The 71,144-nt window shown below is 48.8% G+C and overlaps 4 protein-coding genes across 7 annotated transcripts; all 4 read left to right on the top strand.

Annotated features, from left to right (window-relative positions):
• The first annotated feature begins 28,426 nt into the window (after nt 1-28,426).
• LOC109776557 (probable aquaporin TIP3-2) lies at nt 28,427-29,981 on the top strand. The gene is made up of 3 exons (XM_020335208.2): nt 28,427-28,716; nt 28,823-29,070; nt 29,439-29,981. The coding sequence occupies exons 1-3, from the start codon at nt 28,569-28,571 to the stop codon at nt 29,838-29,840; spliced, it is 798 nt and encodes a 265-aa protein (XP_020190797.1). The 5' UTR covers nt 28,427-28,568; the 3' UTR covers nt 29,841-29,981.
• A 113-nt stretch (nt 29,982-30,094) lies between these two features.
• LOC141041140 (uncharacterized) lies at nt 30,095-30,574 on the top strand. The gene has a single exon (XM_073507250.1). The coding sequence runs from the start codon at nt 30,095-30,097 to the stop codon at nt 30,572-30,574; it is 480 nt and encodes a 159-aa protein (XP_073363351.1).
• Nucleotides 30,575-34,372: 3,798 nt separating this feature from the next.
• LOC109776531 (UPF0426 protein At1g28150, chloroplastic) lies at nt 34,373-38,167 on the top strand. 4 transcript variants are annotated; one of them, XM_020335184.4, is made up of 4 exons: nt 34,373-34,598; nt 34,685-34,834; nt 35,473-35,656; nt 37,843-38,167. In XM_020335184.4, the coding sequence occupies exons 1-3, from the start codon at nt 34,533-34,535 to the stop codon at nt 35,653-35,655; spliced, it is 399 nt and encodes a 132-aa protein (XP_020190773.1). In that variant the 5' UTR covers nt 34,373-34,532; the 3' UTR covers nt 35,656; nt 37,843-38,167. The 4 variants fall into 4 exon arrangements, with proteins under 4 accessions (XP_020190773.1, XP_073364941.1, XP_020190779.1 ...); XM_073508840.1 differs by having other exon boundaries at nt 37,821-38,167; XM_020335190.4 differs by having other exon boundaries at nt 37,791-38,167.
• A 2,729-nt stretch (nt 38,168-40,896) lies between these two features.
• LOC109776566 (uncharacterized) lies at nt 40,897-41,878 on the top strand. The gene has a single exon (XM_020335233.4). The coding sequence runs from the start codon at nt 41,121-41,123 to the stop codon at nt 41,628-41,630; it is 510 nt and encodes a 169-aa protein (XP_020190822.2). The 5' UTR covers nt 40,897-41,120; the 3' UTR covers nt 41,631-41,878.
• Nucleotides 41,879-71,144: the final 29,266 nt, after the last annotated feature.

The following is a 71,144-nucleotide window of genomic DNA, read 5'->3' as shown; positions in this document are numbered from 1 at the left end:
CCCGACAGTGTGTGTGTGTGTGTGTGTGTGCGCGCGCACGCGCACGCGCATTCATACGGGTGAATGTATGCGCGTATATATAAGCGTTTGCGTTTGTACTGTGTTAAAAAACAGATAACGTCCCGTACAAAATGGTAAATGGCCCCAATCGGCCAACTGATTTGCGTTCTCGTCGGTCCACTCACGTTTGAAGAGTTTGTCCAAATACAACAACAAATTCAACATTGAGTAACTCATGAGCAGCTCAAGAAAGATTTGATGAGCACGTGTGGACGGTCGAAGGGAACAACTAAAACATATGTGTTAGTTGAATTCAAGTTTGAACTATTTTATTTCAAAAGTTGATTGGATTGTGATATTGAATTTAGAACTACTATCGTATTCGAATATGTTCACTCATAGAAGATTTGATATGCTATTATTTTGCGTGCCACGGACTTAAAAAAGGGGGCTAATTGCATTTGTGCTCCAAACTCGAATCCGCTACTCACATTCACCCCAATTTTTTTGTTGTGCTCAAATTTACCCCTAAAATGCATTTTAGGTCGCTTGAATTCCTTCCATCCGGTCAAAGTCATGTTAGCCTTCAGCCTGATTACATAAAGCATAGCACTTCTGATCGATTTGAGTATTCCATTCCCTATTTCTTTGAGCGCTTTCACCATTAACCCATGGGCGCCAAGACCATCCCCCCTTGTGTGCCACGCACCAGTGGGGCATGCACGTGACTCATCCCCCTCATGTTTCTTTCTTCTTGTACCAGATCGAAACAATTTCACTCATCTTTCTCTCACTTCTCTTCTCCCCCACCAAATCGAGGATTTGCAAGCTGGCCGCCGATGTTGTCCAATCCGCCACTGCCACCTCATCATCGTTGACGACATGGTCACGCCCACCACCTCTTACTCATCCTTCGTCCTGTTTGCAGGAGCTGCTAGCTACCCGCCGATCCTTCAAACCAGAGGCAAGCGAAGCCACCTCGAGTCGGAGGGGGTTGCGAGTGGTCGCTACTGTGAGGCCAGTACTGTTAGATAGGTGCAAGGTAGGCTACCACTTCGTTGCACAGTGTTGCGATGCTAGTAGCTCGGCGTTGCAGGGCAGCCCCGCTCCACGCGCTGGTGCTGCAAAGGTTGGGCACATGAGCTACAAAGGCGGGCCTTGGTGCTATGAAGGTCGACTGCCGATAGGACACGTGTTATTGTGATCCCCGTGGTGTTTTGTGCAAGTCCATAGTCAGTGTTGCAAGGGTGTGGTATTGATGCTAGAGATGATGACAGTAGCTCAGTGTTGCAGGACCGGTGCTGGGGATGCGTCACTCAATACTGTGATGCTGTGACCGGTAAGGCGCTCTGCTGGGACCAATAGACTATGGTGCTGCTAGCCGGTAGGCAACGAGAGGCCCACTACCACAGCGGTGCTGCCGATGGGGAGCTCAGTTGGGACCGGCGACCCGCGGTGCTACCAGTCGGTCAACGACGACATACACATAATCATGATGATGAGCTTGCAAGACTCCCAGCTATGACCGGTGGGGCACTCTATTAGGATCAGTGACCCGTGTTACTGCGAGCCGACCAGTGACGAAGAAGAGACATACGTCGCTGCAATTGATGGTGTACTGTGCTGCGAAGGCCGGCTATGTGGCGTAGTGGTGAGCGGCCATGAATGTTATTGGGAGAGGCATGACGCAGGCTACTACAGTCGGGGCGAGCAACCATGTGTGTAGGTGTGGCATAGCGGGGAGGATGTGTGTTGTGGTTTTGCAATGGGAGGAACGCGTTTGTTTATGCAACGTGAAAGAGGACGATCGGCCACGAATGAAGCGATCATATGGTAGGGGCTTTTGATCGGTTGACCGACACCTATCGTTGCCCTAGAAATGGATATAAATTATGGGAAAGTTGTCATTCTTTGAGTAAGATTGTCAATATTTACTTGCCACAACATTAGCTAGAAGATCTCTTTGGGAAGGGCTAGAAATCTCCTTGCTAAGATGATGACAAATTATGCCCATTGGCACACTAAAAGGACTCCAAATGATGAAGGTAAACTTTATCAAGGATATTTCCTACTTGAATGATAATATTGATATGATTATGTCTATGCTTGCTACTAAGCATGTTCCTACTGATCCTAAGGGTATTTCTATTGCACAACTTGTTGAACAAAATAAGGAACAAATTGAAGTCAACTTTATTGGAAGAAACAATTCTAATAGCAATGCTCACAGGAATATTTTTGGTAATAATTATGCTAAGCCTTATCCTCAAAATGCTCAAAACTCATATGGAAACTCTTACGGTCATAATAATATACCCACTAGTCTGGAAAATATGATGAAATATTTCATTACTGCTCAAAAATAAGTTATGTTCATTATAAAATGTACCTTTGGGCGGAGTTGAGAAGCGAGTGGCCTCTGCCGAGGAACGAGGATCTGTTGAACACTGGATCAGAATGGCTATTTGGTATCTTAGCCAATCAGCAGGAGAAAGTAAGGGCAATGTGAAAGTGCAACTATCCCTGGGTGGTTTTGGTAATTCCTAACAACATATAGCTCATTGAGCTAATGCTATTCCAAGATAAATATTTCAGGAAAGCTCAATGATTGGCATGGCATGGATTAGAAAGTGGACCCTTCAAAATGCTAAGGACAGAAGATTGGCTCAAGCTCAAAGCACAAGACTCTACATTTTCTATTTCAGTGATCCAAGATCACATTGAGTCTATAGGAAAAGCCAATACTATTAAGAAGGGATGAGGTGTTGCTGTAGCGACCAGACCTCAAACAGTCTGTGCTGCTGTGCACCAGTGTCATCCCTGGATCAGTAATGCTGACACGCACAGTACAAATGGAGGATTTATAACAGAGTAGCAATCACACACTTATTACAACGAATATCTCAAAAGAGAATAAGTATGATAAATATGGCTTAAGGACATCTAATACGATAACAGCGGAAGACTTGGAAGAATAGTGAGTCCATCAACTCCAACGGCATCACTGAGTATAAGACCACGACCTAAGGCACCTTACTCGTCGTCTGAAAAGTCTGCAACATGAAACGTTGCAGCCCGGAAACGGGTCAGCACATGGAATATGCTGGCAATGTAACACATAGAGAGTAATGAACATAATAATGCTATACTACATGCATATATGGCTGGTAGAAAGCTCTATGGTTACAGTTTTGCGAAAAGCCAGTTTTTCCCTACTGCAAAGGAATAAATTTTATTTAACTATCATGGTGGTTGTTAAACATTGAGATGGTTGATAGCATCTCAATCCCAATTAAGTATCATCATTAACCCAACAAAATTAATTAAAGTAACATGATGAGATTAACATGATAATCCAAGTACTAGATACTCAAGATGTCCATAACCGGGGACACGGCTAACCATGATTAGATTGTACACTCTGCAGAGGTTTGCGCACTTTTCCCCACAAGACTCGATCGCCTCCGCTTGATTCTCGCACTACATGATGTTTGAGAAACGGATGACCGAGACACAGTCTTTCAGAAGCGTTAGCACCTTACGATGGGTAGACCGATACACCTACATCCCCTACATCTGCTAGTCTACCACTGTAAGAGTTCACACAACTTAATCAACTATGCTAGAGCCCATAATAGCTTGTGGCTGCACACGGAAGTTTCTAGCATGAATAATCTCATGATCCCTTTGAACCTGGGTGGCGGTCCAAAATAAAACAGGCAATCCTGGAATACCCAGGTACCTCAATCCACCCAGATGTGAGTTTTAGTTGCCACCTTAAGTTTAACCATATATTAACAATCTCACATCTGTCATGGATATCTCTCAAACCCAATCTACGTCTACAAGCATAGCATAGCAATATAAGCAACGTAGAAGTAACTCCCAAGGGTTTGATAATAAAACAGGTGATAGGTACTACCTCAACTACTTCCCAATACCCACAATTTAATTAGATCCTAACCATGCAATGTTTGAGGGTTGATCTAATGCAACAAAACTGGGAAGTAAAGGGGTATGATCAAAGTGTTACTTGCCTTGCTGATGATCCGCGAAACCTAGCGATTCGAAGTAGCAAGCGGCGCACTCCGGGTACTCTATCGTAAACAAACAAGCAAACAATAAGTACTCATCTAGTGCACGGGTAAAACTCAAATAAGAGAACTAACCAGAAAATTCAACTTAAGAACTCCGGTTTGGAAAAAGAATCAATCAAACGAAGCAACGAAAATCAAACGGCGAAAGAAACAAGCTTCGTTTACTAATCTGGATCTAAATCAAATTTTACAGTAGCAAAAACTTGTTTGAGTAGCTTAAACGGAAAGAGAATTTCGAGACGAAACTCTAGGCGCTTGAATCGCCTGATTCCGATAAACGAGCGAAAAGTTAAACTAAAACAAAAATCTGATCAGAAATCGCGATCTAGAATAATCACGGAAAATTCGTCGAAAAAGAAAACTGACGAACAGTTAAACGAACGGACGTTCGTTAACAGCGTCAATCCGACGAACACGTTCGTTAAAACGAACGGGTCGGTGAACGTTCACTAGATCATTAAACCGAAAAAATAAATAAACCGACTAGGGTTTAGAAGAAAAAACGAACGGTTTTTTTTAAAGAAAACCGGCACGGCAGCGGCCGCGGCTCGGCTACCTCATCGGCTGCTCCGGCGGGGCTCTGGCGGGTCGGGCGAGGGCGGCGAGGGGCGGTGGGGTTCGGGCGTCGGCGGGGCGACGAACGGGGCGGCGTACGGCGGCTCCTCCTTCGGGCGGCGGGGCGGGCGGCTCCTGGCGGCGGGGACGGGTGCGGGTCAGGGCGGCGGGGTGAGGAGAAGGACGGGGGGGGCTCGGGGTATAAAAGGAGGGGGGTGCCGTGGAGGAGGGGGCAAGGCGGCGGCGGCGATGACGAGTCCGGGAGGGACACGGGCGGCGGCGGCGTCTCCGTCTCGGTCTCCAGGAGGGAGACGGGACGCGGGCTGGCTGGGCCGCGCGGCTGGGCTTCGGCCCAGTCGGCGCTCGGCGTTTTTTTATATAAATCATTCGCCGAATCTAAAAAAATCGCAGAAATATAAATAAAAATCCAAAAATGCTAAAACAAATTTTCCCCGTCTAATTAAAATAATTAGAACGAGATGAACATTTTTCTTGGCCCAAAAATGCAGTTTTGAAAACGTGCCATTTTTTTAATGCAAACAAAATTGCAAATAAAATCCGAATAAAATCAAATATTTGATTTTAATATTTTTCCTCCAATATTTCAATTATTTGGAGAAGTCATATTTTCTCCTCTCATTTATTTTAATATGAAATATCTTTCGGAGAGAAAATAATTAAAACCAAAATCCTTGTTTCCTTATTTGATAAAAATCAAATAGGAAAGTCAAGAAAATCCCCAACTCTCTCCGAGGGTCCTTGAGTTGCTTAGGATTTTTCAAGGATTTGCCAAAAATGCAATAAAATATGCTATGCAATGATGATCTAATGTATAACATTCCAAATTGAAAATTTGGCATGTTACAGTTGCTTAATGAGGTTCTTGCTCAAAATGCTTAGTGATATGCTCCAAAACCCTCCACTACTTTCTCACATCCACATATGTCCCAAACCAAAAGTCCAACTCGGCCCCACCGATTCTTTCTATCCGGAGCAACCGAGCTCAGTTGACATAGCCACTGCCAGAACCCCTAGTCTTTTCGGTCTCACCGATAGGGATCTCGGTCTCACCGAGATGGGATTGCAAACTCTCTGTTTCCCTTCGTAACATTTCGGTCAAACTGAGATGAGCGATCGGTCCCACCGAGATTGCAATGCAAACACTCTGTTTCCTTTTTGTAACATTTCGGTCCAACCCAGATGAGGGAATCGGTCCCACCGAGTTTGCCTGACCAACTCTCTGTTAGTCTATTACCAAAATCGGTCTCACCGAGTTTGTGTAATCGGTCTCACCGAGATTACTTTACGCCCTAACCCTAATGATATCGGTCCCACCGAGTTCACGTGTCGGTCCCACCGAAATGCCTAACGGTCACATCATGAACCAAATCAGTCTGACCGAGTTCTTTGAATCGGTCCCGCCGAGTTTGGTGATTTGTGTGTAACGGTTAGATTTTGTGTGGAGACTATATATACCCCTCCACCCACTCTACTCTTCATTCGTGGAGAGAGCCATCAGAACATGCCTACACTTCCAACACATATTTTTTGAGAGAGAACCACCTACACTTGTGTTGAGGTCAAGATATTCCATTCCAACCACATAAATCTTGATCTCAAGCCTTCCCCAAGTTGCTTTCCACTCAAGTCTTCTTTCCACCAAATCCAAATCCTGTGAGAGAGAGTTGAGTGTTGGGGAGACTATCATTTGAAGCACAAGAGCAAGGAGTTCATCATCAACACACCATTTGTTACTTCTTGGAGAGTGGTGTCTCCTAGATTGGCTAGGTGTCACTTGGGAGCCTCCGTCAAGATTGTGGAGTTGAACCAAGGAGTTTGTACGGGCAAGGAGATCGCCTACTTCGTGAAGATCTACCCTAGTGAGGCAAGTCCTTCGTGGGAGACGGCCATGGTGGGATAGACAAGGTTGCTACTTCGTGGACCCTTCGTGGGTGGAGCCCTTCGTGGACTCGCGCAACCATTACCCTTCGTGGGTTGAAGTCTCCACCAACGTGGATGTACGATAGCACCACCTATCGGAACCACGGATAAAAAATCTCCGTGTCAACATTGCGTTTGCTCCCTCAAACTTCTCCCTTTACCTTCATATGCAATTGTTTTACATTCCGCTGCTATACTCTTAGAATTGCATGTGTAGGTTGATTGCTTGACTTGTGCTAAGTTGCTAAAATCTGCCAAGAACTAAAATTCGGAAAAGGCTAGATTTTTATTTGGTCAAGTAGTCTAATCACCCCCTCCTCTAGACATACTTTCGATCCTACAAGTGGTATCAGAGCTTTGGTCTCCATTTGCTTTGATTTCCATAGCTTTTGGTGGTCATAGCCTTGGTTTCACAACCTAGGAGAGTATGGCGTCTAGCGAGGGAAATTACCACCATAGAGGTCCTTACTTTGATGGTACAAATTTTGCTAGTTGGAAGCATAAGATGAAAATGCATATTCTTGGACATAACCCCGCCATTTGGGCTATTGTGTGTATTGGCTTGCAAGGTGAATTCTTTGATGAGAGAGAACCAAACCGTGAAGCTACCGCGGAAGAATTGAAGATGCTACAATACAATGCTCAAGCTTGTGATATTCTCTTCAATGGATTGTGCCCCGAAGAATTCAACAAAATCAGCCGTCTTGAGAATGCAAAGGAAATTTGGGACACTTTGATTGATATGCACGAAGGTACCGACTCCGTCAAGGAATCCAAATTGGATGTGCTTCAAAGTCAACTTGACAAGTTCAAAATGAAGGATGGTGAAGGTGTCGCTGAAATGTACTCTAGGCTTGCTCTCTTCGCAAATGAGATTGCTGGCTTAGGAAGTGAAGAGATGACCGAAAAATTCATCATCAAGAAGATCCTAAGAGCCTTGGATGGAAAATATGATACTGTGTGCACATTGATCCAAATGATGCCCAATTACAAAGATCTCAAGCCAACGGAAGTCATTGGAAGAATTGTTGCTCATGAGATGTCACTCAAGGATAAGGAAGAGCTTCACAACAAGTCAAGTGGTTCTTACAAAGCCTCGTGTGATGCTCCCACATCATCAAGTGAGAAACAAACCTTCAATGAAGAATTGAGCCTAATGGTAAAGAACTTCAACAAGTTCTACAAGAGTAGAAGCAAAGAAAGAAGTTCCAAGTCAAGGTCCTACAATGACAAAAGATCTTCTAGTTGAAAGCGTAATTGCTACAATTGTGGAAGACCCGGACACTACTTCAATGAGTGTACGGCCCCCTACAAAAGAAGAGAAGATTCTCCCAAAAGAAGAAGTAGAAGGGAAGAATCACCACCAAGAGAAAGGAGGAGTAGAGATGATCGTTATGAACGAAAACCCTCTCGGAGAAGCAAGGACCCGGAAAGGAAGGAAAAGTCATCAAGGAGCTACACAAAAAGAAGACATCAAGCTCATGTTGGTGAATGGGTATCCGGCTCCGACTCCGACAATCATTCCGAAAGAAGTTATCACTCCGACTCCGAATATACTCAAGATGAAGGTGTTGCCGGTCTACCACTTGTGTCAACCAACTCCTACGACATATTTGACTCACCAAATGAAGGAATTGGAAGATGCTTCATGGCCAAGGGTCCAAAGGTAACACATCCCGAGTATGTTGATTTCAATAGTGATGAAGATGATTTGCTAGGAGATGATGATTTACTTGTTGACAACTCTAGTGATGAAAACTATGATGAAACGTCAATTAATCATGCTAATCAAGATAAAACGAATGACGATGATAAGAAGGAGATTGAGCGTCTAACTAAAGAACTAAACACTCTTAAGTTAGCTCATGAAACTACCTTGGAAGATCATCGAGAACTTTTAAAGACTCATGATAAGCTACGTTTTGAAAAGCTCAACCTTGAGCAAGAGCATGAGTTTTTAAAGGCAATCAGTGATGATCTTCGCAAGAAAAGTTCTTCTTACATTGCCAAGCGTTTACTCTTGTCTACTTACATGCCACAAGTTAAATCTAGCAACAAGAGCAAGAAAGATTCTTCATCTAGTAGTAACAACAATCATGATAAATCCAATGTTGTTGCATCTAGTAGTTCTCTTGATTCCACTAATGATTCTCTTAGCCAAGTTACACTTGAGCAAGAAAATAGCTTATTGAAGGGGATTATAGAGAAAGGTGTTTACAAGAGCCTTGCCGGAAGTAAGCAATTTGAGGAAATTGTACGCAAGCAAGGAAGACACCGGAAGAATCAAGGTGTTGGTTTTGAACGAAAGTTCAATGCCAATGGAGTTGAGTGGGAAGAAGATCAATACCCCAAGACGAAGTTTGTTCCTCGACAAGAGAAGTATGATCCTACTTCTTTCGAAGGGACACAAGCTCAAGATGATCTTCCACCACAAGACCACAAGCAAAAAGGCAAGGACAAGCTTCAAGAGGAAATTGATGCATTTGAAGAAGCACCTAAGGCCTTGGTCAAGTGGGTTCCCAAGACTACATCAAGTTCTACCTCATCAAGTATGACTACGACTCCAAGGATTCCCATCAATATGGTGTGGATCCAGAAGAAGAAGAACTAGAGAGTTCTTGAGGGTGACTCCGCCAACATACTTCACTCTTATCATTTTGGCGAGGACAAGTGCAAACAACTTCCATATCTTGCACTAGTTCAAGGAGTCACAAACCCTCTTGTTGGTAAGACAAGGGACAAGGTAACCTAATGCTTTCATGGACATCATCTTGTGTATACATCACTCTATGTCTATGGATATCCTTGTTTGTTCCTTGTGAGACTAACCCGTGTAGGTATTGAAAGTGCAACTCACTCCAAAGGATTGCTCCGAATGATCTACATCAACATTGAGCATCCACATCTTCAACACCTACATGAAGTCATCATCGACAAAACCCAAGGTTAGTTCATCCCTCTTTGGGGGGATATCACATCTAGGGGGAGCTTTACTCTAATTAATTGAGCTAAAGCAACTCTAATGGCGTGAACACAACAATGCTTTATGTAAAAGTGGTAACCCCACTTGAGCTTAAACGATGAGTATGACCTATGGTCAAATGTTCTCATTTGACTCCTAAGTCACTATACTCATATATAGATGACCTAGTCATCGCCAAATTGCTTGATAGATGCTGGAGTGTTTGTGCATGCTTTGTCACATGTTTCATTTGCCATTTTATTGTGTGAGCATGTTGGTTGCATATTTTACTTATTCGAGGACATCCATTTGTTGCTTTGATTGTTTGGCTTTTTCTCTTTTGCCAAATGGATGGACAAGAATGCCTAAGAACTCCCTCTAGCTATCTATGCTTTTCTCGTCTCAAACTCTATTCATGCTACATCACAAAGTTTGATCAAGTCATATTCGAACCACTTTGTGTGAGGAGCACTCGGAGTTCCCGATTCATCATAGACTTAAACCTCCAAAACCTCTTTGTGCATCTCGGCCTGACCGATTCATCCTTTTCGGTCCTACCGAGATCACTAAGTTGATCTAGGGTTTTCAATCTCTGTGCAACCAATTAGAACCTTTCGGTCACACCGAGTTGCAGTAACTGCTTGCAGTTTTGCATCTCGGTGCCACCGAGTCGTTCCACTCGGTCACATCGACAGGGTCAGGTTATATATATCGACGGGCCAAATTTTGGAAATTTTTCCGAACCTCCTCGCCCGCGCGTAACCTACTCTACCTCTTCGGGTCTTCGGATCGTCCTCTCGTCGCCAGCGACCTCCCGCCGCTGGACTCCGCCGCCGTTAACGGCAATCTGCCCCGCCGTTGCCGCCGTAGCAAGTTTGCCGCCGAACTAGGGTACGAACTTGATCTTTGTGCTAATCCATAACTCTGATTCTTAGCACATTGCTTTGCCGTGATTCTTGCCACGATTGAAATCATCCTATCCAGCGAAAACATCCCGTAGATTAGTTTTGGTTTGAAAATTTAGGGTTAGGTCTCCGCCTAATTCATCTCGGACCGACCGAGTTGTAGAAATCGGTCTCACCGATTTGGCTTAGGCCAGAGCACATGCATTTTTGGTCTGACCGAAAATTGCAAATCGGTGTGACCGAGTTCGATTCTCTGTGAAACCCTAGCAGTCTCGATACCACCGAACCGTGACTCGGTCTGGCCGAGTTCACTAGTTTAGGTTCCAAAAGCTGCTTCGGTATCACCGAGTTTACAAATCGGTAGATCCGAAATGCTTTCTGTGAAGAACTAAAACTAAGTTTTTAAGCCATTTGTTTTGCAAAACTCCTGTACTTTGTGATGCTCATCCACGCTATCTCATCTATAACCTATTCACAGGGTCTGCTGTCATAGTGTTTGCAGAGATGTCTGATCAAAGTGACAGCCAGAACAAGTCTGAACAGCAGGTGCAGATGAGTGAGGGTTCAGATCCCTCTAGCAGTTATGATGATGGCAGCAGGAGCACTCCCAACAATTTGCCAAAGGCTGCCACCAGGATAAGGAAGAAGAGGAATTCTGACTCAGAAGATGAGGACTATCTGGTTGTTGAAGATGAAGCCACTTCAAAGAAAAAGGTGCTGAAGAAAGAGTATGGCACAGCTACTGCAACAAAGCCTGGTCTGGAAACAAAGGCTCCAGCAAGAAGACAGCCCATGTCTAAGCCAAGAAAAGTTGCCACAGGTGAAACTATGAAGTTCACCATTGAATCTGAAGAAGAAGCAGCTGGTGAGGATAAGAAGAAGAAGAGGGCCAGAACCACTACTGCCAGAGTTCTTGGCAAGCCCTCCATGAGGAAAGATTCTGAAGAGGAAGAGGAAGAGGATGCTGCACCAGCACCCAAAGCTCAAAAGCTTATGGGGGATGCAATCAAATCAGGGGCTGCTCCATCTAAGCCCAAATCTGCTCCCAAGGCTGCTGCTCCAGCTCAAAGCCTAAACACAAGAGAAGCACTAGGAACATTCCTGCTGAAGAGAAGAACAAGGCCCTAGTGCCTGAAGCTGCTGAAGAAGAAGATGACTCTGTTGTTTTGAGGAAGCTGAAACCCAAGATCTCAGACCACACTGATGCACACCCAGTTGCAGAGAACATGAAAATCAGGAAGGATGCAGGATTGAGACTATGGAGACAGTCTGATCCATATGCTATCAGGAGAAGGACTGCTGTGGACTACAGATTTCACACTAAGTGTAACACCCCGAGAATCATGCTACAGTAACTCCCTGTGATTAAGCTAATCATGTTGCTAAACAGGGCTTGATCACATTTGAATCACATTCCTTTCAAACTCCTAGTTCAAACTTCAATTAAATTTAAAAGTGGAAAATAAAACTTTTCAAATGTCAAAACTAAAATGTTCTAAAAGTGACAAATAAATCATAGGTAATATTGGTGGAGGAACCAAGTCTTTATAAAATGTTTAAATGCACCAAACTAATTAAATCAGTAGCTAAAACCATTAATTAAATGCCTTTTGTATTTTGTAAAATATTAAACTATACTATTTTGGGATGAAACTTTTTGTGGTTGTGACATATTTGGTAACAACAAATTAGGTGCCATTTTGGTAATTTGCTAAAACAAAATAAAAGAGAAACTAGAAATAAAACAGAAAAGAAAAATAAATAAAAGGTAAAAAGAAAGCAAAAAGAAAGAAACCCCCCCTGGCTCCCCAAGGGCCTTGGCCCACTGGCCCAGCCGGCCGAATCGGTCCAGCGGCCCAACACCTCCCCCCTCCCCTTGTCGTCTTCCCCCCTCCTCGTCTGTTCAACCGACCGAGGGCGCACGCCCCTCGCCGTCCCCGCCGGACCTGCTCGCCGCCCCACGCCACCACATCGCCGAGGGGATAAGGACGCCAGCGACGGCCCCCCTGCCTCCTCCGAGAGATCTTTTCCCCCCTTCCCCACGAGCTGCTGCTTGCCCTCGCCGCCTCTCCCATTCCCCACCGCGTTCGAGCGCTGCCGTGGCCATGCCGGCGTAACACACGCGGTCCCCGACACCGCCTCGCCTCTCCTCCGCGCCAAGAAGGACCGCCTCGACCTCCTCTTCCTCCCCAACGAATCACCCGAGCAGGAGCGCCTCTGCATCATCCCCTACGTTGCCGTCTTCCTCCTCTTCTCCGACGAGCTTCGCCGTCGATTCCGCCGCACCGAGCCCTCCTCGAGCAGGCTTGAGCACATCTGCAGGAGCACTGTGAGCCTGCGCTTCTTTCCCCTCTCTCTCCCGAGCTTTCCGACGCCCGTAGCCCCGTTCCCGTAGCTCGCCCGAAGAACCTCGCCGCCGACGAGCTCGGCGCCGTGGCCATGGCCGCCTTCTCCTGCGGCCGAGCGCCGCATCGTGCTCCTGGGGTTCCTAGTGGCCCAACGCGCGCGTCTGCTGCTCTCGCCGTGCCCCGTAGCCCCCTGTTCGCCGCTCACCGGAAACCCACCACCACCTGCCTCGCTGCCGGCGACGTTACCGGCCGTCCCCAGCCACGCCACCACCTCCATTCGACGCGGTGTGGACTGGCCGTTCGAATGGGCCAAACCACAGCCCCGGGGATGCCCTGTGGGCAAAACCCGAAGCTCACCCGCGCCGCGCCGCCGCATTGGAGCTCGCCGGAGCCCCTCTCCGGTGCCCTGCCGACGTGGCCGGCCGGGCCCCACCCCTGGCTCACTGCCAGTGGCCCCCACGGGCCCCAGTTGACTGGGTTGACCCAGTCAACTGCTGACTGGGCAGGCCCAGTCACTGACACGCGGGCCCCGCCGCAAAATTGAAAAAAAGAAAAGAAAAAGAAAAATGTTTTATAAATAAAAATAATTAAATTAACTAATCACTCACTGACATATGGGACCCACCCCTCTAATTAGATTGTTAGTTTAGTTTAAATTAGTATTAGAATAACAGAGACTGACATGTGGGTCCCACTGGACCCACCTGTCTGGTTTGACTGGTCAGCCGACCTGTTGACCTGCTGACGTCAGCATTGCCTCATGCTGACGTCATAATTCCTTTTTGCTTAATATAAATAATTCCAGAAATTCAAATAAACTTTGAAAATTCATATCTTTTAAACCGTAACTCGGATGAAAATGTTTTCTATATGAAAGTTGCTCAGATCGACGAGACGAATCCAAATACGCAGTCCGTTCATCCACCACACCTCCCTAACCTATCGAACTAGCAACTTTCCCCCTCCGGTCCGACTGTCCGAAAACGCGAAACATCGGGAATACCTCCCGGATGTTCCCCCCTTCACCGGTACCCCCTACTTTCGCGTTAGGACACACCTAACACCGCTCATTGTCATGTCACGCATCGTCATGCTTATGTTTGCATTGTATTTACTGTTTCTTCCCCCCTCTTCTCTCCGGTAGACTACGAGACCGACACTGCTGCTGCCCAGTTCGACTACGGAGTCGACGACCCCTCCTACTTGCCAGAGCAACCAGGCAAGCCCCCCCCTTGATCACCAGATATCGCCTATTCTTCTCTATACTGCTTGCATTAGAGTAGTGTAGCATGTTACTGCTTTCCGTTAATCCTATCCTGATGCATAGCCTATCCTTGCTACTACTGTTGATACCTTTACCTGCAATCCTACATGCTTAGTATAGGATGCTAGATTTCCATCAGTGGCCCTACATTCTTGTCCGTCTGTTGTGCTATACTATCGGGCCGTGATCACCTGGGCGGTGATCACGGGTATATACTTATATACTACATACATGACACATGTGATGACTAAAGTCGGGTCGGCTCGTAGGAGTACCCGCAAGTGGATCTTTGTGGCGGAGCGACAGGGCAGGTTGAGACTGCCTAGGTGAGAGGTGGGCCTGGCCCTGGTCGGCGTTCGCGGTTACTTAACACGCTTAACGAGATCTTGGTATTTGATCTGAGTCTGGCCATTTGGTCTATACGCACTAACCATCTACATGGGAGTAGTTATGGGTATCCCGGCGTCGTGGTATCAGCCGAAGCCTTCTTGACGTCAGCGACTAAGTGGCGCGCGCCGGATTGGACTGGAACGCCACTAGGCTAGGTCTGCTTCCGGCCGCGTACGCAACGTGCAGGTGTGCATAGGGCGATGGGCCTAGACCCCTGCGCGCATAGGGTTAGACCGGCGTGCTGACCTCTCTGTTGTGCTTAGGTGGGGCTGCGACGCGTTGATCTTACGAGGCCGGGCATGACCCAGGAAAGTGTGTCCGGCCAAATGGGATCGAGCGTGTTGGGTTATGTGGTGCACCCCTGCAGGGAAGTTTATCTATTCGAATAGTCGTGTCCCTCGGTAAAAGGACGACTCGGAGTTGTACCTTGACCTTATGACAACTAGAACTGGATACTGAATAAAATACACCCTTCCAAGTGCCAGATACAACCCGGTGATCGCTCTCTAACAGGGTGACGAGGAGGGGATCGCCGGGTAGGATTATGCTATGCGATGCTACTTGGAGGACTTCAATCTACTCTCTTCTACATGCTGCAAGATGGAGATGACCAGAAGCGTAGTCTTCGACAGGACTAGCTATCCCCCTTTTATTCTGGCATTCTGCAGTTCAGTCCACTGATATGCCCCTTTACACATATACCCATGCATACGTAGTCTAGCTCCTTGCTTGCGAGTACTTTGGATGAGTACTCACGGTTGCTTCTCTCCCTCTTTTCCCCCTTTTCCTTTCTATCTGGTTGCCGCAACCAGATGTTGGAGTCCAGGAGCCAGACGCCACCATCGACGAAGACACCTACGACACTGGAGGTGCCTACTACTACGTGCAGCCCGCTGACGACGACCTGGAGTAGTTAGGAGGATCCCAGGCAGGAGGTCTGCGCCTCGTTCGATCTGTATCCCAGTTTGTGCTAGCCTTCTTAAGGCAAACTTGTTTAACTTATGTCTGTACTCAGATATTGTTGCTTCCGCTGACTCGTCTATGATCGAGCACTTGTATTCGAGCCCTCGAGGCCCCTGGCTTGTAATATGATGCTTGTATGGCTTATTTATGTTTTAGAGTTGTGTTGTGATATCTTCCCGTGAGTCCCTGATCTTGATCGTACACATTTGCGTGCATGATTAGTGTACGGTCAAATCGGGGGCGTCACAAGTTGGTATCAGAGCCAACTGCCTGTAGGAATCCCCCTATCCACACTCCTTGGCCGAAGTCGAGTCTAGACATTACAAAACATTTTACTAACATGGCTGTGTGTCTTACGGGCCCACGTCGCCATTGGGTGGTACCGGGATCTTTTACTCCTCGACCATTACTCTGGGACTCTGACATCTCTTCTATTCGGGTTAAGTGAACTTTGCTAAATCTAACATTAGGATCTCGTTATCACTTTCACCCGGAGAGCCCCTTATTACTGATGATCGTCTGCTGCACGTGAAGACCCTGAAGATACTCTCCGCTGATAACCCGAGAACTTGTGTTCATCGCTTTTGCAATTCCCTTTCATCGATAAACTCCTATGGATAACCACGTATACTCGCCATTCATACAATATTTCCCAGTTGATCTTGTTATTGCAAGATACCCCGAAATTCTCTCTGTTGTTCCGAGAATCCTTTGAGCTTACTGCCTTGCTATTCTTTGTCACCTGAATACCCCTACGGATAATTCTCGCACTTACCGAGTATCCGGTCATCCCCAGTTGATTCAAGTATTCCACAATAGTCTTCAAAATACTATTCGATCTTCCGAAAATCTTCAGGAGCCTGTTGCTCTTGAAATTCTTGCTTACTAGCATTATGATTAATCTTAAGTCTCGTAATCTTATTGGCATCTCTTATCGTTATCAGTTTGAGTCCGTTGATTCAATTTGTTGCGAATGCTCGCAATCCTCAATCATATCCTAGAATTCATTCTTCCGGCTCAGACGCCATTCTAAACGTGAGCTGGATCTCGACCTAACAAATTGCCATCGATGGTACCCCTAAGCCTACTCAACTTATCCATCCTTGCTCAGAGCGTTGCTTCTGACCCCCTGATTTGGAAATCATAATTCCTTTGCATTTGAACTTTGAGTTAGTCAGTTGTTTCTATAATCAGATCTCATGGCATTCTTCTTCCTCTGGTTGAGTACTGATGCTCACATCAGATCCTTTGTGGACCATCGGTTCCTTTGTTGGATTTTATCCGACAGTGTCCTTCCTATTGAATAACCTTGTGAGCCTTCCCATGGGTATATAATGCCTTTGGTAAATTGTATCATCTGATTTTGAACAATGCTCTTCTTTCGAGCTTGTAATATTTACTCCGAAGTTTGTGGTATATGTTCCTAAGATGCCCCGATGGATTGAACCTATGTCTTCCTTAATCTGTGTGAACCCGAAAGTTTCCCAAGGTTCATACTCCTCTGGTAATTCACCAGGTAGGTCTTCGCACTCAAAACTATTTTAATAGAGCAGTGAATGAAAGGTTATGCATTGAAGAAGTGGGAGTCGACCTTGAACTTTGTGTTCATGCCCATGGACACGATGTATACCTTATCATGGAAGCTTCTCTTAAAATAATTGTCCCCTTGTAATAAGTTCATCTGGTATCCGTGGACGTCGTTCCGACCATGTTCTCCTTTAAATACCATTTCTCGTACAAGTTTAAGAACTTGTCTTCTGTAAGAGCAATACCCCAGTCCAACCTCTACTTTGGTTTGTCGTCGAGTATTACCCCCTGGTATCTCGAGATTATCACGGAACTGCATAACTTCTTATGAGTTCTCCATCAAGTATTACATTCTCATGGATTCCAATTTTTCACGGGCTCCGAGTTATTAAACACTCAAGGACATCAATAACTGAATCGAGTCCGCACCATGATTAAACAACTCTTAATAATCTCCTTTGTTTACGAGTTCGTACTCGATCACGTCATCCCTAGCCTGCTCGGCTATGTTATTATCGTGCCGATTTTAACTGTGCTACCTGGTCTTTATTCCCGGAGCACCACCTTCGACGCTGAGCTAAGCTTACGTCAATTTTCCTCGTCATATCATTTCGCCTTGAACAGCAAGCTTGATTTCGAGTTTGTGTCGTACCCCTGGTTCCAATAATTTTTCGCTTCATCATTCCTTTGACTTGATGTCATCGCCGATCGATTACCTCTTCATAAATTCTCGCTACAAATGTGTCGTGAACATCATCAACATTCTGAGCTCTTCCAAATATCTATCAAGTTCTGGATGAGAAATACCATCCTTGCCCTCGATGATTTGTATTATCATCGACCATTTTATCGCCTTCCATTCAACACAAACTTGTTCGTGTTTTGTGTTGTACCTTGATTTCCTTGCTATCTAGCTTATGATATGTTCTACCTTGGAGTATTACCATCTTTTATGTCAAGTATGTCGTAAGAATTTCACCACCTCGTATGACATCTTGGTACAGTGATACTTCTCCCCATCACCATTCTTTCTTGGTCCCCGTGTTGTTTCTAAAAGGAATACCGACCAATGGTCTGTGATGTGTAAATTCTAAACTTCTAGCAACCCTATTGCTTTGAAGTTATTGGTCTATAGTTTCATTCTACGCCTATGGCTTAATGAATCATCATTCGGACATTGATTGTGCTACCTAGCCCATATTTTGGGTGCACATTTCAACCAATGTTTAACTGTGTATGTTTTCCTCGAGCATGCATCATTAAGTCATTCGATCTAGCTAATGTTATCTCCTTGTTCACATAGGGATGGAAATCCATCTTTTGGAAGTCTCAATGGATTGTCGCTGAGTCAATCAGTCACCTCCTCACCTCTCCTTGATGTAATGATGAACCCTTGTACGGAACTCGCTTCCATAGTTCATCTCCCGAGAATCTCCGATGTCGTTTCGACAATTTGTGTTGCACCTTTCTTCTCAGGCATCCTGAGTCTGAGTTATCCTGACACCAATCAGATCTGAATCTCGGTCAGATATGATGGTTGGAACATATTTCCAAGAGTTATAACATTGGCCTATTTATGACCCGGTAAGGTGATGATACCCAGCACACCTGGCGGGAGGACCTATTGTTATAAGTTTTCCCTTTTAGCAAGGTTAGCTGTTCTTCCATGAGGAAATTATAAGACTTATTCTATAAGTTGTTCCTGATGGATCCTTTTTGTTTCCAAATTCTGATCTTCACCTGTTGACCATGTCAATGCTATCTCAAAGCATGTCTATGGTACTCCGATTTTCAACAGGGACATTTGAAGCCCAATGCTAAATGTTTCCTGCTCAATTATCCAAGCACCATTGTATGGGTAATGTCATGAAATTTTCTCTCCCGTACCTAGAGAGTTTTCTACATTATATCATGTCATGGATATCATGCTCTGCTTGTCCTTGGAAAGGATATAACCTTGAAATATGTGTTTAAACACATTTTCCTTTCCATTCTTCTGCTTAATCTGATAATCATATTTTCCTTTCCATTGTTTGGTTTAACTTTTCTGGTGGACTATATGATCTAAGCAGTATTAATTCCCTGCTTGTGCAAACACCTCGGTGTACAACTCTGTCAGTAAGACCCTGTTACTATTGTTGGTGACATTCCGGTAACCACCGATGGACGAGAACTTTGCCTATTGGTCCGCCTCGTTTCAACGAGCAGGAAAATGGTTCTCTTCGTCCCTCGCCCTTGGTACCGACGATGTTGCTGACATATAACTGACAGGCTACCCTCTGACATGCCTTGCTATCATGATCGTGCAAGATGTCACCGCCCTTCCTACTCTTAACCCACATGGTGGGCCCATAACCCACAGTTCCACAGGATCGAAACCTGACTCTTATGTACACCCCCTGTTTTCAAGGTTGTTCCTCGCACCTGGCCTCGTATGTAATTCACGAGCCACCTTCAGGTCTGATATCGGACACAATACTTATTCCCGTTGCTTTGACCCTTTCACGCCCTATAACCGGCATCGAACGATTGCCTGCCCGCTCGAAACTTCCCAGGTTACCTCCTTACTTTGCTCTCGATATTTTCTTAAGTTTTGATTCGAGGGTTACCTTTCGCCACCTTCCTCGATGCTGTCGACCCGATAGACAACCCTGTCGAGGCCCGTTCTCCCAGAATGCCCACCCGTTATTCTTTCGTAAGTACGATGGAGTTCCTGAAGAAAGGACGCCGACTTCATCATGATGACCGAAGCAGAGAAATGAAGACATCAATGTATTGGACCAGCCTCTTCCAGAAGTGCAAGCCAGGACGAGAAGACCCGCTAGATTCGTTACCAAACCTTCCCCCTTACTCCCCTCTTAAATCTCGGGACGAGATTTCTTGTAGTGGAGGAGATTTGTAACACCCCGAGAATCATGCTACAGTAACTCCCTGTGATTAAGCTAATCATGTTGCTAAACAGGGCTTGATCACATTTGGATCACATTCCTTTCAAACTCCTAGTTCAAACTTCAATTAAATTTAAAAGTGGAAAATAAAACTTTTCAAATGTCAAAACTAAAATGTTCTAAAAGTGACAAATAAATCATAGGTAATATTGGTGGAGGAACCAAGTCTTTATAAAATGTTTAAATGCACCAAACTAATTAAATCAGTAGCTAAAACCATTAATTAAATGCCTTTTGTATTTTGTAAAATATTAAACTATACTATTTTGGGATGAAACTTTTTGTGGTTGTGACATATTTGGTAACAACAAATTAGGTGCCATTTTGGTAATTTGCTAAAACAAAATAAAAGAGAAACTAGAAATAAAACAGAAAAGAAAAATAAATAAAAGGTAAAAAGAAAGCAAAAAGAAAGAAACCCCCCCCCCCCCGGCTCCCCAAGGGCCTTGGCCCACTGGCCCAGCCGGCCGAATCGGTCCAGCGGCCCAGCACCTCCCCCCTCCCCTTGTCGTCTTCCCCCCTCCTCGTCTGTTCAACCGACCGAGGGCGCACGCCCCTCGCCGTCCCCGCCGGACCTGCTCGCCGCCCCACGCCGCCACATCGCCGAGGGGATAAGGACGCCAGCGACGGCCCCCCTGCCTCCTCCGAGAGATCTTTTCCCCCCCTTCCCCACGAGCTGCTGCTTGCCCTCGCCGCCTCTCCCATTCCCCACCGCGTCCGAGCGCTGCCGTGGCCATGCCGGCGTAACACACGCGGTCCCCGACACCGCCTCGCCTCTCCTCCGCGCCAAGAAGGACCGCCTCGACCTCCTCTTCCTCCCCAACGAATCACCCGAGCAGGAGCGCCTCTGCATCATCCCCTACGTTGCCGTCTTCCTCCTCTTCTCCGACGAGCTTCGCCGTCGATTCCGCCGCACCGAGCCCTCCTCGAGCAGGCTTGAGCACATCTGCAGGAGCACTGTGAGCCTGCGCTTCTTTCCCCTCTCTCTCCCGAGCTTTCCGACGCCCGTAGCCCCGTTCCCGTAGCTCGCCCGAAGAACCTCGCCGCCGACGAGCTCGGCACCGTGGCCATGGTCGCCTTCTCCTGCGGCCGAGCGCCGCATCGTGCTCCTGGGGTTCCTAGTGGCCCAACGCGCGCGTCTGCTGCTCTCGCCGTGCCCCGTAGCCCCCTGTTCGCCGCTCACCGGAAACCCACCACCACCTGCCTCGCCGCCGGCGACGTTACCGGCCGTCCCCAGCCACGCCACCACCTCCATTCGACGCGGTGTGGACTGGCCGTTCGAATGGGCCAAACCACAGCCCCGGGGATGCCCTGTGGGCAAAACCCGAAGCTCACCCGCGCCGCGCCGCCGCATTGGAGCTCGCCGGAGCCCCTCTCCGGTGCCCTGCCGACGTGGCCGGCCGGGCCCCACCCCTGGCTCACTGCCAGTGGCCCCCACGGGCCCCAGTTGACTGGGTTGACCCAGTCAACTGCTGACTGGGCAGGCCCAGTCACTGACACGCGGGCCCCGCCGCAAAATTGAAAAAAAGAAAAGAAAAATAAAAATGTTTTATAAATAAAAATAATTAAATTAACTAATCACTCACTGACATATGGGACCCACCCCTCTAATTAGATTGTTAGTTTAGTTTAAATTAGTATTAGAATAACAGAGACTGACATGTGGGTCCCACTGGACCCACCTGTCTGGTTTGACTGGTCAGCCGACCTGTTGACCTGCTGACGTCAGCATTGCCTCATGCTGACGTCATAATTCCTTTTTGCTTAATATAAATAATTCCAGAAATTCAAATAAACTTTGAAAATTCATATCTTTTAAACCGTAACTCGGATGAAAATGTTTTCTATATGAAAGTTGCTCAGATCGACGAGACGAATCCAAATACGCAGTCCGTTCATCCACCACACCTCCCTAACCTATCGAACTAGCAACTTTCCCCCTCCGGTCCGACTGTCCGAAAACGCGAAACATCGGGAATACCTCCCGGATGTTCCCCCCCTTCACCGGTACCCCCTACTTTCGCGTTAGGACACACCTAACACCGCTCATTGTCATGTCACGCATCGTCATGCTTATGTTTGCATTGTATTTACTGTTTCTTCCCCCCTCTTCTCTCCGGTAGACTACGAGACCGACACTGCTGCTGCCCAGTTCGACTACGGAGTCGACGACCCCTCCTACTTGCCAGAGCAACCAGGCAAGCCCCCCCCCCCTTGATCACCAGATATCGCCTATTCTTCTCTATACTGCTTGCATTAGAGTAGTGTAGCATGTTACTGCTTTCCGTTAATCCTATCCTGATGCATAGCCTATCCTTGCTACTACTGTTGATACCTTTACCTGCAATCCTACATGCTTAGTATAGGATGCTAGATTTCCATCAGTGGCCCTACATTCTTGTCCGTCTGTTGTGCTATACTATCGGGCCGTGATCACCTGGGCGGTGATCACGGGTATATACTTATATACTACATACATGACACATGTGATGACTAAAGTCGGGTCGGCTCGTAGGAGTACCCGCAAGTGGATCTTTGTGGCGGAGCGACAGGGCAGGTTGAGACTGCCTAGGTGAGAGGTGGGCCTGGCCCTGGTCGGCGTTCGCGGTTACTTAACACGCTTAACGAGATCTTGGTATTTGATCTGAGTCTGGCCATTTGGTCTATACGCACTAACCATCTACGTGGGAGTAGTTATGGGTATCCCGGCGTCGTGGTATCAGCCGAAGCCTTCTTGACGTCAGCGACTGAGTGGCGCGCGCCGGATTGGACTGGAACGCCACTAGGCTAGGTCTGCTTCCGGCCGCGTACGCAACGTGCAGGTGTGCATAGGGCGATGGGCCCAGACCCCTGCGCGCATAGGGTTAGACCGGCGTGCTGACCTCTCTGTTGTGCTTAGGTGGGGCTGCGACGCGTTGATCTTACGAGGCCGGGCATGACCCAGGAAAGTGTGTCCGGCCAAATGGGATCGAGCGTGTTGGGTTATGTGGTGCACCCCTGCAGGGAAGTTTATCTATTCGAATAGCCGTGTCCCTCGGTAAAAGGACGACCCGGAGTTGTACCTTGACCTTATGACAACTAGAACTGGATACTGAATAAAATACACCCTTCCAAGTGCCAGATACAACCCGGTGATCGCTCTCTAACAGGGTGACGAGGAGGGGATCGCCGGGTAGGATTATGCTATGCGATGCTACTTGGAGGACTTCAATCTACTCTCTTCTACATGCTGCAAGATGGAGATGACCAGAAGCGTAGTCTTCGACAGGACTAGCTATCCCCCTTTTATTCTGGCATTCTGCAGTTCAGTCCACTGATATGCCCCTTTACACATATACCCATGCATACGTAGTCTAGCTCCTTGCTTGCGAGTACTTTGGATGAGTACTCACGGTTGCTTCTCTCCCTCTTTTCCCCCTTTTCCTTTCTATCTGGTTGCCGCAACCAGATGTTGGAGTCCAGGAGCCAGACGCCACCGTCGACGAAGACACCTACGACACTGGAGGTGCCTACTACTACGTGCAGCCCGCTGACGACGACCTCGAGTAGTTAGGAGGATCCCAGGCAGGAGGCCTGCGCCTCGTTCGATCTGTATCCCAGTTTGTGCTAGCCTTCTTAAGGCAAACTTGTTTAACTTATGTCTGTACTCAGATATTGTTGCTTCCGCTGACTCGTCTATGATCGAGCACTTGTATTCGAGCCCTCGAGGCCCCTGGCTTGTAATATGATGCTTGTATGGCTTATTTATGTTTTAGAGTTGTGTTGTGATATCTTCTCGTGAGTCCCTGATCTTGATCGTACACATTTGCGTGCATGATTAGTGTACGGTCAAATCGGGGGCGTCACACTAAGGAACAACAGGACTTCTATGAGACAATTCTGCTTGACAAGAAGCCCATTGTGTGTGACATGAGATGGGTTGACTGGGAGTTCATCAAGGAAAATGAGGATCACTTCCCTAGTGTGCTTGATAGCTTCAAGGCATGTGGAGTTGGCACTTTTGTTGCCCAGAAGCTCACCAAGTGGAATGATGAGCTCATCATGCAGTTTTACTCCACTGCCCACTTCTATCCAGATGGAAGGATAGTATGGATGTCTGAGGGTACCAGGTACCAGTCTACAGTTGATGAGTGGGCCAAGCTTATCAATGCTCCTGAGGAACATGAGGATGACTTGGACATCTATGCAAAGAAGAAGAAAGACCACAACACAATGGCCAACATGTACAAAGAGATCCCAGATGCTGCCTTGGATACACATAAGTTTGGATCTGTTCACTACTTGTTGTCTGGTCTGCCAACTATCAACTGGATCTTAAGGCACACACTGCTACCCAAGTCAGGTGATCACAAGATGATCAGAGGACATGCCATAAACTTGCTGCATATATTTGATGTCCCACAGAAGTTCAAGGTCATGAGAGTCTGATTGTTGAGACAATCAAGAGGACTGTTGCTGACCAGAAGAGAAGCTGTGGGTATGCCCCACAAATTCAGGACCTCATCAACTCAAAGATGGGCAAAGGCAAATACATTTTGGATAAGGAGCACCTGCCCATCTATCCTGAATTTGAAGATAACACAGTGATGATGAATGAGAATGAACCATCTTCAACTCAAGCACATGAGAAGAGAGAGAAGGCTAAGGCAGAGAAGGCTGCAAAGATGCCAACAGTCGAGGAGGCATCTCAGGTATTCTTGAAGAGCAAGCAAGACCAGCTTGGATACCTGATCCAATCCACCCTGAGGATTGAGAAGGGCTTGGCCACCCTGACCAAGAACCAGGAGAGTCTGGAGAGGATCATTGAGACAAAATTCTATGACCTGGATGTCAAGGTGACAGAGATCCAAACTGCAGTTGAGCAACTTCAGGAGGAAGCTGAGGAGAAGAAGGGCAAGTCTACCACAGATGCTTTTGCCAGAGTGCCCAGAAGACAGAGATCTACTGCAGTGCCAGTGACAGACACTAGAGCTACAACATCAGCACCAGCAGCTACAGCTCCAGTTCCACCTCCAGCAGCTACTTCACCAGCTCCAGCTACTTCATCTGAAGCCTTCGTCCTTGGAGTTCTCTCAACACCACCTCCCGAAGATCAAGCCTGAGAGTCGTTTAGCACTATGCATTTTTGAACTTTTTGGTAACTTGTTGCCAAAGGGGGAGAAAAATGTATAGATCATAGGCTTCGAGAGAGAGTGTTGCTTTTTTTCTCTCTTGCTATTTCGGTTGAAACTTTTTATTGTGTGCTTGTGTGATATACTACTTTATATCCTTGTGAAATACTTGTTTGATCATGTGTTTGATCATATGCTACCCTTAATGCTTGTTGGATGATATTATCTTTCATATCCTCTTATGATCATTCACTTTGCTTGATGATGAGTGCATGTGTTTTAATTTCTATCATTTTGAGCGCTCCACCAAGATGCATGTGACATGGAAGAGTAACCCATGATCCTAATCGATTGTGCATTTGCATTCAAAATCAAATTTTAAAATAATGCACAAATTTAGGGGGAGCTCTTGCTTATCACATACTTCTCAAAGCGACGATGTTTTTCAATCTTATTTATCATTTGTCGAAGCTTTGATCTATATGTTGTCATCAATTACCAAAAAGGGGAAGATTGAAAGTGCAACTATTCCTGGGTGGTTTTGGTAATTCCTAACAACATATAGCTCATTGAGCTAATGCTATTCCAAGATAAATATTTCAGGAAAGCTCAATGATTGGCATGGCATGGATTAGAAAGTGTACCCTTCAAAATGCTAAGGACAGAAGATTGTCTCAAGCTCAAAGCACAAGACTCTACATTTTCTATTTTAGTGATCCAAGATCACATTGAGTCTATAGGAAAAGCCAATACTATTAAGAAGGGATGAGGTGTTGCTTAATGAGGTTCTTGCTCAAAATGCTTAGTGATATGCTCCAAAACCCTCCACTACTTTCTCACATCCACATATGTCCCAAACCAAAAGTCCAACTCGGCCCCACCGATTCTTTCTATCCGGAGCCACCGAGCTCAGTTGACATGGCCACTGCCAGAAACCCTAGTCTTTTCAGTCTCACCGATAGGGATCTCGGTCTCACCGATAGGGGATTGCAAACTCTCTGTTTCCCTTCGTAACGTTTCGGTCAAACCGAGATGAGCGATCGGTCCCACCGAGATTGCAATGCAAACACTCTGTTTCCTTTTCGTAACATTTCGGTCCAATCGAGATGAGGGAATCGGTCCCACCGAGTTTGCCTGACCAACTCTCTGTTAGTCTATTACCAAAATCGGTCTCACCGAGTTTGTGTAATCGGTCTCACCGAGATTACGTTATGCCCTAACCCTAATGATATCGGTCCCACCGAGTTCACGTGTCGGTCCCACCGAAATGCCTAACGGTCACATCATGAACCAAATCGGTCTGACCGAGTTCTTTGAATCGGTCCCACCGAGTTTGGTGATTTGTGTGTAATTGTTAGATTTTGTGTGGAGGCTATATATACCCCTCCACCCACTCTTCATTCGTGGAGAGAGCCATCAGAACATGCCTACACATCCAACACATATTTTCTGAGAGATAACCACCTACACTTGTGTTGAGGTCAAGATATTCCATTCCAACCACATAAATCTTGATCTCTAGCCTTCCACAAGTTGCTTTCCACTCAAGTCTTCTTTCCACCAAATCCAAATCCTGTGAGAGGGAGTTGAGTGTTGGGGAGACTATCATTTGAAGCACAAGAGCAAGGAGTTCATCATCAACACATCATTTGTTACTTCTTGGAGAGTGGTGTCTCCTAGATTGGCTAGGTGTCACTTGGGAGCCTCCGTCAAGATTGTGGAGTTGAACCAAGGAGTTTGTACGGGCAAGGAGATCGCCTACTTCGTGAAGATCTACCCTAGTGAGGCAAGTCCTTCGTGGGCGACGGCCATGGTAGGATAGACAAGGTTGCTACTTCATGGACCCTTCGTGGGTGGAGCCCTCCGTGGACTCACGCAACCGTTACCCTTCGTGGGTTGAAGTCTCCATCAACGTGGATGTACGATAGCACCACCTATCGGAACCACGGATAAAAAATCTCCGTGTCAACATTGCGTTTGCTCCCTCAAACTCCTCCCTTTACCTTCATATGCAATTGTTTTACATTCTGCTGCTATACTCTTAGAATTGCATGTGTAGATTGATTGCTTGACTTGTGCTAAGTTGCTAAAATCTGCCAAGAACTAAAATTGGGAAAATGCTAGATTTTTATTTGGTCAAGTAGTCTAATCACTTCTTCTTTAGGCATACTTTCGATCCTACACAATGATAATCATGTTGTTATGGAGAGTGTGGAGTTTGCCCAATGATATAGTTCACGGCAAGGAGGTTCCGCCGGCGGAGGTGTCTCGATCTTACCTCGTCAGCTACCTATCTTTACACGCTCAAGCGCAAAAGCAAGGTGTTCAAGAAATTATAAAGGGCAAGCCTCCAATGTTTGTCCCTCCGACACCTCATGTCCCTATGCTGGCGGTTAGCAAGCCGTGGCCCAACCCGCCTTGGCTCTGTCGGTCGCCGGCACCTTTGCAAAGGAAACAAGAGAGACTAGTGCAGGTATGATCTTAAGGAGCACAGATGGGTCAGTCATTTTCTCATCCTACAGATATATTTTCGATTGCAAGGACGCCCTCGAAGCTGAGATTAGTACCAATTTGGAAGGATTGTCCTTGAGCATGGAGCGTTTTGATTGGCTTATCATAATCCACTCTGAATCTCCGTCGCTATCGCTGCTCTAACGAGTGATTCACTTAATAGCTCTGCTTATGGACACTTGATGAGAGAGAGAGAGAGATTAAGAAGCTTCTCCAGCTTCGCGGGTTTATTCCGCTGAAAGTTATTCATAATCAAAATAGGTTGCTCTTACTCTTACTAATCTAAGGAGATTTCGAGGTAGCACCGCCTGTTGGTTGCAGTAAGCTCTAGACTATGTGAAAAGTTTTATATTATCAGACTGTAAACTACTTCGTATTTTTAAGGAATAAAATACCCACTATTTCCCGTCAAAAATAATAATTCTATCATGGTAAGGTGATCGATGCATTGGAAATTAGAATGAATTTTAAATTAATATACAATCCATTGTTTGGCAATAAAAAAAGAGGGCCCCAACCTCTAGCTCAACACCAACGTTAGACTACTCCGAAGGAAACTGATCGTTGCTTACTGGAAAGAGGAAAAAAAACACTGCATGCGTCTTCATAGGAGGGGGCTCCTCTTCCCAAGAACGAGTAATGCTACACGTACAAACGAGTTACAAGGTTTTATAAAAAGGGTTAATTTGATTGGTCAATAGGTGGAGAGGTGGCCCACCCCCTAAAAATTAAGAGGAGGGCAAGTTTATGATTGGTTTGTAGATGAAGAAAATTCTAGTCAATGTGTAATTGCGTGTAACTCTTTGTATGTTTGACATTATTGTATGTTTAACATTATTGCCCACGAACCTTTTTTAAAACCTTGTAACTCGTATATATCTCCAGACTGCTCCGACACGGCCACACGCGTCCCCTCCCACTGACCACCTGTCCCCTCCACCTCCAGCGTCGCCGCCTACTGCCTAGCGCTGCAAAGAGCAACCCCCAACTCCAGCCGCACTTCACTAGCTTGCGGAAGAGTGCAGTTCGTCGCGAACTCGGGGATCATGCTGCCAACTCGTTTCCCTAGCCGCGGTGCCGACAACGCTGCGGGGCTGGAGACCCTGCTGCCGGCAGCTTCCCGCGCCGTGCTGTCGGAGTTCATAGCCACCGCCGTGTTCGTCTTCGCCGCCGAAGGCTCCGTCTACGGCCTCTGTACGTGAACCTGCTAACACACAGCTTGATTGTTGTCATGCATACTATCGTCCACGGATATTTCTCGGTGATGTGTCTGATGAATTTGGTTCTGTTTGTGTGGCAGGGAAGATGTACAAGGACACGGGGACGCTGGGTGGCCTGCTCGTGGTGGCGGTGGCGCACGCGCTCGCTCTGGCCGCGGCGGTGGCGCTGGCGAGCGGCGCCTCGGGCGGGCACGTCAACCCGGCCGTCACGTTCGGCGTGCTCGTCGGCAGGCGCATCTCCTTTGCGCGCGCCGTGCTCTACTGGGCGGCGCAGCTTCTCGGCGCCGTGCTCGCCGCCGCTCTCCTCAGGATCATCTCCGGCGGCGTGGTAACTAAGCTGTTCTCTTCTCAACAAGCGCTTTTTTTTTCTACACTGCGTTGCCTTTTTTTCTCTACACTGCGTTGCCTTAGATTAAGCTATTTCGAGCTCAAGTTCACCTAGCTCAGCGCCTATTTGTTACCGTTGCACAAATTGGGCCAGTTTCAGAGCCATCAGGTATTGAGATCGCAGAGCTAGAAGCATTTACTAAGCATGGCACCGTTGCTCGGCTAAATTTTGGATGTTCTTGAGCCTACCAACAAATTCAAACAAGCGGTTGCGTATTTCCTGTCGGCGAGAGTTATCTGCACGTACATACATATATATACACGTCATCATGTCCGCCACGTCTCATTTCCATGTGTCTTGTCCTGCAGCGCCCCATGGGGTTCACGCTCGGCCACGGCATCCACGAGCGGCACGCCCTGCTGCTCGAGGTCGTCATGACGTTCGGGCTCATGTACACCGTGTACGCCACCGCCGTTGACCGGAACCGCGGCGGCAACGTCGGCACCATCGCGCCCATCGCCATCGGCTTCGTCCTGGGCGCCAACATCCTCGCCGGCGGCCCGTTCGACGGCGCCGCCATGAACCCGGCGCGGGCGTTCGGCCCGGCGCTCGTCGGCTGGACCTGGCGCCACCACTGGGTCTACTGGGTCGGCCCGCTGATCGGCGCCGGGCTGGCCGGCGCGCTGTACGAGTTTGTCATGACCGAGCAACCCGAGGAGCCGGCGGCAGCGGCCAGGCGTGAGCTGCCCGTGCCCGCCCAGGATTACTGAGCTGCGCTCTGCATCTGCGCTAACTAATTAGCGCCTGCATGCAAGAACATGTTTCATGCAGTACATATTAGGGAAAACGGAAATAAATTCAAATAAAGAAGAGAGAGGGGAGTCAGAGTCCGATTCCAAGCCGGTTAGTAATCGCACTTCGTGTTGGAGCCCAGCACGGTGTGGTGTGGATTTTGTGATAACGACATACCGTGCGGGGAATAAGTAGATGCCAGCCTCAGAGCAAGCGGCTAAACCAATTACCAATGTCTTGGTCTGAGCTCCCGGAGGACCTTGGCGACTCGATCCTCCGGCGCCTCCGGCGCCACGATGACCGCGTTTGCTTCGGCGCCGTCTGCCGGCAGTGGCGCTCCTGCGCACGGCGGAACAGCCCTCCGCCGCAGTTCCCCTGGCTCGCCTTACCGGACCAGACCTTTTACAGCTTGCCCGACTCGGCTTTCCGGCCGCTGCCGCTCCGTCTTGACTTCCATCGCCAGGTACCGCATGCCCAGAGCTCCTGCGGCGAGTGGCTCGCCTTTGAACGCATCGACGGCGCCTACACGCTGGTGAGCCCTTTCTCCGTGGCCACCACCATGGTGCTCCCTCGGCTGTCCGCAGGACCGCCCTTGTCGGAGCCGTCCATCAGGAAGCTGGTCGTGTGCTCGCCCAACCTTATCGTCGCGGTCGTCGGTGAGGAAGGGATTCACAAGCTGGCCTTGTACCGGCCAGGAGCGGCGTGGTGGTGATCGCCCACGACCAGCTGAGGCGAGTTCAAGACATGATCTTCTATCAAGGCAAGCTCTACGTCCTCCACCAGGACAAAGGCCGACTCCTCTCCGTCTCCGTCGGCGAGGACAGGGACACCGGCGAGCCGACCGTGACCCGGGTCGACAGACTTATGGAGGTCGGCTACACCAAGTCGCCGCTGCAATACCTCCTGGAATCTGACGGCACGCTGCTGCTGATCCGCAGAGAGGATCCTAACATAAATCCGTTCCCATTCTTGGGCGACGGTGGAGGGCACTTCCACTTCGTAGGCGCGGGCTTGGAGAAGGCGACCGAGTTCACGGTGTTCGCGGCGGACCTGGCGGGATCACGGTGGACGGAGGTGAGCGGCGTCGGGGAAGACCGGGTGCTGTTCGTCGGGCAATGGTGCTCCCGAGCTGTACGCGTCCCGGACCAGTGCAAGGAGTATGTCGCGGGGGACCGTATCTTCTTCGTGGACGCTCATGCCGCCCGCGGCTACGCCGACCCGTGCTACCGGAAGAAGGTTTGGTTTTATTGCAGCGTCCACGACATGGGGGAACCGCGGTCTCGAACGTATCTGAGGACCAAGGTGCGGCCGCTGAAAGGGTTTCCCGTTGCGAGGCTGTTCCCTCGTTCGGAGCCAGGCATGAACGGCTAGCCTGCTGTTATCCAGATTCATTCCTCTGCCCTAGATACTTGCTCTCCTCTACAAGCAGAAGCAACAGTGTTCCTCCTTGTGGCGAATGCAGCTCAACTCCTTCAGGTCAATCAGCCCACTTTTCTTATTGATAACCTGACTCTTGCTAAGTTTACAACAGTGAGGGATGTGGTTCGAGACATAATTCATCGACCCATTAGGAAGTCTCTAGCAGATTACTTCAAAAACACTAAAGACCTTCATCCTCGGGTGTATCACATCTCTAGAGAAACAAATGACAAAGCTCACAATGTTGCTCATCATGTTCAATAATTATGCAAACCTGCTTTTAGAGATAGGGCATGCCCTGTAGTCCCCTTGCTTTCTCTGCAAACGTCTAGGGTTTTGTACTTCATGTTGTAAACTATATTTGAGCTAAATGAATTTGGTGCCTTGAGCGCCTTTTAGTGTTCAAAAGGCTATGAGTAATCCAGGGACATGTAAAATCTTAGTACAAAGATCCAATTGTCTAGTACTCCCTCTGTTTCAAAGGCTATGAGTAATTGTCTTAAGTCAAACTTGTTTAAGTTTGACTAGGTCTAGAGAAAAATATATTAACACCCAGAAAATCAAATTAGTCTAATGAGATTCTTTATAAAATATATTCTCGTACCACATGTATTTGGTATTTTTTACCTTAGCATACTTTTCTATAAAAGTTGGCCAACTTAAACAATTTTGACTCAGGACAAATCTAGAATTCCAAATACTTTAAAACACGGAAAGTATAACCTATCACTTTGCAAATTTAGAACTCTAGACTATTTTTTGAGTAAATGACCAAATTTTATAATCAAGTTAAACACAGTGCATCAGATTATACAAGGAAATATTAGAACAACTTCTGAGTTTTTCTATTTCTTGAGAATAGAACAATTGTTGACTTTTTTAGAAGGAACAATTGATGACTAACTAGACAATTTTTTCCTTTTTTTTTAGACAAGACAATTTTTTCCTTTGAGGGGACTAAGCAGATAGGTGGTTCACAGTTCGATGCCTGTCTAGATAGACTGGGCCAAGATGCAGGCACGGCAGCTTGTCGTACAGCACGACCCTTCTTCATAAGGCCCACACACGCGGCCCATATGTAATAACTCTCCACATGGTCCGGGCCCTAGGGGAAACAGCTACAACCTCCACCCTGGACGCCTCTATGTCTTTGCTTCCGAAATCACCAATTGAGCAGTACTCCTTCCAAAGATCACTTCCCCTCCCCAGGTTATGACAAGTGGCACGCTGCATGTGCGACACTTGTCGCAACCTGTGAGTTTTCCCTTTTTTCGTAGATCCGTTTATTCAAACGTTTTATCTCTTAAACTGTGCGTCCAAATCTTAAACCCTTTTCACCGTTGGATTCCTCGGGTCGAGATCTTCAAAACTAGATCACATGTTGGTAGGTTTTGCCAAAAAAAAAATCATGAAAAAACCAGACGAAATAAATGAACCGGGATCACTTTTTTTCCTTTCCGGAAGCCGTTTCCGAGAGGCATGGTCATGCCTCTCGCGGAAGCAAAACCGTGCCTCTCACGGAAGAAGAAAAAAACACGTTTTTTTCGTTTTCGAGAGGCACGGCCGTGCCTCTCATGGAAGCAAAACCACGCCTCTCGAGAGGCACAACTCTCGTAGAAGCAAACCGTGCCTCTCATGGAAAAAAAAGAAAACATGTTTTGTTTCCGTTTTCGAAACCATGCCTCACGGAAGAAAAAAAAGAAAAAATACATTTTTTCGTTCCCGAGAGGCACGGCCATGCCTCTCATGGAAGCAAAACCGTGCCTCTCGCGGAAGCAAAACCATGCCTCTCACGAAAAAAACATGTTTTTCTGCTCAAAAAGTTTTTTCCCAAAAAAAATTGTCGAGAAGCTAAGAAAGACGGGTGGAAAACAAAAAATCGCCCCCCCCCCAAAAGGCCGAAAACGCATGCGATTTTAAAAAAAAAATCGAAGGAAACGCCCAGAGCGCGACACGTGGCGACGGCTAAGAGCACGCCAAGTGGCGCGCTCTCAGCCCACCCCATGTGATCGTTGGGGAGGCTCCCGAAGGAGCGCTCTTTAACTAGTTGCTCTCCTTTGCTTCACGTGAGACAGGGGGAAGCCTTGCCTGAAGGGAGGCGCGAGATGGGCTGACCTAGGCGCACAGGAGGCCACAATCTCGGGATTTTTTTCACGTTTTTAATGTTTTTTTCTACTTTTGTTTATACTTTGAAATATTCTAAATGAATATATTAGAGAAAACACTTTACATAAAACATTTGAAAAAAATGTTGAGCAAGCATTTAAAAAATGTTAAATGCGTATAGTGAAGATGTTTCTCATGTATACAAAAAATACAATGTCTATAACAAAATTTGATCATGTGTTTAAAAAATGGTAATCAAGCATTTGAAAAAATTGATAAACAAGTATTTGAAAACTGTTAATTAATCATTTTTTAAAATATTAAGTGTGTATAGAAAAATATTGACCATGTATTGAAAAATATGTTAATCTTGCATTTAAAAATGTTAACCAAGCATTTGATATATAATAAATGTTTATGAAAATATATTGACTACGCATTAAAAAATGTTAATCTTGTACTTTAAATATTAAATAATATGTAATATATATTAAAAAAATATTGAACATGTAATAGAAAAATATTCTTGACGTATACGAAAAAATGTAAAGTGAAAACCAGAAGAAACAAAGAAACAAAAAAAACCAATGAAAACCCAAAAAAGAAACAAAGAAACATGAAAAAACCAATAAACCCCAAATAAGAAACAAACGAAACCAAAGAAAAGATAAAACAAAAAAGCCGAAGAAACAAGTGCAAAAGAATGAAAAATAGTGAAAACTGATAGAGAAAAATAAAAGAAAACCAAAAAACAAAGAAGAAAAAAGAAATGTGAGAAAAAAAACAATCCAATGAAAACCATGAAAGAAACAAACAGAAACTAAAGAAATTCGAAAGAAAAACTAAAAAATCAAAAGTGTAGCAACTAAAAGACAGAGAAGAAATAAGAAAACAAAAAGGCAAAAATCCCGAATGAACACGTCAGCAAAGAGATCGACCAACGAACGAGCGAGTAATACTATGTTGTTGGGCCGGCCGGCTCATACGCCTGCGCGCTGCTAGTGTCGCTCTAAGCGAGACATAGCATTCGCGCTGCACCTCTGCGTTCGCCCGCGGCTCCAGAAAAGATCCCCTCCGCCTCCGACCCCGAGGCAACAAGGCAGCTCGCATTTCGCCGCTCACCGAGCCCTCGAGGCGCGCTATCCATGGCCACCTGCTACCCATCCGGTGCTTCCGCGCTCCAGCCCCCCGCCCCGCGAACTCGCGCCGCCGTAATTTCCAGCGCCTGGCACAGAAACCCTCGATTGTTCAAGGCAGAGCTGAGCCGCGCCGTGCTGATGTGTTTTTTTTTTTCTAGTTTCCGCAGAGGTTTCCCGGCCCGGCTTCCGGGAGGAGCTCTCCCTGTGCGGCTGTTCGGCGGCAGCGGAGGGGGAGGGGAGCGGTGGGCGTCGTGCGAGCATGCTTCAATCCTTTCGAGGACGAACGCATCCTCCGGGAGGCCTTGAAGGTAAATTCTGTGTGAAGCTGGTCTGGTATTGGTATTGGGGTAGTGGAGTTGGTTCCTCGGGTTGACGTTTATGTACAGTTGAGCATACGGTTCCTTGATGTGAGATTTAGATCCATCAGTTATGCTTAGGTAATCTCCTGTGTAGTTGCAGATTTATAGAAATTTCTAGTCTTCGAAGAGTCCTTTCTTGGCGTGCGTATAGAAAAGGGGTAGTCTATCGTAATTGGTTACTTCTGTTATCCAAAAATAATTGGCTACTTCGATGTTCATTGAGTGAGGGAGCTCAAAAGAATGGTGCATAGGGTTCACTCTTAACTGCAGTTGTTATTATCTTCTCATCAGTATAGAGAAGGGGATAAAAAGTAATAACTTCCATTTATATGTGTGTGTATGTGATTCTCTTTGTGTAGTAAATGTTTGATTGATTGATAAAGTTCTTGCTTGCTGTCATAAAATTTCCCAGCTCCATCAAATTTGGGCGTAGAAGTTTAGGAGGAAAAGCAAACAAAATGCAGAAAATTTTGGATGACTAGTAGAGGTTTTGGGGAGTCATCACATTGACAATAATCTCTGGATTTTACAATATGTCGTTCTTGAAGCAATAGCACGTGTTTATGTTTTGCCTGCCTTGTATGTAGGAGCCAGTTGCATTCATGGGTGGCGTGTTTGCTGGTCTCTTGAGGCTTGACCTGAATGAGGATCCTCTCAAGGAGTGGGTAACTCGAACGGTAGAGGCTTCTGGAATAGCTGAAGAGAATAGTGCTGAGGAATCAAATGAGGGAGCTCAAAATGATGGACCCCAACAAATTGAGATTGAGTGAGGTGCATTAGTTGCCTTTTGCCCTCCTTTACAGCCTTACTTGTAACTTATCCTTAATATTTGTAATCTCTAAGCAATAAAATGCTTGCCCATATTTTTGTGTTTATAGTACAGCTCTAAGTGAAAATATTAGCACATTGTCATTATTTGCAAACTGTGCCTCTTCTTAGTGGGTATAACACTAATACTACATCTTATTAGTTCCCTTTGTATTTTGGGTCAAACTTTGACCTTATATTTAACTAGCAAAGTACAAGTTATATACCACAAAAACAGTATCGTTGGAAACATCTTTAGAATACAAATCCAACAATAAGTTCTTTATGGCATACAACTATATTTTGCTAATCAAATCTATGGTCAAAATTCGACACAAAGTATGATGGGCCCCAATAAACCCAGACGGAGGAAGTAAGAAATTACTGTGGACAGAACAAATTGAGACGATTGGAAAGGAAAAAGAAAACCTTCACCCATAGAGATACATACTTCTATTTGTGAGTTCTGGTTAAATGTTGCAGTTCTAAGAAATGCAGCTTTTAGCCTTCTGCTGAGACTTCATTATCCCTTCTTTAAGCCGTATCCCTTTTGAGTTACTTTTGGAATATTTTCACTTATGGGGTTGAAGCAGTTGTATATGTTGGCAATTAAGCAAGATAGCCAGAGAGTGAATTTCTCAGCCGTTCTGTGTCTTCTTTTTGGTAGTTTAGCTTATTAACTTATTTTCAATGCTTTTTCATCCTTTCTTCTCTTTGTGTTTGCATTGTCTTTTTTTTTTCTGGTTTAATTGTAATTGTACTTTGCCCCTTCTCGGCATTCTTCTTGTAATGGAACATGACACACGCTTTGTGGTGTGCTCGAGAAAAGTTTAGCAAGATAGCCATATGAACATGGCATGTCTTGTTTCTTCAGTACGTGTAGTAATTCTGGCCCCGCTTTCATGCTATTTTTCAAACTGTTGTCGTTTTCAGACCCGCAAAATGAATAATGTTTTTTCAGCAAAAAGAGAGAACACGTCACAGTGATTGATGGATAACTAGATGATCAAACACAGCCATGGCCTTTCAGTGGGTAGGCACTTTCCTGTTCAATTTTGCTTGCATTGATTAGATATTATGATCTAGTTTTGGAAGTCTCGAAAATGCATTTATTTGCACTGGAGCTTGACTACCAAAACAGTGTGTTTTTCATCACCTTGTGCTGTCTTTCATGATCTTCGTCTAATGTGAGCTTGACTACTAAAAAATAGTGTGTTTCTCATCATCTTGTGATGTCTTTCATGGTCTATGTCTAATGTGACAGAAGTATACTCTTGGCCATGCATCATGTGGCTTCAGGTAAAGTGTTAGGTTGAGTCTAACCATGGAAAAAGGCTCTCTTGCATCTTTTGCTTCCCCTCCCGGTCTCTATTCTAGATTGACCGTCTTCGGATGCATCAGTTTATTATGCTTATGCCTAATATTCATAGTTTAAGACTGGCTAGTTACTTCAATTACCTTACCCCTGCCATGCGTTAAGTATTCTGTATTGGGTTTGACATGGATATTATTTAATGTTTATCACTTTAGAGTTTAGACGTAGTACACTAGTTCAGAGTTAAAATTATTGCATTGTGCATGACAGGTTGACAGCCATGACTTACTAGAAACAGTAGTTATTGCATGGATTCATGACATGTATGTTTTGAAGAATCATTTCTAGGGGGGTTAAAAACTGCACAAGGAAATGTAGTAGTCTGCCATATTAACACCCTTTACACAGGGGAATTTTTAGCCCACCAAACTCCTTTTGAGGAGCATTACTGTTGGACATTGTTTTTCTGTGCACTCAAGAAAGTAAGATTTGTAGTTCATTTTTGATTTTTGAAGTTGGCTTGAGATAAAGGTCTTGAGACTCGATACGTCATTCTTGGTTTGAATGTAGTTTCTGGACATTGGTTGACCAATGGTTTCTTAGCCAGATTCTTGCTGAAATAATTTATGTTTTCAAAATATGTTGCATTTGTGTTGTGCTATTCTAAAATAAGTATGTGGACATTCGTTGACCGACTGTTTTGTCTTTTGCAAGGAAGAACGTGTGTTTTATTTTAATGATAGTAACTTTTTACTAGGTTGATGTTGGACATACTATGTGAAGCCTTACCTGAGGTGGTCTGTTTTTCTGAAGTGTCATGGAATATTGTTACCAGGAGAAAGCTATGGACACTGCCATTTTGCTAGGTCAATGAACAATGAAGTCTTGCCACCAATATTTTCAAACTGGGAGAAACATAGGCTTGTATGTCTTGACATGACAGTGCAGACAATGGTGTTATTTTACAAGCCTTGACAATTCATGCTTGTTCAGCACTGTACCTTTATCAAGATTGTCTTCAGCACTGTACCTGTTTTCACTGTTCGATTCCAGTTTCCTCAGTTGGTTCGGTTACTAAGTTTATCTAGACACTCATGCTGTAATCAAGTTGCCCTAACACTAATAATGTTAATGCACCAAATATTGGAGATTTCTGGATTTGGGAGCCGACCTTGTCAATTTCTTGGGCCTTAAAAAGAAGTTCACCAATTACGAAGACCTGTCCAAATCCAAAACGATTATCTTTGCTTCCTGTCTTTTATGAGCAACGAATGTGTCGTTCCGTATAAGGTTCTGCCTTTCATGTTCTTAGTATTGGGTTTATCTCCTTTCTCCTTTTCTTTAATTATGTGCATATCTGGACTGGAAAGTAGGCCATCATATTTGCCTCCATAACATGCTGTTTGGCTTTTCTCGTCAGTGGTCTTGTCACTTGTACAGGAGCACTCCTGTATCTACATCATTATGCATTGACTAAGTACTACTAATCAGCTCTGGTACGGTGGTGGTTGTTCTGTGTCTGCTGGGAGATATGTGACCTCTAACCAAATGCCCAATGCCTTGCCAACTGACGGTTTACACGATGCTTAGGCCGGTTGCTGTTAATAATGCATAAATGACCCACGTGTACCTCTCTGACAAAATGCCCGTTTAATTAGAGCCAGTAGACTTCCCTTTCGATTTGGGTGCCTCTGTTTCAAGCCCAAACTTTAGTTCGACTTCGACGTAATCGGATCCCGGGGAAGGGGAGCCCTTCCACCACCTGTATATATTGCGTAAATGGGGCAAAAGCCACCAGAGAATTCAGTCGTTACAAGAGGGGCGAGAGCTGAGTGCAACTCTCAGGATCCGCAAGCCTCACAGGCTCATCTAAGAACAGACAACCAAACGTTGATGTGGGACTGATCGCCGGTCTTCATCTGGCCACGCTAAAGCACTGCATCATCCCGACAGGCTTTGAGTGTAGCAGCAAGGGACATCGTGTCATCCTGGAAAACAATGGCGTTTCGATGCTTCCATAGCCGCCAGCAGCAGAGAAGGACGAAGCCCGCAGGAGAGTTGGCGCCGACGGCCGGGGACGCGTCGAAGCGATGAAGCGCACGAACCGAACCTACAGCAGGGGGCAGCCCGATCCTACGCCAAAACTGCACCGCGAACGGGCACCCGAAGATGAGGTGGTCGGCCGTCTCAAGCTCCGCCTCGCAGCAGGGGCACCCGGCCTCCGCCGCAGTGAGGATGGTCTTGCGCAGCAGCACGTCCCGTGTATGCACACGAGACTGAGTGAGCAGCCACCCGAAGAACTTGACTCGCGATGGGGCACGGGAAGACCAAAGGAAGGAAGCCGCAGGCGCGCCCACACCGCCGTAGTGGTAGAGGGCGTAGGCGCCCCGTGAAGAGAACCCACCGCCAGGCCCCGCACAGAGCGCGACAGACCGGGCCTCGGGCTCGCCCAGGGGAGGGCACACTGCAACCAGCAGCTGAACCGCATCAAGTTCCTGGGCCGCCCGCGGGGTGAGCCGGGGCACCAGCAGCGCGCGCACCCCGCGGCGGCGCGCCTCCCAGACCGTGACCTCGGAGCAGGTGGCATGCGTGAACAAGGCAGGAAAGGTCGTCCGGAGCATCCCACAGGGAAGCCAGCGGTCATGCCAGAAGGAGGTCGCACGCCCATCCCCGGCCTCCACCTTGGTGAGAGCTCTGTACACCGGAAGCAGCCGCAGGAGGGCCGACCAGTGCTCATCCTCAAGGGGGGAGCAGCCGGCTCCAAGGAGGGACCGCCCCGCCAACTGGTCCCAGACCCAGGAAGCCCATCTGGACGGCGTGTGGGAGGCGCTTTCCAACTAATAATCGAATGATGGACGGACAAGGATCTAGCTGCACTGGCCTGAAGGGTATCCTTCGCTTGTAAGTTTCCGGCTGCAACTTGCTCGCGAGCTGTGTTATTATGGTTGTGGAATGGTTGGCATTCCAGTGCCAGTAGCTGTTATCGTCGCTGTTTTGACCAATGACGTGAACAAAGTGATAAGTCATTGCAACTGCTATCTGCCTGACGATGACTTCATTTCCTCCCTAGTTTGTTATGCTTCTTGTTGGAGAAGGATCGCCCTTGAATGCTGACCGAGAAACGCTGTGAATTCACATCCAGAAATTTTCCTCGAAATTGGTATATATGAATTTGAACTTCAGTTGGTACTAGTAGCAGTAATCAATTCGGAGAATCATATAGACTGAAGTGTTGCGAATATGAGTATTACGCCGTACATGTAGCATAGAGCATAGCGCACACATCATTTTCAGTGGTCACCGCAAATTTGGTTTTAATTCCATCGTTTTCATTTGCAAAGTTTTCCCTCCCTGAGGAAGAGTTTCCTTCTAGAGTTGGACTCTTTATCATGTACGTACCAACTTTCTATATATTTATTAAATTGCAATTATACTTCTTCCCCCAGTGCTCGTACGTGTGCTTGACTTGCTACAGTGAAGAAGGAACTCTTCGACACCAAGCATGGCTGAAAGCCCTTCGACACCGGGGTCATGGGATACAGTTCAATGTCGTCCTAATAAATGACAATGTTGTGATCTTTTAAATCAGTCAATCAATCAATCAATCAAATATTTTATTTTATCATCTTCATAGTTTAGTTTCCCTCGAGCTTAAGAGACCATAACACCAGACACCTGGCTCGGGATAGAAACAAGTCCTTGCAATCAAACTACGCAGACACAATCACAGCGGCGTCCTGAGAAGCCACTGTCAGTACACCTGTCTTATGGTGCTGTGGAAGGAGAGCTACTGCTCATGCAAGTGACCTGACCATTATCGTGCCCGACTGAAGCACCATCAGGCATCCATCCCCGAAATTTTGCAAGGAAGGATGCCATCTGAAACCCACAAATCATGGCACCCCCATGGCTGTTTCGTCCACGGCTCCTCACACGCAGTGTCACGCATCGCGCCCCACCCCGTACGTTCATCGCCATGTTGACACGCATTTGATGTTCACCGCAGTTAGGTAGCCCATGCAGATGGCTCCCATTTCCATGCCAAAGTCACTTCCATGCCATGCATCCTTGCTGATGATGACTTGATCGCCTATATAAGAGAACAGTGTTACCATGACCTCACCTGCACCGGTAACTAGTGGCAAGTGGTACTGTAACATCACATCACAGGGTGACGGTGTTCGGCCGAGCTGGTCGATCGACACGGCGGCCAGCATGAAGGCGTCCTGCTTCCTGGTCGTGCTTCTGCTCGCCGCCGCCACGGGGAGCAGGCTCTCGCTCGCCGCCCGCGAGGGCACCACCCTGGGCGGCGAGCTCGGCGCGCTCATAGCCAAGGCCGGCAGCTTCCTCACGTCGGCGGGCCGCGCGGGAGCGGACGGCTGGCACTCCGCCGCGGCCGCGGAGGTGGACGCCTCGGCGAGGAAGGGGCACGGCCATCCGGCGGGGGCGAAGAAGCGGCTGAAGAAGTCTTCCGTGAACTGCATCCCCGCCGACATGTGCCGGAGGAAGAAGGTGCTGTGCGGCAAGCGGTGCTACAAGACGTCGCACGCCGGCGCCGGCCTCGACCACGTCCCCTCCAGCCGGTGCGTCGTCAGGTGCAAGAAGTGCGTGCCCACCTGCTAGATCGTTCGTTGGTTGCTCCTTCCCTTCCATCTTCTGAGTTCCGTGTCGTGTCGTGTCGTGGTGCTCGATCCGTGCATGTTAGTTACATTTGCTTTTCCTTCCATAGGGTTTCATTCATGCATCAGTTGAATAAGCTGGCAGGCTTCCCGCCATCATGCATGCAGCATAGGTAGTGGACATACGGGTTCTACTCTAAAAGAAGTGTACCACGGTTGTGTGCTAAGTTTGAACGTGATCTCATCTCGTCTCATCTTCTCCCCTGGCGATGAATAGTTTCCTACACGTGACAAATGCCGACTCTACGTAGTGGAGAAACGAAACCGTCGGGCACTGCGATCGTTGTGTGCAGCTTTCTGAGACGCAAAAGTCATGTGGTCATGCGGTTGTAGGGCATGGCGACTCCCGCGTCATGACGGCTGTGGGGATGAGGGAGACCTCAACCTGAACGAACCAACTGTTCTTCTAGTGTACTGCACGGATCATCGTCACGTGTTGTGGATGGATGGATGGTGGTGCCACTAGCACTCCTTTCCAGTTCGACCCGTTTTGCTATTCTGGCACCGTTTTCCTCGCTGGATGCCACTGTGCCAGCAACTCGCTCGGCCCATGACCATGCATGGTTCATGCACATGAGATGAAAACCCTTCGTGGCTCCAAGACAGAGCCCCTTTTGCTGTTACTACCGTCGTTGTACCACAATAACTGTACGTACATGTGTTTCCCGTCAAAAGATAGGACTGTATACGTATCTGGTTGCAGTTGAGGGTTTGAGCTTTGAATGCCGTTCGTTTTCCAAGTGGCACGCAGGCCGCAGACAGCCTGAATCGGTGGATATAATACTCCGGTACCATGAAACTTTCTTCTTTCGTCGCTGCTCGATCAAATCCTTCGTGTGAACGTCTCTCGCCCTGAACCTGAAGTCTGCACCGTGGACATCAGAAATATCGTTCATGCATCCTACTAGTAGTAGTAGTACCACTGTACTAGCTAGCTATCGTGCATTTACTCGGCGACCCGTGCGGCTCCCGTGACGTTCACCCGGTTGCTCGCCTGGACTAACCATTTCACGAACATGGCTGATATCTTCTCTCTCGATGGGAACATACAGTAGTACGTACCAGTACAATGTGTTGCACGCTCGAATGCAAGTCAGTGAGCTCTACTGGACGCTCTAGATGGTTCGCGCGGGGCCTCCTCGGTGCTACGTTCCCCGTCGGTAACTGTTAGCTGCAGAGTACAGATTGACAGAGGCTATCTATCGTGGTTCGTGGATCCTTTCACCAAGGATTTCGTTTCCTCTTTCCGGCGAAGGCACTGTGTGGCTATTCAGTCAAATCATATGGCTGGGTACTGGGCACTGGAGTAGTAGTAGTTATGGTGGTCAAGTGGCCAGGAGACTGGCGCGGAGACAGACAGGAGGCCACAACCACAGAAGAGAAGCACAGTCCGGTGCGGGCCTCGGACGCTCCCTACGACGGACGGAGCGCTCGTTTCACGCGTCGCCGTCAGCGTAGCCGTCGCGCGGTTGCGCATCGGGGATACCAGGCGCGGAGATGATGGTGCATCATGGTCACCATGGGTGCGTGCAGTTGGGGCGCGCGGTTGGAGCTGCGCCGGGGCGGACCTCGTTACGGCCAGAATGGACGTCCAACTGCACCGGGGCAACAACGGTGGTGTATCCATCCATCCATCCATCGTGCCTGCCTGCGGGCCGCGGCACCAGGCCGGCTAGGTTCTATACGGTGCAGTGCATGTGTGCTCGCCCGGTGCCGGCCGGCCGTACGCACGAGGCTTCCATAGGTCAAACTTGGACGCTAGCCCGATCGTCTTGTTGGGGCGATGGTGGTTGAGGACTTGGGGTCTACGTTCCTTCTTCCTTCCAGCAGATACTTTCATTTATGTCCATTTTAGAAGAGAAAAACAAACACAAGGGACGCTGAACAGAGACGAGATAGCGTCGTTTTTGGAACACATGGGCTCGGTGTGGCAGCGCCGGGTGGCCACGCACGCGCGCGTTCCCTTGTCGCGAACGGCTAATCTGAAGGGAGTTTCGGCGGCAGCCACCGGCGCCGGCCGTGACGCCTTTGCATTCAAGACGTTGGCAGAGGCGAAGCAACTTGACGACTCGCTAGCTGGAGCTGGGGGAAGAGTCAAACAACTCGACTATATCTGGGCTAGCCTTCTCTTTTTCTGTTTTGAGAGGAAGTATCTCGGGCAGCTAGCGGCAGAAATCACATATTTGACCTGAGGGCGAAATCAAATCACAAATTGACCTGCTTTCGAAAAAAATTCACTCCGCCGACCCTTTTGTGTGGCGCCCGACAGCTAGGCGCCGCACACTACTATGCAGCGCCCTTCCCTTAGGCGTCGCACCTCCTGCCAGCGTGGTAGCTCTGGTCCAGTTGCGGCCCCACAGACAGCACTGCAGCGCCTAAGTCCTAGGCGCCACACTTGTAATGTGCAACGCCCGTCTCTTAGGCGCTGCACAGTCTGTGTTCCACTTAGGCTGGTCCCACCCTCTCTTCCCTCCCACCCCACCCCACACACCCCCACCCCACCCAAACCCTTAGACTTGCGCCCCTCCTCTCTTCCCCTCTCCCCCCTCTCAAATCCTTCTCAAATCTTGCAAATCCGGAGTATTTGACCGTGGATTTCGAAGCCAACCCCTCCCTTAAGGTAATCTCCTCCGATCCCCTCGTATTCATCCATAGGAATTGTCACATTTGCTCAAATCTTGCTACTTTGGGGAAACCCTAGTTTTGGCTTGGATTTGCAAATTTGTGTTGAATCATGTTATGTTTCTTTGCTAATTTGGTATGGTTAGGCTTTCATAGTATGCTAGGGTTAGGGTTATGTGTGTTTGATGTTGGTGTTAGGGTTATGCTATGGTTAGGGTTGTGGTTATTGTTAAGTGGGGGTTATGGGAATTAATTCATTTATATGTTATGGCATATGTATTTTGTGCAAATATTTTTATTATGTACTTACTTGATATACGTGTGTTTTTGATTATTGTAGGGATGGGGAGAACATGTGTTTATGTTCATCATGTGGATAAAGAGGCCTTTTTGAAAGGCAATGTTGAGCCGGACCCGGATGAGCTTGACATGGTGTTTGAGAGTAGTCCTAGCTATGCGGAGCTCTTGGACCAAGTGAGGAAGGATTTGAATTGGATGGACCCAAGTAACGTTGTTGAGTTCGAGGGAAGGCATAATGTTGGTTTTGGAATGCACATCCGTTGGAAGACAATGCGTGTGAACTCCGAGCAACGTTGGGTTGCATACAAGGAGAAGGTTGCCGAATCTCTAGACAAGGCTCTTGAGTTATTTGCCTCCAAGAAGGTTGAGTCTACTTTGAATTTGGACTTGAACCGGAACCCCTCCCCGTTGGTTGCTAGCACTCCCCCACCCATTAACCAAGATCAAATGAGTGAACCTCATTTCATGCAACAAGATTGGCCAACATTGAGCCCGACTCCAAACAACCAAAATGAAGCTTTTGAAGAGGAGAATGATGAGTACGAGGAGGATAACAACGAAGTTGATCTCCATGACAACAATGTGGGTGATCTCGACCAATATCATGTGCAAGAGACAATGGACCAATCCATCCCTTTTTCCCGTGCATATGCATCGGACTCGGATGACGATGGTCCCGATGAAGAAGTTGATGAGGAGGGGTTCACGCCGAAGGAGGCCCAAGCATTCAAGAAGGTATTTGGGCGGGATCACAAGACACCATTGTTCAAGGATCTTAGTCTCGCTGATGAAGCCGTTGTGGATGGTGGCAAATGCATTTCTCTTGGAGCTAGGCCAAGTTCGTAGTGAACCATCATCATTGCCTTTTCCAACCGGTGTGTTCTCCAGAATAGACTGGCTCTCATCAGCTGCTTTCTTGATCTCGGTGCGCTGCGGATGAGAAGGAATGAACAATTTAGCCATTCAGACATGTGTAATACGGCCAACGGGAAAGTAAAGAAGGAACACTTTACCACATAGTTAATCACCGGAACAGCAGGGACTCCTTGCCCTACCCTGACATCTCTGTTGTACTTTCCCTTTGATAGATCCTCAAAGTTCACGGGTTCTTCAAGAATATCCTCATTATATGCCGGCGGGCATATCTCAACTCAAGTATTTTCAAGAAGCCATCGTATGTAGTTATCAAAAGCAAGTGGGTTATGCTCACGAAGCTGGGCGCGTGCACTACTACGAGCTTGCTCCATGCAAAGCTGAAAGCGGGTAACATACGAAGCATGATGCTTGTCCCAGTCCTTTATCTTCCGCTGCCTTCTCCTGTCCAACCTGCATGGTACAATACCAAACATTAGCAAAATCAAGAAGGACTGATGATGCTTAGTCAATACGCTCTCTTACCTATGAAGTGCTTTGTCCGTATCCACCCATTCCGGCGGGTGAGGCTGGAACAGACCAAACTGACGAAACACGCAATGTGGCAAATGAAACTCAACAGCCCAGTTGCATATCAGTGGGCACCGCATAAGCCAGAGATCCCTATCCCGCAAGCACATCGGGTTGATGGAAAACTCCGGGGTGTACCCAAGTCTGTCATCGGCGCCATATGGCTGCCATTCCACCTATGAAATAGGGCAACAATGCAAAATTGGTGACTTTTTTTCAGGCAAGCATGAGAAATGACGGAAGTAATGACCTCGTTACCTGCTCAGGCGTAATCGTGTCCAACTCGGCAATGTACTTTTTGTACATGAGATTGACATCGTTCGTCATCTCGGAAACCACATCCCACTTGTAAGCCCAAGTGGGGCGCCGTAAGTCGTCATCTTCATCTTCATACCAAGGATTAAACCTGACGCTCTTCAGGCATCCAACAGGCAGACGCTCCCAGCTCCATACAGAAAGTAGAAGCATATTACCACCAATGCCTACCCTATCTGTGATCCTGCAACACGCATCGTCCAGCTGCATATGAAAGAAAAATAATGTTAACTTGACAGCAAGGTTGCATTGGTAATGAACAAATGAGTTGATAACAAAACAAACCAACTACGTGTCGGTACAAGTATGCAAGAGTCGCTGAACCCCAGCTCCATTTGCTATCGAAGACGGTCAACGCCTTCAGCCACATCCATGGAGCGTTCTTGCTCGTGGAGTCAGGAAACAAAGTCCTCGAGACAACGTACCACATATAGACACGAGCATGTGTCTGTATCACATCATCAGTGGCATCCGCAGGGCAATGCGCAAAGTTTGCTTGAATCCACGTGAAAGCAGCTCCGGCTGCTTTCCTTTCCTTCTTCTTCGGCTCTTCTCCCTCCTCTACATCAGCCTCAGCCTCGGTAGGAGCCTTACCGATAAGAGCAATCATCTGCTCGTGCCACCCATCAGAATCGGTGCTCATACAGAGAGGCATCCCGTCGATAGCAAAAACGGTGATCAACGAGACATCCTCGAGCGTCACGGTCATCTCCCAGTCCGAAGATGAAAACTGTGCGTCTCCGGCCTCCACCGATCAGCAAGAGTGGACACCAGTGGAGCGTTCAGATTCGGCGTCGACCGGCTGACCAACTGAATCCACGGGAGTAGTCCTGCTTGCTTGATGTACGGTGTGTACCGCTCATCGTAAGGCATGGCAGGACCAGAGACCCCGTGATACCGAATCTTCAGAGGTTCAAGCTTCTGCAAAAAACAAGTAATGACAAATCTTAGGGCATGTCAATTTCAACTAAAGGCAAATTTGCTAAATATTTAGATTACTCATTATTACCAGCCCCTTCTCGCGCATCATGCAGGCCCGGTGTTGTGTGTCAATGGCATTGTCGAGAAGCCAAACCATCCTTACAAAGTTCAAACAATAAACATATATCAGTTCATCTCAAATAAACATATATGAGTTCATCTCAAATTATTGTAAATTCTCATATATATCTAGTATGTCATATGTGTTCAAGTAAATCAACATCTCATATTTCAGATAAACTCAACATCTAATATATATCTAAAAAAATCAACATCTCATAATTATCTACAAAACTAGGCATCTCATATATATCTAAAAAAAGATACAATCTACGTTTCACTAACAAGAATCATATAGTGTGTGTGTGTGGGGGTGGGGGGGGATCAAAGGTTCAACCTAATCTTGGGCAAACAAAGATCCAAACCAAGCAAATCAAAGGTTCCACCTAATCTTGGGCAAATCCATAAAAATTCAATGAATTAACGGAGGAAAAAAAAGGGAACGGAGGAGTTTACCTAGTAGGAGGGATTGGAGATCGAATCCGGGCCTCAAAACTTCATATCTGAGAGGGGGGTGTGTGTGGGGGCGGGATCCGAAGGGGGCGCCGCCGCCGCTCTATAGAGCAACTTCCTCGGAGGGGGAAGAACTGCCTGGGAGGGGCTGGCCCGATGCGGCTTAAGTCAATGTGCAGCGCCCAAGCCATAGGCGCTGCACTTTACACAGTGTGGCGCCCATGCCTTAGGCGCAGCAGTGCTGTCTGTGGGGCCGCAACTGGACTAGGGCTGCCACGCTGGCAGGAGGTGCGACGCCTAAGGAAAGGGCGCTGCATAGTAGTGTGCGCCTAGCTGTCGGGCGCCACAGAAGGATCAGCAGAATGAATTTTTTTCGAAAGCAGGTCAATTTGTGATTTGATTTCGCCCTTAGATCAAATATGTGATTTCTGCCGCAGCTAGCTATAGCTGGCTAGCCGCCGGTTGCCATGTATGTGTCGGAGTTGGAATAGAAGCAAACTTCCACAGAGTCAACCCCATAACCATCTCCGGCCGCTCGCTGGTGGCAGATAGCAGCACCGCCGGGAGTTTAATTCCCTAATTTGACATTTGTATCACGTACTCCTAGTCCTAGTCTTCTACAGCTAGCCGCTACTGTATGCCTGTGTGCCCGGCCGTGTCCTGTCCTTCTCACGACTCACAAGACAAGCGTTGACCCCGTATTATTAGTTAGGTTACATGCAACTACAGTACTCGTCCAAGAATCATGCATGCAGGTACTGAGGTACGGCAAGAAATAACGAGACTGGGTACTCTTGCGTGTATTGGCATATGCTTGGGTTGGGTTGTGTTGGTAAAAATCTACGTCGGGTTGGTTCGTTGCATCAATCGCCCGGCCGGATGGCTCTGGATATCCGCTGGTCCACAGAAAGCAGGTTTGATTGAAGACGGGACGATGCGAGTGAATAAAGAATCGATATAACTAAAAATAAATGGAGATAAAGGGCGTGATGGCCGGACGGAGGAGGGGCAGGCGACCATAAAGTTCCAGCACCAACGTCTACCAGTACGCCCTCCGTGAAATTGAATGCGCCCGCATCTCGTCTCCGGGCTCCGGCTCTCTCCCTCTCCCTCTCCGTCTTCATGGCGTGTGCGCTGTAGCGCGCCGTACGCAACGTAACGTGTTTGCTCTTGCCCGGTCGGCCGGCCTCTTGAGCCTTGACGACTGTAGCTCTAGCCCGCGTCAACGTACGTACCGCTACTAGTAGAAAACACGCACGGCTTTGTGCAGCCCGGCATGCATGACTCGTGATTTGGCACGCCTTGCGTCCACGGCGACCACTGGAATACCGGAGTTGGGTTCGTGCATGCATGTTCCACCCACAAAATCACAAGGTTCGAGTTGGGGCAAAAAAAAAAAAGAGGTGTTCACCCCACAAACATGCAACATGCATGCATGTGTTTGGGTCTGGGGATATCAAGACTGATTGAAAATACTACGTAGCAGTATATGTTTACACGGATACACTGTTTATGAAACATACTACTCGAGCGCAGGATGTATTTTTGGTTGACAGGTGTAGCATGATTCATAGTGTCTCAACAAACTAAATGCTTTATCCAGGAAGAATTAAAATGGGTCATACCTAGTGGAGCTTCCACGGTATTTGGACAATGTGGATGCACAACCGCAAAAGCATTCTTCCTTGATTTGAAGCCCGCTTAAAACGAGTGAAGACATATTCTGTAATAGTTAGCCATCTTGTGCTGCCTCCTCGGTTAGGGTTTCCCTGCCTCTCGCCGGTGCCGGCGCTGGTCCGTCTCGTCTCCTAGCCAACGTCCGGTGGCGACAACCTTGACCGGTTGTCGCCTGGTCGGCAACAGTTTAGGTTGTGGTCTCCGGTGACCAAACCCTGGGTTGGGGATGACGGCGAAGCAACGATGGCGGCGAAACTCCTGTGGCGGGTGTGTGGACGAGGGCCAACGGAGAAGAGAAGAGGGCTGATCAGGCAAGGAGGGGGCGGATATGGGCGAATTGGCACGGGCCCTAGCGGTCAGCCCGACATGGCGAGTGCGTCTGGGCATCCCCATATCCGCCCCAAATATGGGTTGGGTATGGAGAGTGCCGGTCAGCCTAGGCGTTTGGGTCGAATATGAGAAGCCCCTTGGGTGACAATTTTTCGTCCAAAAACTGATCGGGCAGCCTGCCGAGGAATTTGGGGTGGGTATGGGGTTCGGTGGTAGATGATCTAAGGGTTTAAAACTACTTGACTTAAGACAAATCTAATATTCAAAGTGAAAAAAATGAAGGGAGTACACCCCTTTTCCTTTGTCCCAAGGAAAAAGTACATATACTTAATCTCTCAACTATTGTTGGAAGTCTAAGTTTGGTCTCTGAACTCCAATAAGAAATGGTTGATTCCTCAAATGTCAAACTCTTACAAATTTGGTTATTTGGTATGTTGCTCTAGTGAAAGAGGTGTTCCTTGCTGTAGTCCCCATCTAACCTAGCCGCCATAGCTCCATCTAGCAAAAGGAGAACAGAGAGGCGACCCAGCCACCAACATCACCGATGTTCCCTTACCTCCACCGGTTGCTTCGACAGCGGCGGGAGGGGGGGGCACAGGATCTTGTCCTGCCTGTTGGGGAACGTAGCATGCAATTTAAAAAATTTCCTACGCTCACGCAAGATCTATCTAGGAGATGCATAGCAACGAGAAGGGGAGAGTGTGTCCACGTACCCTCGTAGACCGAAAGCGGAAGCGTTAGGTTAACACGGTTGATGTAGTCGAACGTCTTCACGATCCAACCGATCTTAGTACCGAACGTACGGCACCTCCGAGTTCAGCACACGTTCAGCTCGATGACGTCCCTCGAACTCTTGATCCAGCAGAGCGTCTAGGGAGAGTTCCGTCAGCACGACGACGTGATGACAGTGTTGGTGATGTGATCCGCGCAGGGCTTCGCCTAAGCACTACGACGCTATGACCGGAGGAGTAAACTGTGGAGGGGGCACCGCACACGGCTAAGAGAACCATTGATGTGCTATGGGGTGCCCCTGCCCCCGTATATAAAGGAGGAGAGGTAGGAGGCCGGCTAAGGGGCGCGCCATAAGGGGGGGTGGGAACCGACTAGGATTCCAAGTCCTATTCGGCCCCCTTCCTTCCAACGGAGGGGGAAAGGGGGAAGGAGAGGAGAGGAAGAGGGAAAGGGGGGCCGCGCCCCCTCCCCTTCCTATTCGGACTCCCCTTGGGGGGGGGCCTCCCCCTTGTTGTCTGTCCCCTCTTCTCTCCCATGGCCCATGAGGCCCATTAACTTTCCCGCGCGGGGGGGGGGGGGGGGGGGTCCGGTAACCTCCCGGTACTCCGAAAAATCCCCGAACCTCTTCGGAACCATTCCGGTGTTCGTATATAACCTTCCAATATATCAATCTTTACCTCTCGACCATTTCGAGACTCCTCGTTATGTCCGTGATCTCATCCGGGACTCCGAACAAACTTCTGTCACCAAAACACATAACTCATAATACAAATCGTCATCGAACGTTAAGCGTGCGGACCCTATGGGTTCGAGAACTATGTAGACATGAACGAGACACATCTCCGGTCAATAACCAATAGCGGAACCTGGATGCTCATATTGGTTCCTACATATTCTATGAAGATCTTTATCGGTTAAACCGCATGACAACATACGTCATTCCCTTTGTCATCGGTATGTTACTTGCCCGAGATTCGATCGTCGGTATCCTCATACCTAGTTCAATCTCATTACCAGCAAGTCTCTTTACTCGTTCCGTAATGCATCATCCCGCAACTAACTCATTAGTCACATTGCTTGCAAGGCTTTATAGTGATGTGCATTACCGAGAGGGCCCAGAGATACCTCTCCCATACTCGGAGTGACAAATCCTAATCTCGATCTATGCCAACCCAACAAACACCTTCAGAGACACCCGTAGAGCATCTTTATAATCACCCAGTTACGTTGTGACGTTTGATAGCACACAAGGTGTTCCTCCGGTATTCGGGAGTTGCATAATCTCATAGTCAGAGGAATATGTATAAGTCATGAAGAAAGCAATAGCAATAAAACTAAACGATCATTATGCTAAGCTAACGGATGGGTCTTGTCCATCACATCATTCTCTAATGATGTGATCCCGTTCATCAAATGACAACACATGTCTATGGTCCGGAAACATAACCATCTTTGATCAACGAGCTAGTCAAGTAGAGGCATACTAGGGACACTCTGTTTTGTCTATGTATTCACACATGTACTGAGTTTCCGGTTAATAAAATTCTAGCATGAATAATAAACATTTATCATGATATAAGGAAATATAAATAACAACTTTATTATTGCCTCTAGGGCATATTTCCTTCAGTCTCCCACTTGCACTAGAGTCAATAATCTAGATTACATAGTAATGATTCTAACACCCATGGAGTTTTGGTGCTGATCATGTTTTGCTCATGGAAGAGGCTTAGTCAACGGGTCTCCAACATTCATATCCGTATGTATTTTGCAAATCTCTGTCTCCCTCCTTGACTTGATCGCGGATGGAATTGAAGCGTCTCTTGATGTGTTTGGTTCTCTTGTGAAATCTGGATTCCTTCGCCAAGGCAATTGCTCCAGTATTGTCACAAAAGATTTTCATGGGACCCGATGCACTAGGTATTACACCTAGATCGGATATGAACTCCTTCATCCAGACTCCTTCATTTGCTGCTTCTGAAGCACCTACGTACTCCGCTTCACACGTAGATCCCGCCACGATGCTCTGCTTGGAACTGCACCAACTGACAGCTCCACCATTCAATATAAATACGTATCCGGTTTGTGACTTAGAGTCATCCAGATCAGTGTCAAAGCTTGCATCGACGTAACCATTTACGACAAGCTCTTTGTCACCTCCATAAACGAGAAACATATCCTTAGTCCTTTTCAGGTATTTCAGGATGTTCTTGACCGCTGTCCAGTGATCCACTTGTGGATTACTTTGGTACCTCCCTGCTAAATTTATAGCAAGGCATACATTAGGTCTGGTACACAGCATTGCATACATGATATAACCTATGGCTGAGGCATAGAGAATGACTTTCATTTTCTCTCTATCTTCTACAGTGGTTGGGCATTGAGTCTGACTCAACTTCACACCTTGTAACACAGGCAAGAACCCTTTCTTTGACTGATCCGTTTTGAACCTCTTCAAAACTTTATCAAGGTATGTGCTTTGCGAAATTCCAATTAAGCGTCTTGACCTATCTCTATAGATCTTGATGCCCAATACATAAGCAGCTTCACCGAGGTTTTTTTATTGAAAAATTCTTATTCAAGTATCCTTTTATGCTATCCAGAAATTATATATCATTTCCAATCAACAATATGTCATCCACATATAATATCAGAAATGCTATAGAGCTCCCACTCACTTTCTTGTAAATACAGGCTTCTCCAAAAGTCTGTATAAAACCATATGCTTTGATGAACTATCAAAGTGTATATTCCAACTCCGAGATGCTTGCACCAGTCCATAAATGGATCGCTGGAGCTTGCACACTTTGTTAGCACCTTTAGGATCGACAAAACCTTCTGGTTGCATCATATACAACTCTTCTTTAAGATATCCATTAAGGAATGCAGTTTTGACATCCATTTGCCAGATTTCGTAATCATAAAATGCGGCAATTGCTAACATGATTCGGACAGACTTAAGCATCGCTACGGGTGAGAAGGTCTCATCGTAGTCAATTCCTTGAACTTGTCGAAAACCTTTCACAACAAGTCGCGCTTTGTAGACAGTAACATTACCGTCAGCGTCAGTCTTCTTCTTGAAGATCCATTTATTATCTATTGCTTGCCGATCATTGGGCAAGTCAACCAAAGTCCACACTTTGTTCCCATACATCGATCCCATCTCATATTTCATGGCCTCAAGAAATTTTGCGGAATCTGGGCTCATTGTCGCTTCCTCATAGTTCGTAGGTTTGTCATGGTCTAGTAACATGACTTCCAGAACAGGATTACCGTACTACTCTGGTGCGGACCGTACTCTGGTTGACCTACGAGGTTCGGTAGTAACTTGATCTGAAGTTTCATAATCATCATCATTAGCTTCCTCACTAATTGGTGTAGGAATCAATGTAACTGATTTCTATGATGAACTACTTTCCAATTCGGGAGAAGGTACAATTACCTCATCAAGTTCTACAATTACCTAGAAAGGATCCATTCTTAGCAATGAATATCTTGCCTTCGGATATGTGATAGAAGGTGTACCCAATAGTTTCCTTTGGTTATCCTATGAAGACGCATTTGTCCGATTTGGATTCGAGCTTATCAAGTTGAAGCTTTTTCACATAAGCATCGCAGCCCCAAACTATAAGAAACGACAACTTAGGTTTCTTGCCAAACCATAGTCCATATGATGTCGTCTCAACAAATTTAGATGGTGCCCTATTAATGTGAATGCAGCCGTCTCTAAAGCATAACCCCAAAACGATAGCGGTAAATTGGTAAGAGACATCATAGATTGTACCATATCTAATAAAGTACAGTTACGACGTTTGGACACACCATTACGCTGTGGTGTTCCAGGTGGCATGAGTTGCGAAACTATTCCACATTGTTTCAAATGAAGACCAAACTCATAACTCAAATATTCACCTCCACGATCAGATCGTAGAAACTTTATTTTCTTGTTACGATGATTTTCCACTTCACCATGAAATTCTTTGAACTTTTCAAATGTTTCACACTTATGTTTCATTAAGTAGATATACCCATATCTGCTCAAATCATTTGTGAAGGTTAGAAAATAACGATACCCGCCGCAAGCCTCAACACTCATCGGACCGCATACATCAGTATGTATTATTTCCAATAAGTCAGTTGCTCGCTCCATTGTTCCGGAGAACGGAGTCTTAGTCATCTTGCCCATGAGGCATGGTTCGCAAACATCAAGTGATTCCAAAAGCCCATTAGCATGGAGTTTCTTCATGCGCTTTACACCAATATGACCTAAACGACAGTGACACAAATAAGTTGCACTATCATTACTAACTTTGCATCTTTTGGCTTCAATATTATGAATATGAGTATCACTACGATCGAGATTCAACAAAAATAGACAACTCATCAAGGGTGCATGACCATAAAAGATATTACTCATATAAATAGAACAACCATTATTCTCTGATTTAGAATAACCGTCTCACATCAAACAAGATCCAGATATAATGTTCATGCTCAACGCTGGCACCAAATAACAATTATTTAGTTCTAAAACTAATCCCAAAGGTAGATGTAGAGGTAGCGTGCCGACGGCGATCACATCGACTTTGGAACCATTTCCCACGCGCATCGTCACCTCGTCCTTAGCCAATCTTCGTTTAATCCATAGCCCCTGTTTCGAGTTGCAAGTATGAGCAACAGAACCAGTATCAAATACCCAGGCGCTACTACGAGCATTAGTAAGGTACACATCAATAACACTTATATCAAATATACCTTCCACTTTGCCATCCTTCTTATCTGTCGGATCACGGGTTCTGGCAAAACCCTTAAGGTTCGAACTCTGGGGTGCGCGCGAAGTTCTTTCCCTCCTACCGATCCACGCCCTAGCTTGCTAAGATCACGCGGACGAACTCTACGAACTCGCAACACAAGAGACACAAGATTTATACTGGTTCGGGCCACCGTTGTGGTGTAATACCCTACTCCAGTGTGGTGGTGGTGGATTACCTCTTGGGCTGATGATGAACAATACAAGGGGAAGAACAGCCTCCTGAGGTTGAGGTGTTCTTGTGCTTGGTGTGTGGCTAAGGATCAGATGAGATGCCTCTGAATGAGTTATCCCCTACGGTGGTGGCTAGTTCTACTTATATAGGCCCTGGTCCTCTCCCCAAATATTGAGCGGGAAGGGAGCCAACAACGACCAATTTGAAAGGGGACATCTAGTACAGCTTATCCTGACAAAAGCGGTCTCGTGCAAATGGCTTTGGTGGTGACGCCGCCTTGGGCTCCATGGTGACCTCCGTCTTGCCGTCCTGCTGGTCTTGGTCTCGTTGCACCGATATGGAAACATTTGCTTGACGCCTAGGTACTCTGCGCCTACGCTTGCTTCCTTAGAACCAAAGGGGAAACAGGACAATGCGCGCGCTGGCGCCCGCCTGGCGCTCGCCTGGTCTCGATCGTCATTGCTCACGTCACGAGAACCTCGTGAGGTTTGCCTTGCCTTGATCTCTCCGCCCCTCGCGAGCTAACCCAGTGAGGCCGCTCCTGAGAATGTCTTGTGTCGCCCGCTCGCGAGGCTTGGCCCCTCACGAGGGTCTTGGATGCCTTGTTGATGAAGATGGGCCGTACAGGCCTAGCCTGCTAGCGCAGCCACATCATGGGCCGCAGGAAGGCAAGTCTGGGGACCCCCGTTCCCAGAACACCGACAGTAGCCCCCGGGCCCAAGGCGCGCTCAGGCTTGACTTCGAGGTGAAGCCAAAGGTCAAGTACGAAGCGCTGCGGGCCCCAAAAGCCTACGGCCTTGGTCGACGTGTGGCGGTTGATTGGACGTGGGCGTCTCCGCTTCCCCATGCTGCCTTGATACCCGCCTGGGTAGGCGGCCACCGCACCCTACACCGTTATTCTTCCATCGCCCGTGCCACACTTCCCCAATTCCTCTGTTTCCCCGAGGCTCTGCTCTTCCTTCTGATATGACCCGAGCTCTGCTCACTTCATCGCCATGGCCCCGAAACAAGCGGACAAGGGGAAGAAGCCTCTGTCTTCGACAAGTGCGCCTCCGGCCGTCGAGCCCGCAGTTGGCCGGTCGCTGGTGCTCAACGATGAGGCCATGGGCAAGGTGCGTCCCATGCTCGCTGCCAGCTTCAACGAGTGGGGAAGGACGGAGGCTTGGCCTGCGTCTTGCGCTCGCACTGACCGGGCAGCCACCGAGGTCCCAATCTTCATCGATGCCCTTTGGGCCGGCCTGATTCCCCCTTTCTCCGCCTTCTTCAACGTGGTGCTTGAACATTACCAGATCCACATGCTGCATCTCGACCCCCAATCCGTGACCCTCCTCGCCGTCTTCGCCTTTGTGTGCGAGGCCATGGTGGGCATTGCCCCTTCCGTGGCCCTTCTCCGTCATTTCTTCTCATTGCATCTGATGGATCCTCGGCAAAGCTCGGGGTGCATGAGCTTCCAGGCTGTGGCTGCGACGGCAGGCGCGGGGATCGACTTCGAGCTTCCTCTATCCACGAGCGAGTTTCGAACACGGTGGGTATTTGTCGACACCAGGGTGCTCAGCCATCTGCTCCATTCTCCGTCAGCACCTGCCGTTCCCAACTCCGGTTGGGGCCACGAGAGGCTCACGAGCTCCTGTCTTGTCCCTGGCTGGCTCAGGCTGAGGAGGTTGAAGGACCGCGGCGTGACTGCGCCTATGGTGGTGAAGGAGTTCGTCAGGCACCGAGTCGCTCCGCTCAGCTCCGTTCTCGCCCGATGTGGGCTTTGCTCAGCAGTCAGGACCATATGAGGCTTCAGGAGTCCGGGCTCCCTCTTGAGATGCGGCAAACAGTGCTCGAGGTCCTGACAGGTGTCCCTTAAGGTCTCTCGTGAGGCTTGCTCCAGAGCTTTGGAGGAAGCTCACGAGGCCGACCGCCGTCGCGAGGCTGCGGAGAAGCGTGCGTGGGAGCTCCAGGACTGGAGCACGTCCCTGGAGCAGCAGGTGGAGGCGCGCAAAGCTGCCCTTGCGTTGCTGAGGGGGACGCCCGCTGAGGAAGAAGTCCGGAGGCGCGAGGAGGCGTTGGCTCTGGAAGCCGTGGAGCGTAGCCTCGAGCTTGAGCGGCTGGAGACGAGGGAGCGTCAAGTTGCCCAAGCGGAAGATGCCGTTGGTGCACGCGAGGCCAAGGCTTAGGAGGAGGTCGATCGCCGAGTGGCCGAGGTTTGCGCGGGTCTTGAGGGTTGGCATGATCTGATGTCGCAGCCTGCAGAGACGGAGGCTGCAGGTAGGGCCGCTGCCCTTAGGCCCAGGCTGGCTGAGGTAGAGAAGTGCGAGGAGGCCACAGCGGCCGCCCACGCCGAGCTGCTCTCTCTTCAGAAACGGGTTGATCACGCCGAGGTGGTAGCGTGGCAAAACAGGGAGGAAGTGCTTCAGCAGCGGACATTGGAGCGCGAGCACGCCCCATGCTCCAGGACCTTAGGGTCAGCGCCAACGCGGCGCTGGGCCACGTCTGTGACGAGAATGCACCGCATCCCCACTCGGATGACTACGCTAGTCACCTGCGCTTCTTCGCTGACGTGGTGACGCGCCTGGAAGCCCGGTCTGATAGGGCTCGCCAGCTCATGGAGGAGAGGAGCCGGGGCCTGCTTGGGCGCGCGTTCTCTCGTGTCTTCAGCCATCTTCGGAACACCTTCCCCGACTTTGACTTTGACGCCGCCATTGCCCCCGTACCGCAGGCCATCCGGGGGACCTGGCGCGGTGGGTGGAGGACAATGTGGATGCGCTAGTCAGGGCCTTCGCTTCCGAAGACGACGCGGTGGTGGCCGCGGTAGATGAAGGCGACGTGGTGAACGACGGTGATGGAGGCGCCGTCGAAGGCGACGACGATGTCGGCGAAGGTGATGACAACGTGAGTGATGCGTCCGAAGGCGACGCGGCGAGCGACATATCCGTCTGATCCCATGTTCCCCTTCTATTTTATCCTGTATGCAAAAAACTTGGGCGCGGCCCCTAAAGATTGTAAGAGCATTTTGAGAGGGGGAGCCCCCCGTGTAAACAAACCGCTGTCTTTATTCCTTTATGTCAAGCCAAGTATGCACCTTCGAGAATCTGTGGGTCCCGCGGCAAGTCTGCCGTTGCGGCTTACCTTAGCCGGGCAAGCCCCCGTGCTGGATCGTGAGATCGTGAACTCCCGAGGAACTCTGAGGAGTCTGCTGGCTCGCCCGAGAGGGCTTCCCGCAGATCTAGTGCCGACCGGCGCGCGTGGTGCGTGTGCCGCGCCCAGCCCCGCTCGCGAGGGGCCCGCGAGGGGGAGGAAGCGAGCGCGAGCTTCAGAATAAGGCAAGAACCAGATAGCAAGAAATCGCTTGAACGAGAAAAAGCACCCCCCGCGCGCATCGATAAAAATTCAACTTCAGCTTAAATCCAAATCCAGAAGGCAAGGCTACAGAAAAGGGATCCAAAGCAAATGGCCACGTCCGGCACCTAGTCTAGTCTTCTGGTCTTCGAGTCTTCTCACCAGCGCGGAGCTAAGTGCTGCCACTAGGACGTGGGAGGGAGCCCCCGAGGCCCGAGGGCGGCTCTCCGGAGACTCCGGGGCGTGTATAGCCCCACTCATTATTACGTGAGAGTGTCACGGGCGGCGATCTTCACAGGAGTAAGCCTTACTTCATATCGCCAGACAAGGGCACCGCCTTGCGCCTCCCTCGGCCACTGTTGGGGGCGACCGGAAACCAGGACGCCACCAAAGGGGACGCCAGCGGCGCCCTCGGCGGCCACGGGTCCTCTGCCGGGGGTAGGCTTTTCAGCACCTCCCCAGCACAGGGCCTACCTCCGGGGGGCGCCTTGCTCCGTGCGACGCCGGGAGGGATCTGGCTCTCGACCCCTCTCCTGTAGCCCCCAACGCGATCCCCCTATCGGAAGGGAGGTCGCCGAGCTGGGGCCGCCAGTTGCTGTGGTGACCTGATCCCCCTGCGACTCATGGTTAGCGTAAGCTTGCTCCTGAGGGATTAGTGGTACCCTATATCTTGTTTCGACGGTGCGGTTGGTGGGGCTCTCTGGCGGCTCTTGGAAGACTTCAGCTCCTAATGCCTCCTCCTCCCAACCTGGCCCGAGGAACGAGCCAGGGTCGTCCTCCGGCGTGTACTCCTAGTCCATCATGCGGGGCACATAGGCCTCCGAGGCCGCTGCCTCGAAGACCTCCCCGAAGTGCCCCACGCTCCATGTTGCCCGGCCTGTCATGCTGTCCTAAGGATGGCAAGGCGGTGCTCCGATGGGGCCGTACGCGGCAACACTTGTGCCCGCACCCATCTGGGGTGGTGCGGGCGAGGCAGGGCACCCTCCACCGTGGGTCATGTTGATGTCGACGAGGCCCCCGGGTGCACCCGGGAACACGCGGGCGCGGCGAGGCCCGCCGTGGGACCCGACCGCTGCCTGAGGCGTGAGCTGATAGCAGAAGGGCGGCGCTCCCGTGGCCATTGCGTCCAGCAGCTCGGCGACGCGTTCCAGCAGCACATCCCAGCCGCTCTCCATCAGTCGGCACCGCAGCAGTTCTCGTGCCACCGTGAGTGCTGCCTGCATGTTCGCCTGCTCCCGCCGGGTGTGTGGCGCCATTGCGGCGGCGTGGCTTGCGGCCCTTGCAGCGGCTCGCGCTTGTTGCGGAGTGAGGGTGGACGGCGCCTGGCCGCGCCGCCCGTGCCCGGCAGCGTTAGGTGGCGCCCGTGCCGCTGGAGCGCGGGGTTGAGGTCTTCCTGGGCAGGTGGTGCCGCCCGGGCGGGCCGGGCCGCCCAGCGGTTGGCGCCAGCCCTCGGGTCGCCGGACATCGGAACCGCGGAGTGTCGGCGGATCGACTGGTGGGGAAGAGACTCCGGTGCACCCCTGCCTGGCACGCCAAATGTCGGATCACAGGTTCCGGAAAAACCCTTAAGATTCGAACTCTGGGGTGCGCGCGAAGTTCTTTCCCTCGTACCGATCCATGCCCTAGCTTGCTAAGATCACGTGGACGAACTCTACGAACTCGCAACACAAGAGACACAAGATTTATACTGGTTCAGGCCACCGTTGTGGTGTAATACCCTACTCCAGTGTGGTGGTGGTGGATTGCCTCTTGGGCTGATGATGAACAGTACAAGGGGAAGAACAGCCTCCTGAGGTTGAGGTGTTCTTGTGCTTGGTGTGTGGCTAAGGATCAGATGAGATGCCTCTGAATGAGTTATCCCCTACGGTGGTGGCTAGTTCTACTTATATAGGCCCTGGTCCTCTCCCCAAATATTGAGCGGGAAGGGAGCCAACAACGGCCAATTTGAAAGGGGACAACTAGTACAGCTTATCCTGACAAAAGCGGTCTTCGCATGCAAAAGGCTCTGGTGGTGACGCCGCCTTGGGCTCCATGGTGACCTCCGTCTTGCCGTCCTACTGGTCTTGGTCTCATTGCACCGATATGGAAACCTTTGCTTGACGCCTCGGTACTCTGCGCCAGCACTTGCTTCCTTAGCACCAAATGGGAAACAAGGACACTGCGCGCTGGCGCCCGCCTGGTCTCGATCGTCATGGCTCACGTCACGAGAACCTCGCGAGGTTTGCCTTCCCTTGATCTCCCCGCCCCTCATGAGCTAACCCGGTGAGGCCGATCCTGAGGAGGTCTTGTGTCGCCCGCCTCGCGAGGCTTGGCCCCTCGCGAGGGTCTTGGATGCCTTGTTGATGAAGATGGGCCGTACAGGCCTGCTAGCGCAGCCACGTCATGGGCCGCAGGTAGGCAAGTCTGGGGACCCCTGTTCCCGGAACGCCGACATTATCCGCCAAATACTGGGGGCAGTTCCGCTTCCATGACCAGTCCCTTTGTAGTAGAATCACTCAGTTTCAGGCTTAGGTCCAGACTTGGGCTTCTTCCCGGGAGTAGCAACTTGCTTGCTATTCTTCTTGAAGTTCCCCTTCTTCCCTTTGCCCTTTTTCTTAAAACTAGTGGTCTTGTTAGCCATCAACACTTGATGCTCCTTCTTGATTTCTACCTCCGCAGCCTTTAGCATCACGAAGAGCTCGGGAATTGTCTTTTCCATCCCTTGCATATTATAGTTCATCACGAAGCCTTTATAGCTTGGTGGCAGTAATTGAAGAACTCTGTCAATGACACTATCATCAGGAAGATTACCTCTCAGCTGAGTGAAGTGGTTATGGTACCCAGACATTCTGAGTATGTGTTCACTAACATAACTATTCTCCTCCGTCTTGCAGCTATAGAACTTGTTGGAGACTTCATATCTCTCAACTCGGGCATTTGCTTGAAATATTAACTTCAACTCCTGGAACATCTCATATGCTCCATGACGTTCAAAACATCTTTGAAGTCCCGATTCTAAATCGTAAAGCATGGCACACTGAACTATCGAGTAGTCATCAGCTTTAGTCTGCCGGACGTTCATAACGTCCGGAGTTGCTCCTGCAGCGGGCCTTGCACCTAGCGGTGCTTCTAGGACATAATTCTTCTGTGCAACAATGAGGATAATCCTCAAGTTACGGACCCAGTCCGTGTAGTTGCTACCATCATCTTTCAACTTAGCTTTCTCTAGGAACGCATTAAAATTCAAGGGAACGGTAGCACGAGCCATTGATCTACAACAACATAGATATGCAAAAACTATCAGGACTAAGTTCATGATAAATTAAAATTCAGTTAATCATATTACTTAAGAACTCCCATTTAGATAGACATCCCTCTAGTCATCTAAATGATCACGTGATCCATATCAACTAAACCATGTCCGATCATCACGTGAGATGGAGTAGTTTTCAATGGTGAACATCTCTATGTTGATCATATCTACTATATGATTCACGTTCGACCTTTCGGTCTCAGTGTTCCGAGGCCATATCTGCATATGCTAGGCTCGTCAAGTTTAACCCAAGTATTCTGCACGTGCAAAACTGGCTTGCATCCGTTGTATGTGAACATAGAGCTTATCACACCCGATCATCACGTCGTGTCTTGGCACGACGAACTATAGCAACGGTGCATACTCAGGGAGAACACTTATACCTTGAAACTTAGTGAGGGATCATCTTTTAATTCTACCGCCATACTAAGCTAAATAAGATGCATAAAAGATAAACATCACATGCAATCAAAATATGTGACATGATATGGCCATCATTATCTTGTGCCTTTGATCACCATCTCCAAAGCACTGTCATGATCTCCATCGTCACCGGATTGACACCTTGATCTCCATCATAGTGTCGTTGTCATCTCGCCAACTATTGCTTCTATGACTATCGCTACCGCATAGTGATAAAGTAAAGCAATTGCATGGCGATTGCATTTCATACAATAAAGCGACAACCATAAGGCTCCTGCCAGTTGCCGATAACTTTTACAAAACATGATCATCTCATACAATAATGTATATCACATCATGTCTTGACCATATCACATCACAACATGCCCTGCAAAAACAAGTTAGACATCCTCTATTTTGTTGTTGCAAGTTTTACATGGCTGCTACGGGCTTCTAGCAAGAACTATTCTTACCTACGCATAAAAACAACAGCGATTTTTCGTCAAGTGTGCTATTTTAACCTTCAACAAGGACCGGTCGTAGTCAAACTCAGTTCAACTAAAGTTGGAGAAACAGACACCCTCCAGCTGAGGGAGTCCTGGACTAAGGGGTCCTCGGGTGTCCGACCTGTTATTCATTGGGCCAGACTGATGGGCTGTGAAGATATGAAGGCCGAAGACTATACCCGTGTCCGGATTGGACTTTCCTTGGCGTGGAAGGCAAGCTTGGCGACCAACTATGAAGATTCCCTCTGATGTAACCGACTCCATGTAACCCTAGATCTCTCCAGTGTCTATATAAACCGGAGAGCGTAGTCCGGATAGGTGGAGACTCATTACCATATTCACATAGGCTAGACTTCTAGGGTTTAGCCATTACGATCTCGTGGTAGATCAACTCTTGTAACACTCATATTCATCAAGATCAATCAAGCAGGAAGTAGGGTATTACCTCCATAGAGAGGGCCCGAACCAGGGTAAACATCGTGTCCCCCGTCTCCTGTTACCATCGATCCTACACGCACAGTTCGGGACCCCCTACCCGAGATCCGCCGGTTTTGACACCGACAATGGTGCTTTCATTGAGAGTTCCACTGTGCCGTCGGCAAAGGATTCGATGGCCCCTTCGATCGTCAGTAATGGCGTCGTCCAGGGAGAAACCTTCCTCCCCGGACAAATCTTTGTGTTCGGAGACTTCGTACTGCGGGCCAACTCGCTTGGCCATCTGGAGCAGGTCGATAGCTACGCCCCTGGCCATCAGGTCAGATTTGGAAGCTTGAACTACGTCGCGGACGTCCGTGGAGACTTGATCTTCAATGCATTCGAGACCGTGGCAATCTCTCCCCCTCGCTCCGATGAACATGACTTAAAGCTGTCATCAGATCACATCCAGGAGATGGTTCCTATCGCTGCGATGGCCTCAGAACCGAAGAAGATCCTGCCCTCCGAGGCCACAAAGTCCTCGGCGTTGCAGCCGCACACGGACTCTACATCCTGCAATGTTTGCGTCAATGGAACTCCGGACTCATCTCCGGCTATATGTTCCGGACCAGGTACGCCTGCAGACACCGAGCTAGATCGGTTATCAATTTTCGAATTCAGCGCCGCAGACATCATCCAGCACTCACCTTTTGGTGATGTGCTAAACTCTTTAAAGAACTTGTCCTTGGAGGAAGACTCACAGCCGAACTATGTTCAGTTCGAGCTAGAGGCGATTGACGAGGAACTTTGCTTCCCACCCGCCACCCACTTCATAGCCACCGTCGATGACTTAACCGACGTGCTTGACTATGGCTTCGAAGACATCGACGACGATGCCGACAAGGAGCAAGGCCAAGACCTGCCATTTACTGGACGTTGGACGGCCACCTCTTCGTACGACGTGTACATGGTTGATACACCTAAAGGATATGGCGACGACAAAGAAGAGCCAGATGCGAATAAAACCTCTGAGACGCGGTCCAAGTGCCGGCGGCCCAAACGCCGCTCTAAGCCCCGTCGCTAAAAGGATGGCAACACTGGCACCGGGGAAAATAGTACTCCGGGCGACGCCGAAAACAATGAAGACCCTATCGGAGCTGCATCCGAACAGGAGGAACACGACAACGGGCAAGATAACCCTGATGAACAGGCCATAGAAGATGACTCGGAGGACGATAGTTACCGTCCACCCTCCGAGGAGGAAACAAGCCTCGGCAACAAAGACTTCGTCGTGCCTGAGGATCCTCTGGAGCAGGAGCGCTTTAAGCTTCAGCTCATAGCCACTACAAGGAGCCTGAAAAAGAAACAACAGTAGCTTCAAGCTGAACAAGATCTGCTCGTCGACAGATGGACTGACATCCTGACAGCCAAAGAATACGGCCTCAAGCTCCCAGCCAAGAGCTACCCGAAACGCAAACTGCTACCTAAATTCGATGAGGAGGCACCGGAGCACACATCTCCTTCGCGTAATGCGGAACGACCACCACGTGGTCGAGACAAGGCGGCCGACAGGCCACCCCGCGGTCGGGATAAAGCGGCAACTCAGGCCGAACAGCAGCCTGCCCCACCGCCCCGTAAAAATAGAGACGGAAGAGTTCAGGGTCATACGTACGACCTCCGGCAGACCCTGGACAGTAGAGCAGGACATACAAGATCGATCTAGGGATCACGAGGACGTGCCTCGAGGCACGACGACGGCTACCTATTCGGACGTGACAAACCCAACCACGCCCGGGCCGAATGCCGCAGACGGACTCCATCAGAGCTACGCCGCGATACGGCCTGCTATAGAGGCGCCGCACACCCTCTCTGCTTCACAGACGAGGTGCTGGATCACGAATTCCCCGAGGGGTTCAAGCCTGTCAACATTGAATCATATGACGGAACAACCGATCCCACAGTATGGATCAAAGATTTTATCCTCCACATCCACATGACCCGAGGAGACGACCTCCATGCTATCAAATACCTCCCATTAAAGCTCAAAGGACCAGCTCGACACTGGTTAAATAGCCTGCCTGAGAATTCCATCGGCAGCTGGGAGGACTTGGAAGAGGCTTTCCTTGATAACTTCCAACGAACTTATGTCCGGCCACCAGATGCCGATGACCTAAGCAACATAGTTCAACAACCCGGAGAATCAGCCAGAAAATTCTGGACTAGATTCCTAACCAAAAATAACCAGATCGTTGACTGTCCGGATGCCGAAGCCCTAGCGGCCTTTAAGCATAGCATCCGGGACGAATGGCTCGTCCGCCACCTCACCCAGGAAAAACCGAGGTCCATGACAGCCCTCACGGCACTTATGACCCACCCGCTTCTGCGCGGGAGAGGATAGTTGGCTGGCTCGCAGTACAAACATAGCCAACGACACAGGCCCGTCCGAGGCCAAAAACAGCACCGGCAAGCTCCAGCGCAACAGACACAAACGCTGAAGCAGTGGCGATAACACCGATGACACAACAGTTCACGCCGGATTCAGTGGCTCCAAGTCCGGCCAACGCAAGAAGCCCTATAAAAGGAGCAGCGGAGGACCATCCAGCTTGGACCGCATACTCGATCGTCCTTGCCAGATACATGGCACCCCAGACAAACCGGCAAACCATACTAACAGAGATTGCCGGGTCTTTAAACAAGCCAGCAAGGTAAACAACAAAAACAAGGAAGGGGAATCACAGAGCGAGGACGATGACGAGGAGCCCCGGCAGCCGAGCACCGGGGGCAAAAGAAATTCCCCCCTGAAGTCAAAATGGTGAACATGATATACGCTACACACATCCCCAAAAGGGAGCGTAAGCGAGCACTTAGGGATGTCTACGCGGTAGAGCCAGTCGCCCCAAAATTCAATCCGTGGTCGTCGTTCCCGATCACCTTCGATCGCCGAGATCATCCAACCAGCATCCGCCATGGCGGTTCAGCCGCACTGGTCCTCGACCCAATCATCGACGGATTTCACCTTACACGAGTCCTAATGGACGGTGGTAGCAGCCTCAACCTGCTCTATCAGGACACAGTGCGGAAGATGGCATTAACCCCTCACGAATCAAACCAACAAAGACTACCTTTAAAGGAGTCATACCAGGCGTAGAGGCCCATTGTATGGGCTCAATAACGCTGGAGGTAGTATTCGGTTCCCCGGATAACTTCCGAAGCGAAGAATTAACCTTCGATATCGTCCCATTTCGCAGCGGTTATCACGCACTGCTAGGACGAACCGCATTCGCTCAATTCAACGCGGTGCCACATTATGCTTATCTCAAGCTCAAGATGCCTGGTCCACGTGGCGTCATTACAGTAAATGGAAACACGGAACGCTCCCTCCGTACAGAGGAGCACACCGCCGCCCTAGCAGCAGAAGTACAGAGTGGCCTTCTCAAGCAGCACTATAATCCGGCTGCCGAGCCCCTGGACACCATTAAGAGGGTCCGGACTACACTGCAGAAGGACAGCTCGGCTCGTCACGAGCCAAACTAGCAATTTGGCCTCCGTCCCAGCCCCGATGAGGCAATGGTATTAGTACCGCGCAAACTAGCAATTTGGCCTCCGTCCCAGCCCCGATGAGGCAATGGTATTAGTACCGCGCACATACAAACTACGCACTCAAAACCCCATGGGTACTGACGGAGGCATAACTCGCTCACGATCCACAGTACGGCTTGATTGACCCTGGGATTCGCACGTTTTTGCTTTACCTTTTTACGGGTTTTCTTCTCTTTTCGAGGTCTACACGGACGACCCGCTTGCAGAACACACCAAGGAGGCAAGGAGCTTTGGCGTACAAGGGAACCCCCAGGTGATCTCTAATAAACGATTACCATACTTGTTTTACATACCCACACGCAGCTCGCCCTTGGTTACGGCATGTTAAATAGCCTTACTCGCTTATCGCATTACTTGTACAAAGTACGCCTCGACGTACTAGTTAAATCACAATGGTGAATAAATGGTGGCGTCAGCTCATTACTTCATTTGTTCCGTTTCCTCACCTTAGTATCTATTATTCATTGCACACGTACACCATGGTACGTACTGCTATGCTAGGGGCTTCATTACAGCCCGCATCATGGCAATAAAAGTCCGAACACTTCTACAGTATAGTTCGGCACCCCGAACTTATAGCATTATATGCATCGGCTCCGAATCATGTCTTTGGTCAATAGTTGGGTTGCCCGGCTCCTGTGTTTACTACCTTACGTTCCGCTATATCGGCTAGGGTAGTAAAGGGAGAACTACTGCGATTGTGTCCCGGTTCTTCCGGACGAGCACCTCAGTAGAGAAAGCCAAAAACTGACTGTCATGATGCGGCGAGAGCAAGTCAGCTGTTCGAGAGGTTCCAAATCGTTGGAGATTTTTTCCGCTTCTCGCGAAGAATCGGTTCTTCCGATTAGGCGTGTATAACGCCCCTAATTCGGCCTTCCGAACACCAGGGGCTTCGTCAACTTTCTTAATTGTCAAACTCCTATGGCTAAGTGAGGGCGGTAAAGGCCGCATAGTCTTATTGCCTTGTTCGTTGCGCTAAACACCTCCTTTAAGGACCAGAATGCGGAGTAAAGAGTGTTTAGATTTATCCCGAACACCCCCGTACTATCTACGTGGGGGCAGAAGCCGACGACTAGTCAACCCTCAGATTTAATAAACGGCCGCACAGGAGGTAAAATTTAAATCATAAGCATTATACTACATAACATCATTGTTCCATATTACAGGGCAAGGTAATATACATGTTCTCATGGGAATATAACATGCTTCGAACATTGCTCCGCCACAAGGCGGGACCCCTCCAGAACACCATCAAAATAGTGCTCGGGTCGACGATGCTCCTTGCCCTCTGGCGGTCCCTCGGTCATCAGCTTCTTGGCATCCAGCTTCGCCCAATGCGTCTTGACGCGGGCAAAGGCCATACGCGCACCTTCAATACAGACCGACCGCTTCACGGCTTCGATCCGCGGACAGGCACTCACAAGCCGCTGCACAAGTCCGAAGTAGCTGCTAGGTATAGGATCGGCAGGCCACAGCCGGACTATCAGATCCTTAATAGCTTCTCCGTAGACATCCCTTCTTCGGCTCTATAATGCTCAACAGCATCTGAAACACTGTGCGGTAGATCCGTAAACGCCCCTGGAAAACCCAAATTCAGGATAAGTACAAGGAACGTTTCTTCTACATACTTGCTATGCAGGGTGAAAGATTTACCCGCTGTAATCTTCTTGGCCGCCTGAATTTCCTGGAAGGCGCTCTGGGCTTCGGCTCGTGCATCCTGCGCGCTCTGGCGGGCCTTCACCAATTCGGACTCTTGCGCCTTACAATCACGTGCCAGGGACTCAAATCTCTCTATCACGCCCTGGAGCTGTTGCTGCGCCTCGCCAACCCGGGCCTCGCGCTTCTCGCGCGAGGCGCGTTCCTTGGCCGCTTTGTCCTCGGCCTCGGCTAGCGCCTTCTTAAGGGTTGCCACCTCGGTCGTGGCCCCTAATAAAGGTTATGACACTTTAGTCTAGTCGGACTATTCATTTTTTCGAAATATACCCACAGGTTGCTGCATACCTTGGCTATCCTCCAGCCGCTTCTTCACGAGGCCGAGCTCCTCCTCGGCCCGCTCCAATTTCTGCTTCAGTCCGGAGACCTCCGCAGCATGAGCAGTGGCAGCCTGCAGCGATACCTGCTTATTCACATAGACAACTCATGTTAGACTCCTGCGATATTTATTCTTGATCCTCTGTTCGGCTTTTCTTCCCGAACACCAAACAGAGCATCAGGGGCTACAGTCTATACCGTGATATTTTTCCTACAATCACATTACTTACCTCAAAGCCCGTTAGAAGGCTATTGCAGGCTTCGGTCAGTCCGCTTTTGACGAACTGAACCTTCTCTATCACCGTGTCCATAAGGACACGGTGTTCATCCACAATAGAGGCGCCTCGTAGCACCTCCAGCAGATTATCCGGTGCCTCTGGTCGGACAGAGGTCACCGGTGGAACAGGCACACTCCCTCCTTGTAGGGAATGCCGTTCGCTGGACCCTGGAGCCGTGTAGGTCTCCGGAATGGTATCCGGCTGAGGTCCGAAGGGAACTCGGGCCCCGTCACCAGTCCCCATGGGGACTTTTTCCCCCGTATGTCCAGCGGCCGAAGAGTCATCCTGGGGCGTCACCCCGATGATCTCCGGAATCTCCCCCCGGCCCGGGAAAGTCTTTTTGGACACCACCTCGTCATCACCCTTGGGTGAGACGGAATGAGCAGGTGAGGGAGACATGCTAGCCATCTCCTTTGAGTCCAGCGAATCCTCTGTCGAGGATCGCGGGGAGCCATCGCGTGCCGGACTGCAGTGACAAAGCTTACAATATGTCAATATTACAAACCAGGAAGGCCATACGTTTGCGGATTCTGCTAGTTACGAGGCGGCCCGAGGCCTTGTCCGGCGAGGTCACTCTGGACTGCTGTCAACATCCCACGTGGAGTTATCCGCGAGGGAGCCTTTAACCCTCTTAGGCGCTTTCACCTCCGGACTTGTGGGGGCCGCTCTCTTCTTCCTCCCCACTTCAGGTGGGGAGTCCTTTTCTTCTTCCTCTTCATCGTCGTCGTCAGCGGACGAAGAGGAAGTCTCACTTCCGGACGTCACGTCCGGAGTGCCTTTATGGCAAAGGCCCCTTTTGGCTGCCTTCTTAGCCGTCTTCTCCGGCACCTCATAAGGTGCAGGGAACAACATCTTCTCCAGTAATGGAAATACTTGGTCTTCGGGCAGCGGAGCCGGACAGTTAATCTCCTCAGCCACCTTGATCCAGGACTGAAAACATGGATAGGAAAGCTTAGGCTTTACCTCAAAATATGCCAGTAAAATGTATGCTTTGAAAACATGGAATAACTTACCAAATTAGCTTGGTGCTTTAAGCTAAGCCCGCGATCCTCGGTCATAGGCGGCGGCGTCTCGCCGGTCTTAAAAAGCACTCTCCAGATGTCTTCGTGCGTCGTGCTGAAGAGCTCTTGCAGCGTCTGGTGCTTGGCCGGATCATACTCCCACAGATAGCAAGTCCGACGTTCGCACGGAAGGACCCGACGAATGAGCATGACCTGGACCATGTTGAAAAGCTTGATTTTCCTATCTATCATGTTCTGGATGCACGTCTGGAGCCCAGTCAGCTCGTCTGAAGGACCCCAGGTTAGGCCCCTCTCTTGCCAGGAGGTGAGCCGCATCGGGATTCCGGATCGGAATTCGGGGGCCAACGCCCAGTTGGCGTCGCGCGGCTCGGTGATGTAGAACCACCCCGATTGCCACCCCTTCGCCGTCTCCGCAAATGAGCCTTCGGGCCACGTGACGTTGGGCATCTTGCCCACCATAGCGCCTCCGCACTCTGCCTGTTGACCGCTCACTACTTTTGGCCTCACATTGAAGGTCTTCAGCCACAGGCTGAAGTGAGGTGGGATGCGGAGAAAAGCCTCACAAACGACGATAAATGCCGAAATGTTGAGGATGAAGTTGGGGGCTAGGTCATGAAAATCCAGCCCGTAGTAAAACATCAACCCACGGACGAATGGGTGAAGAGGGAACCCCAGCCCGCGGACAAAATGT

The sequence above is a fragment of the Aegilops tauschii genome, chromosome 2 (genome assembly GCF_002575655.3).
Source record: "Aegilops tauschii subsp. strangulata cultivar AL8/78 chromosome 2, Aet v6.0, whole genome shotgun sequence".
NCBI lineage: Eukaryota > Viridiplantae > Streptophyta > Magnoliopsida > Poales > Poaceae > Aegilops > Aegilops tauschii.
The sequence above is the reverse complement of the archived record's forward strand: the minus strand, read 5'-3'. Positions and strand labels throughout refer to the sequence as shown.

What these genes read in the sequence shown, in the direction of transcription:
- LOC109776557 (XM_020335208.2), top strand. Translation starts at nt 28,569, where the DNA reads ATGCTGCCAACTCGTTTCCCTAGCCGCGGTGCCGACAACGCTGCGGGG. An exon ending in AGGCTCCGTCTACGGCCTCT is followed by an intron (nt 28,717 to 28,822) that starts GTACGTGAACCT and finishes TTTGTGTGGCAG; the next exon opens with GGAAGATGTACAAGGACACG. An exon ending in GGATCATCTCCGGCGGCGTG is followed by an intron (nt 29,071 to 29,438) that starts GTAACTAAGCTG and finishes CTTGTCCTGCAG; the next exon opens with CGCCCCATGGGGTTCACGCT.
- LOC141041140 (XM_073507250.1), top strand. Translation starts at nt 30,095, where the DNA reads ATGTCTTGGTCTGAGCTCCCGGAGGACCTTGGCGACTCGATCCTCCGG.
- LOC109776531 (XM_020335184.4), top strand. Translation starts at nt 34,533, where the DNA reads ATGGCCACCTGCTACCCATCCGGTGCTTCCGCGCTCCAGCCCCCCGCC. An exon ending in CCCCGCGAACTCGCGCCGCC is followed by an intron (nt 34,599 to 34,684) that starts GTAATTTCCAGC and finishes TTTTTTTTCTAG; the next exon opens with TTTCCGCAGAGGTTTCCCGG. An exon ending in TCCTCCGGGAGGCCTTGAAG is followed by an intron (nt 34,835 to 35,472) that starts GTAAATTCTGTG and finishes CCTTGTATGTAG; the next exon opens with GAGCCAGTTGCATTCATGGG.
- LOC109776566 (XM_020335233.4), top strand. Translation starts at nt 41,121, where the DNA reads ATGACCTCACCTGCACCGGTAACTAGTGGCAAGTGGTACTGTAACATC.